General features: G+C 39.0%; 1 protein-coding gene and 1 long non-coding RNA gene across 4 annotated transcripts in view; one reads left to right on the top strand and one right to left on the bottom strand.

Annotated features, from left to right (window-relative positions):
• Window positions 1–21,865, top strand: part of Sh3glb1 (SH3 domain containing GRB2 like, endophilin B1) — a 37,048-nt gene extending 15,183 nt beyond the window's left edge. Inside the window, exons 4-11 of one of the 3 annotated variants that reach the window (XM_023561239.2) lie at window positions 1,057–1,190; window positions 1,608–1,700; window positions 6,208–6,294; window positions 7,731–7,754; window positions 11,323–11,412; window positions 11,781–11,881; window positions 16,376–16,604; window positions 16,960–21,865. In XM_023561239.2, coding sequence (XP_023417007.1) covers window positions 1,057–1,190; window positions 1,608–1,700; window positions 6,208–6,294; window positions 7,731–7,754; window positions 11,323–11,412; window positions 11,781–11,881; window positions 16,376–16,604; window positions 16,960–17,067 — 866 coding nt within the window. In that variant the 3' untranslated portion in view covers window positions 17,068–21,865. The remainder of the gene's footprint in view (window positions 1–1,056; window positions 1,191–1,607; window positions 1,701–6,207; window positions 6,295–7,730; window positions 7,755–11,322; window positions 11,413–11,780; window positions 11,882–16,375; window positions 16,605–16,959) is intronic. The other 2 variants (XM_023561240.2, XM_003478793.5) reach the window with 2 other exon arrangements.
• A 19,485-nt stretch (window positions 21,866–41,350) lies between these two features.
• Window positions 41,351–55,430, bottom strand: LOC134473208 (uncharacterized). The gene is made up of 3 exons (XR_010043334.1): window positions 55,309–55,430; window positions 54,221–54,324; window positions 41,351–41,552 (listed from the first exon to the last, which is right to left on the bottom strand). It is a non-coding gene; the product is annotated as an uncharacterized LOC134473208 (long non-coding RNA).
• Between the last annotated feature and the right edge of the window lie 16,659 nt (window positions 55,431–72,089).

Here is a 72,089-nt window from a genome sequence, read left to right as displayed (position 1 = left end):
AAAACTTTTATGAATGTTTCATTTCCTGTTTGTGCTGAGGTCAACTATGAAGGTGACCCAGTCCTTTTCTTCACACAGCTGAAGGCCTGGTGGAGCATGAACATTAGAAAAACTTTTAGATTTTTCTTCTTTTTTTAATCTGCTTAGTATGTTTGCTCCTGAATATATCCTGATAACTAAAATTGGGCTTTGAGAACCATTAGTAGTAGAATTTAAGAGCTAAAAATTGAGTATTCCAGGCATTAAACTAAGCACTATACTGTGTATGCATGTGTGCAAATACATGTATTTTAGTAAATTATCACTTATATCTTGCTTATAATATAAAATTTTATCATCTCTGTTTTAGAGATAGGAGATTCAAAGTTGGAGAGGCTAAATAATTCATCCATGTTTCCACAGCTAGTAAATTCAAATTCAGATTTGCATGTATCTGGTGACAGAGCTCTTAACTACTATGCTATTTATTACCTTCCATACCAATCAGACCTAATCTGATTGTAATACGAAAGGCTTAAAATCTGCAGGGGTAGACTTAAAGTAGAACAAAGGTAAAGCCTAATCTTGAGATTCCTTTATTTTCACTCTTGCCTCTGCTTTGTCTACTGTGTTGTCTGGTTTAAATATCAGATATGCTTGTTGTAAAACGGGGGGTTTTCTTAAAAACTATTTATAGGTATAGTGTAAGTACATATAGAAACAGAAGACGAATTGTGACTTGACGCACTTGTCAAAATAGTAAGCTTCGTACTTTTCTAAATCTAGCCACCCTGGGCTGTGACCATAAATAATTTTTGACATATCTGTCCTCCTTAGTCTCATTGGTAGATTTGCCTGTTAACTGTGATGCAACAAGAAGTCATCTTGCTCTTTTTCATTTAAATATTTATCTTGAATTTGCTTTTAAATAAATCTACCTTAGTTACAGTTAATTCTGTCTAATTTTACTGAGATAAACAAGTAATAACTTTAAAGCAAATGAAACTGGTAATTTATCTTTATATAATTTTTAATTTTCTGACAGTATCATTTTTTTAAAAAACTTTTTCTTTGCAGGTAATGCCCTTATTAAATGTGGAGAAACGCAAAAACGAATTGGAACAGCTGACAGAGAACTGATTCAAACATCAGCCTTAAATTTTCTAACTCCTTTAAGAAATTTCATAGAAGGAGATTACAAAACAATTGCTGTGAGTTGGAGCATGTTACCTTTTTTAGTAAAATAATAGTGAATAATTTTGCTTCTTTAATGACTATAAATATAGCAGATTAGAAAATTGAAATATTTCTGGGTAGGTACACTTTAACCAGCACATAAAAATAGACCAAAAATAAAGGATCTTAATAACATAATTTCATTTTTGTGTTCTACAATGTTGAGGTACTGCATTCATTCTCAGTTGTTACCAACACTAAAATTATAGAGAAGTTCCTGAATGATAAAAATGTTACAAAATATGATAGGTAAAAACCTAATTATTAGAATGTATTTATTTGTGGCTCTTACACTTTATCTATTTCCAGAAATGTATTATCTTCTAACACTGCTGTTTTTTTACTGATAAGTATGTACTGTGCTTGATAAATTTCATCATCTATATTTATAGAAAGAAAGGAAACTACTACAAAATAAGAGACTGGACTTGGATGCTGCAAAAACCAGACTGAAAAAGGCAAAAGCTGCAGAAACTAGAAGTTCAGTAAGTAGTTTTTTTTCCTTGTTTCTTTTTGGTTCTTTTTCTTCTTCTTTTTGTTTTTTGTTTTGTTTTCTGATAGAAAAATATATTAGGTCAGTACTTTAAAATTTGTAAATATTTTAGTGATATACCATGTAAGATACAGACTGTGTTTAAGAATAGAGGGGCTGGGGAATTTAGCTCAGTAGCACAGTACCTGCCTGGCAAACATGAGGTCCTGAGTTTGAGTCCAAGTACCCCATCCCCACCCCCAAAAAAGAGCATTTGTTTTAGGGTCTTGTTTTTGTGGTTGCAAACAAATTCATCAGAATTTACACATCCAAGCCATGAAAAAGTTTTATCAAGAAACATTATTCATCAATACAGGTGCTACTAAAAAAAAAACAAAAATTAGATCTCCTAAAGCTGTGTCATGTTCTTTAAATATCATGAGTGGTGATAAAAATATGTCCTTTGAAGGGGGTGTATTATATTGGGAAACTGCAAAACCAGAGATACTAATTAGGATGTGAATGAATCAGATTTTTGAATATTTATATGTAGCTCAGAAATTAAATGCATTCCCTTTCCACATTTGACTCAAACTGATGAAAGGAATTGTCACTAGCAAGAATATTCAGCCAGTGACTGCAGGGACTCCTGGGTGACTATTTTGATGGGAAAGAAATACATCTGGATAAATTCTGGTATATTCTTTAGAAAGCATTCTTGGAGTAGTTTAAAACTGAGTAACTATATATTAAATATAATTCTATGATTTTATGTATAATTTCTTACAAGATTTTATATAGGCTTTTTAATTATTTCCATTTCAAAGATTGAAAACATTAATGAGGTTTTTTGGGCTTTTTTATTTGTTTGTTCTTTTGGGTTTTTTTGGTACTAGGGATTGAATGCACAACCTCACATGTACCAGGCAAGTGTCTGAGCCACTGAGCTAAATCCCCAGCCCACATTAATCAGATTTGAATTGGACCACTTATAAGATAGTGCAATATGAATAAATGTGTATTTGTTAATGGAAGCTAACAAATTCTTAATTTGATCAAAGAAATATGTTTTATTAAGAGGCGTAATAGTCCCACTGCCCTCTACTAATTTCCCTACTACTATCATCATCACGAAGCATAGTCTTAATACAGAATATAGGGAATGAAATATAAAGCTGACAGCTTGGTACTTGTGGTATCTTCTATTACCCCCACACCTTTTATGAGCAGAATAATTTTTTTTTTTAATAGGCTTCCCCTTTAGGAAGTTTCGTTTTTAGCTGCTGCTAGAAAAGGAGCTATCGATGGGCCTCAGCAGCATAGTGTCTTCCTGGCAAGCGTGAGGTCATGAGTTCAACTCCCAGACCAAAAAAACAGCAAAACAAAACAAAAAGCCAAAGAGCTATCATCAGTGAAACATTAATTCCAAATTTAGTATTAATTCCAGATTTAGTTTCGCTTCAGTTTATAGTGACATTATCAGCATAACTTCACTAAACAGACTCTGCAGAATTAAAATTTTAAAAATATTGTAGTTGTTAAAAAAAAAAAAAACCCTAATCTAACTTACTGTTTTCTAATCGTTAGTGAATTTGTACAGTAAAATACCAAAAGGGTAAATAAAAACCAAAATGTATAATAGGTAGTGAGAAAAAGGAATAAAGTGTTCAAATGGGAAGAGGGACAAGGAAGGGAGAAGGTGGAAAGGAAGAAAGGGAGAAGGAAAAAAGTGGAAACAAAGCTTTTGTAAATGAGGGAAAAGAGGGGTTGAAAGCAGAGGAGAAAGAGATTAGAGAGAAAAAAAAAGATCTGTCATGTCAGGTACAAATTCCCATGAAGGATGTGCTCACTGTGTGTAAAGCACACCAATAAAATTAATAATTAATGGTTAAAATATGAATTTTCTAATCAGGAAAAAAGATACAATTGAATTGGAAGTATCTGAATTAGAGTAGAATCTTATTTAAAATGACTGTGTGTGCTCAGTGATTATTGTGGAATAAAAATAAATTTCAGCACAAAACATTTGTTTACCAAGCATTGTTAAAGGATATTGGTAGTCTGTTCTACCTGGAAAAGGCCAGGAAGCACATAAATTTAACAGCATACAAAATCCTGTGATTATTCTGTTATAAACTATTTTACTGTGGACAAAGAAATTAGTCTACTTTGTGAAATTAGTTATTTTGTATAACTAAGAAGACGTTGGCCATTGTTTTGTGGTGTGTATTTTCCAGGACAGAATTTTGTTCATGGAAATCTATGTTTAAAATGATTCAAGTTAGCAATTTCATTGATATGCCTTTCTAGGATTTCTGTATACAGAAATTAATATTTATATAAAATACAAATTTTATAGCCAAATACTAAAGTACTAGTCTAAATAAAAACTTAAATTTCCTGATAAAAATATTCAAATTTTCCTTAGATAAAATATTCACATTTCTTGCTAGCAATGGTGGCAAATGTCTCCCCATATACTCTAGAGACTAAGACAACAGGATCAAAATTGAGGCCAGGCTAGGAAATTTAGCAATACCCTGTCTCAAAATAAAAGGGTGGAAATATATTTCAGTGGTACAGTGAAAGAAAATTTTCATTCCCTTACTGTTCTTCAAATTTTATAGTAGTAAGTCTGAACTAATTTGAATAGGTAAAGTCCTCTTACTTTATTACATAAAGCCTTACAGTGTACCTACATTTGGCTAAAACCCTTCTATATTATCTTCCATTTACTTGACAAATACAGAATAGAAGTAAATCAGATTCACAAGATTATCGGATAGTTTATCTTATATGAGAAGCCTAAAGTAGAACTAATTTAAAGAGCAAACTAAAGAATGGATAATAAAGACCTGGGATTTAGCTCAGTGGCATAAGCATCTGCTTGGCAAGCATAAGGTCATGAGTTCAATCCCTGGTACCAAAAAAAAAAAAAAAAAAAGAATGGAGAATAGGAAAGAGGGAGACAGATACTTTGCAATTCAGAATGGAATTTAGAGGAGGAGGGGAAGAGAAAGGAAATTAAAAAGTATATATATATCCACTCCCCCTGTGAATACCATCATTATATACTGCACAATGTATGTATTAATAAAGAATTTAAAATTTCTTTTGTGTTTGTTTGAGGCTTGCTATGTATTTCAGAGTGGCCTTGTGCTCTTTATAGATAGCCCAGGCAGCCCTAGAACTCATGCCAGTCCTCCTGCCTCAGTCTCCCAAGTGCTGGGATTATGGGCATGCACCACCACACCTGGCTTAAAAATAAATAAATAAATTAATTAATTATAAAGCAACCACTGGGAGGTTGGGTTTGCTTCCCTACCCTACTCCCTTTATTTTTGAGAAAAGGTCTCATTACTAAGTTGCCCACTCTGGGTTCAAACTCAGGGATGATCCCACTTCAGCCTCCCAGGGTCTTGGCATTAAAAGTGTTTGCCACCACCCATGACTCTTTTTGATACATTTCTTGGTTCCCAGTTAAATCCAACCCTAGACTGGGACTGCACTGCTTTATAAATTGACATTAATTATTACGTGACTAGTACTAATAAAGTCTGGGACATGTGTTTATCAACAGTGTTTTAAAATTTATTTACTAGTTTGAGCTCTTTTTAAATTCTGTATTTGAGTGCTAATTATGTATCAGGTGCTCTATAAGAAAAAGTTCATAGGTAAACAATACAAAATCTTCACTATCTTCATCCACAATCCAGTGTAGTAAGTTAAACTTTTTTTTATGATTTAGTCGTATTGGTAAAATATCTGCCTGTATCCAGTTTTGCTGCACAGCTAACTTATGTTTTACATGTGAGCATGTTGGAGAATGGCAAAGCGATGTGAAAGCTATTTCTAGTACATCAGCTGAGCAAAAAAAACAGGAAGTGTACTTTTTTCAAAATGAATAAAAATACAGTTTTAAAAATAGTTTATAGATACAAAATGTCAGAGAAGGACAGAGTATAATTCATGCTTTTAAATTATGACACCTTTATTATCCCACTCTTACTTTAATATAAGCTTTTATTATTTTAGAGTTTAATTAATGGGAAGAAAATGGCTGGTTTTACAGTTCTCCAGTATGTAGAGATTTAGACTGATTTTGGAGCATCTAAATTTGACTGAAAATTCTTCTTCAAATACTTCACATAGCACATATTCTCAACACACTTCAAAAATGGTTTGAAGGGATTGTACAGGTTCAAAATAGAAATAGAAATTGTCTTCGAATAGGAGAACTGAAGATAGGTAGAGGGCTTTCCTGGATGGAAATGTAATGAAAATTTCAGTTAATTGGCAATAATGAGACTTCCCTAAAGGATTGTAAGTTAAAATTAAACATAACCATTTTTTGTTTTGAAAAGTGGAATCTTTATAAAGTATAAAAACATCAGCTTTTAAAAAAAAAAAACATCAGCTTTTAAATACTTGTTTAGTGTGTGCTTTATTGTGCAGAAGTAACTTTGTTTCACTGTGTTCATTGGTATAATGTGTTCTTTGTCTTTACTTATGCATTTAAGCAACTAAACTCAGCCCGCCTTGAAGGAGATAACATTATGGTAAATTTCTCTTACATGCTCAACTTCCTGCATGTAAAATGGCTGAAGGTTTGTTGGCCTACTGTGTTTTCTACATCTTGAAAAAAATGCCTTCTCTTGCTATTAGCTGTGTGTAAAATTGTTGAAGCTGTGAATTTATTTGTGTAGAGGAAAAAGTATTACCTGAAGTGCTGCTGAAACTTTAAAAATACCGTATATTTTTATTGCCAAATGTACTGATTATACCAACTATAGATTTTAGAATCAGAGATTTGTTGTACTACCTTTTTACACTCAGTAAAAAATGGAAAGCTGGCACTTCAGATTTTCGGTGGAAAAAACCCTCTTTAAAGAAACATAGAAGTGCACAAATTGATTTTTGCCTCTCAGTAGCTCTACTGTTTTACCTTTTTATTATCCAAACTCAATAAAGAATTATTTTCTTTGACCATTGTAGGCTGAGATAAGTTCCAGTAAGTTATGCTTGTAAGCAGCCAGACCCATTCCACTGCTAACCCAAAATGATGATAGTCTGCAGCAAAAATGAAAAATGAAAATCGTTTTATAGTATCTATGTGTATTTTGAGTTTGGTTTGAAGCAGTTTTTAATTTTAATGAAATATGAAGTTGTGAAATATAAACACAGATATGTAATTTGTATGTTAGCTGGTAAAAATTGGTAGTATCTGGAACTCATAAACATTACTGCCACTAAAAGTGACAAGAAGTCTTCAGTACAGTTAATAATAAATCAGCAATTAGTTGACTGCTTTTATTCCATTTGGATTGAACTAGGCCAGAAAAGTATTTTTTTTAAACTATAATTATTGAAGTCTTGGCTAAATCAGGGCTTTTCTTAGCAAAAGAATGCATTTATTTCCATTGTCCTGTGTATAGATAAATAAAAAGTGTGATTCATTGCTAATTTAGTGTACAAATCATGGATTTTATTTTGCCTTAGGTAAAAATATCCTAAATGGTTAGCAGGACTTTGTTTCATTCACCATGTGTTGTTTTACTACTGATGTCATCTGTTTATAGTAAGATATTTAACTGTGGTAATTTTAAATTAATTACATTTCAAGTTTACTGCTTTTTCCCAAAAATGGCTTTATCAGCTTCATTTATTGTCCTTTTATCCTTCATTTATTTTTATGTAGTAGAATTCTAGAATTTATACCCGAAGGAGAAATTAGAATTGTTATCCCACCCAAACCTCTAAATTAAATATTCCCAATTTGGGAAAACTTATTAGTTTACAAAATTAACATTTTAAAATTGATAGTACTGATACATACAAAAGGCATACTTTGACAATATGAATATGTTAAGCTGTACTAATTTAGTTGCTACAATGTTTAATCTGTTTGTATGATTCTGGAGAAAGCCAGAGTATGCCATTTGAATTAAAATTATTCTGTTTTTCTTTCCTAAATTGTGGAAAATGTTAAATCCCAACTTTCTTTCATACTTTATATTTTTTTCTAATTTTTAATGCTGGCTAGATTTGGGCAGAGGAAGTAACAAAAGTAAGTAAATTATTACATGACAGAATTATGAAACAATTTAATTGCCATTCATTTATTAAACATTTGTTGGGTGACAACTTTGAGACCAGTTGTGGTTTATGTTAGTTTTAAAATCCAAAATTATGGAAATACTTAGGGCTGTTTTACCAATAGCAGCTCCAAACAGTGTTGCAGAGACGTGATTAGCACATCAGATACCTGTTAATCAAATGGTAATCATATAGTGCCTTCCTACGAAACAGAAGAAATATGTGATTTATTCATTGATAGTTTTTTAAATGACAGATTTTTAAATGTGGTATAGTTAACATAACCAGAGCTTCTATCACCAAAGCTTTTTTTTCTGTCGTTTTAGCAGAAAATGTCTGTAAAAAATGTACTTTACTGCCATATTAAACACAGGATAGCAGGTATTTCATTTTACAGTTAACATCATTATCTTGAGTATCCCTTTTTGTATGATGTAACAATTGGATACATTGTTTTTGTCTTTTTCCCGCTGCATCAAACTGCTAACAGTCTCTCTACCATGTTACCATTTCTAATCTTCTCTGGCTTAGAAAATCAGGTGGTAAAGGAAGAATTTAAGAAATAAAATTATAAATTCAATGGAGATTTGCTACAAATGCTACTTTAGGTCTTTAGAAGCATTTTTCATTTATTCTCCATTTTTAAGGCCTATCAAAACCTGACTTCCAAAAGAGGATGATGCTGGAGATTGAGGGCAAGTGGTAATTATGGCCCCTGATTTTAATAGCTTTTTAAACTATTTTCTGACATTGTGGGATTGCTGAATGTACAATCTGTTTCATGCATAGGTTACTGAGCTACTGATTCTATGACTTGGAAATCTAGTATAACTCTTGACGTAGGTTCACATCCCCCTCTGTAATATTTGCATTAACTTATTATATGGTTCCACCTTGACTTCTGATTTATTTCTGAACCTCTACCATGAAAGAAAAGAGGGCAGAGCTACAAGGGAGAGAATGTAGTTTGAATGAAAATAACTGATTCTTCCCTTTAGTTGACATACATGTACACCCAAAAGTTTCTTACATGATTCTGCACCTTATACAAGTTTGGGAAATAATATAGTAAATCAAAGAAAGTAATGAAACAAATGTTTCTATTGTATAGATATGTAAAATATTAAGGAAATATGTCAAAATGAATTTGAAGAGATTTTTTTCTTAAAATTCATATCCCTAGAGTATTGTAACTGACAGCAGTTAAGATTGTTACAACAAATACTTCAAAAGTGTGACCAAAATTTCTCTTGCAGATATCCAGTCCTGTGGCTTCACAGAACAAAAAATTGCTGCACATTTTCCAAATTACATCTTAAACTGTTAGTGCTTACTTAATGTTGTACTATTTAGTCTAAATCAACTCGTCTAGTAACAGTAATTCTTGGTAATCCTAAGAACGCTATACGTTATTTATAAGGTTAAATCAGGGATTAAGATATTCTGGAGAACAGAATTGCAGCTGTTTAAATTGTCTTTACATCTTGCTCAGGATTAGGTCTATATAGTTCAGTGGCAGAGCACTTGCCTGCTGTGTTTGTTCACCACCACCACAAATGCACCTTCCTTATCTATCTTTCCAATATAGATTTTTTTTTTCCTGCATGAATCTAACTTAAATTTCCTCAGCTTCTCAGATTATGTCAATTGCATATGTGTGAAGTATAGTCAGTTTGGGACATTCAACTATGTTCTTAATCACTCCAAACAGCTACTAACATACTGAATTTTAGTCAAAGTTAGATGACTGACTTCATGCCCTTATTGAGATTATTGAATTTCATTTTTAGTCAGTGCTTTTAGCGTTAAAACCTTATTTCCAATTCAGTCTCAAGCTTCCTGCTCTCTTCAGCCTGCCGTCTACTTTTTTCCCCTCATGTTGATAAACATTGCTGTATAATGGGGGGTTTTGCCATTTTTACTAACAGCCATTAAATTAAATGGTACTTTCACAAAGAGACTAGCCTACTTTTCTTCGGAAACTCATTTATTTTGATTTGCTACAAATTCTCCTATTAAAATCATTTTGTATTCAGTCACATGGAAGGTTAGTAAATAGTGCAAAAGTAACAGACATTATTGGTTCCCCCGATGCTTTCCTTGTAAAGAACGTTGATTCTTTTCTTCTCCTGGTCCTTCTTTTTCTGTTTTGTTCTAGCTTCGAGAAGCTGACTTTAACCCTGCTAAAGTATTCTTGTTTTACTCAAATTTAACTTCAGTGCTTTTTTTTTCACTAAACAATTCAAACTCATGTTCATAAATCTAACAGTCAATTCTTGGCCTGTTGCCATCGGGATCTTATATCAGCTATCTGCTTTGTATTCTTTTCTCGACTAGCTTGACTAGTTAACTATTGCCATCCAAGGGAAAAGATGAAGTGTGAAATTTCACATTAAAATTCAGACTTTGTTGATCTTGAAAAATGATGTTAGATCTTTATAAATGATATAAATAATATTTACAAGGGGAAAAATCTACTTACACTAGAAAGATAGTAAAAAATGTCATCATAATGGCATTTTTACCAAAGATAATTGAACAGGGAGTTATTTTGAATGTGTTGTGAGTGAGGTTTTATTTTTTTCCTCTCTTTATTGCCAGTAAGTTCTAGTTAAAAGTTTTGAGAAGATGTTTTATGCCAGTAGTGACTATTTTTAGAGCTTGTTAATTTTTCTGTGAACTGTTTTGTCTCAATACTAAATGTATCAGGTGTTCAAAACCAGTGGTGGTATCATATTACATACATCTCTTTCCATCTGACACCAGCTCAGTGACTTGACATTGGCAGTCTGAAATTACCCGTGGCAGGAGTATTTTACCATGAAAATCAGGATGTTAGAGTGTTCCTCTTTTACTTGAGAACCAGTTGATCAGCATAACACTGACTGAAGGTCAATCATAACTTCTGAGAAAACATTTTAAGCCTTAATCATAATACACGATTTCTTCTTAAAGCCTATTTTATATGTTGTTTAGATAGAAAATTTTAAAAGAAGACATATAAAATTAAATGTATGACAAAGAAGTATTTGAAGGAACCAAAGAACTGTTCCTAACAGCAAGTGTCTGGTAACTAAAGAAAAGTAGAAATCCTATGGTGCCACTCTGAAGTCTTTTGAATCTGAAATTGAAAACTCTTGTTTAAAAACTGGTAATAACTGGGAATTTTAAGAATAACATATTTGTGAAACTGTGGTACACTTAAATTTTGTAAAATATCAAACTTGGCAGAATTGAAACTAGAAAATATTCTAACTGCCCATAGTAGACTTTCTAGGTTTTCTAGTTTAATAAATATGCCATTAAAGGTTGGCATTGGTAAATTCTTTTGAATCATGTGCTGGTAATGAATCAGGTCTTGTGAGGTTGAGTAATATAGCAAAATTAAGGAACAGTTTAGATGTCACAAATGCAGAATCAGGGAATTGCCAGATTATAATTTGAGATTTGTTTGAGGAATTTTTTTAACTGCCTAAAAGAATTTATATAAAATGGGCCGGGTCTTCCAAGAAGATTCTAAAACTGTGTCCTAATTTAAGTCTGAACAGGAATTAAGAATAACTCAAAGTGAGTTTGATCGTCAGGCTGAGATTACCAGACTTCTGCTAGAGGGAATCAGCAGTACACATGTGAGTATTTATTCATCAAAAATTCATTTGGAACAAAAGACTGGTCATTCTAAGGCAACTTGGAGTAAAGACTGAACTTCATTTTCAGTCATTATTAAGGAACCATAAATTATAGTGGTAAAGATGTGTGAAGAAATATTTTAAATTTTGCTTCCATGTTATCATCTACTTGTCCCACCCTTATTAAATACTCAGGTTAGTTTACATCAGCTAAACAAAGTTTGTTATTATACTGTTCACCAAGGTCAGTCTTAATAAGCCTTGTGGTAGGATGCCAGATACATGATTCTCCTTTATTTCAGTGTTATAGTTTGTCTCTAAACATACCAGTTTGAGAGCTAAGACCTGACTATAACTTTGCTTTACAGGCTCATCATCTTCGCTGTCTAAATGACTTTGTAGAAGCCCAGATGACTTACTATGCACAGTGTTACCAATACATGCTAGATCTCCAGAAACAACTGGGAAGGTAGTAATTTCCCTTTCACATATTGAAGTCTTAGATAAGATAAGAAATGAGAAACGCAGATATTTGCATATGGACTATTAACAAGGATGATTAGAAGAATTGGAGTCTTTGGAATTGGATAGAATTCAGTTTTGGTTTTTTCTAATAGAAATATCAAACTTCTGAGATAACAAAACATTTAGAGCTTTTCTGGATCACAAGGATATTAACAGGGACTGAAGGATAATTTAAGTGAATACCTTTTTTAGTGACATATAAAAAAAGCTTTTAGTGAGATTTTACTTTTCTATAACATAACTTTTTGCTGTTGCTCTTGAAGATAAACTAATGTATATATGTTGATTACAGTGGTACCTTGGTTTCATGAACTTGATTCTCTCCATGATTCTGGTTGCAAATTTAACTGAACCAAAACCTTAAAAAGTCAAATTTCCCCATAAGGTCAATATTGAACCTAACCATTGAATTTGATTTGGTTCTTATCCAACTCAGTTTACAACCAGAATCATAGAAAGAATCAAGTTCGTGAACTGAGGTATCACTGTACGTACTACTCAGTAAAGAGGAAAAAAAGTTTTCTAATATTCTCTTAAGAACTCAAGCCCACTGACACAATTATTCTGACTTTGGTAATACACTGTAAGCAAAATGACAGTGTATAAAGCACATAGCTCAGTCATTTTATACTCTGAAGTTATGTCTGCAGACAGACAAAATGCTTACCTTTGTGAAGCTCACATTGTAAGTTGGTACGAGAAATAACATACAGGGCAGGTATGATCTCTGCTTTCACAACATTTAAAGTCTAGGTGAGGATACAGCCATGGCTGAATAAGCAAAGGGCAAACTGTTGCAGGCAAATTAAAAAATTTATATAAAAACTGAAGGAAAAAGTGGCAGATTCAGAGAACTGACAGTAAGTAGTTCTTCTGGTCAGAACATAATGGCTAAGGTAAGAATGGAATACTAGATGAGGCTAGAGGAGTGTGGCAGAGTCAGATCATGAATGGCCTAAAGTTTAGAGTTTATCTACTGATTAAACAGCAATGATATCTGCCATTTGAAGGAAGAATATCGAGATAAGTTGTTTCAAGGAATGAAGTGTTTAATTTTAAAGTCATTTTGGTGATGTTTTATGCATATTAATCCTTAAAACTAGAGCTAGAAAAATTAAACACATTGGCAAAGACTTTTTTTTTTTTTTTTTTTTTTTGTACTGGGGATCAAACTCGCAACCTCACATTTGCCAGGCAGGCACTTATGCCACTGAGCTAAATCCCCAGCCCACAAAGCCAACTTTAGATCTTAAAAATGAATTGAAGCTTCTTATCATTAGTTATTCTGAGACCCGAATTGTAGAAACAGTCAAATTCATGAACCAGTATACCACTGGATTTTATGTTTCATTAGTGGTACTCATACCTGAAAGCAGAATACCACTTTAATCCCTATATTATTACAACTATGTTACGATCAAGAAGCCTTAACATTTCCTTTCTCCTTTGTCCTCACACTTTAGAAATATATCATACAGGTTGCTTTTGCTGCCATCATATCGCAGGTACTTGACCTCCAGGCACTCAAACAAAATGAGTTTATCATTGCACTTGAGGATAAGCTCCAACAGTACAAAGTAAACCAGTTCTCTTTTTCTAGAGAAGAAAGCAAAGCTTGTTTTTGTGCCTTCAAAAGCATTATATTACTGCTACAGGCCAACGATAAGAAAGGTGAAGGAAAGTTTAGCCTTATTACAAGGTATCTTTGGGGGGCTGGTATCAGCAATCGAACTCAAGGCCTTAGATCTGCCAGGCAAATTCTTATGCTGCTGAGCTGTATCTCCAGCCCAAGGTACACTTTTTAAAACAAGCATCACATGTAAAACTTCACAAGTCATTCAGATCAATACTGATAAATGAAAAGCTGTTTCTGAACAGTAGGGCCAGGTCACTAGTAGTTAAGGCTGGTGGGAGTAAGTGAACAACAGCAGTCACTTCATAGGGCCTGAGTCAAGTTGTGCTAAGGAACTCTTCCAGATACCTCGTATACGTTGACTGTTTTAATCCTCACTCACAACCAGGTGGAATGAATACTGTTATCCACATTACACAGGCAAAAATCCAGGATGAGTCACAAAATCAGTATTTACTTTTAGTAAGCAGAAGTCTTTAACATTGTTTCTGACTTCATTGACGTTTTTCACAGTGAATAAATAAGAGTTCTAAGAAGGTGCAAATGGCCTTCCAGTGCTTTTGTTTTTACTGTTAATCCCCAGAATTGACATAGGAAGACTTGACTGACTGAACAAAAAGCTGGTTAGGCTAGCAAACTTCGAGATACAGTTCCAAAGTTAGAGAACTAAAAACTCTGTGTGTGTGTGTGTGTGTGTGTGTGTGTGTGTGTGTGTGTGTGTATACACACATGTGCATACACTCACCTACATGGAAAAAGACTATATTTATTTTTAATTTCCAGAAATGTGTGCAGTTACTTCTAAAATGAGCTCACTGATGAAAAGATGCTAGAAATATTGTCTTAATTTTAGAAAGTAAAACCTGAATTAGAGATTATTTTTATTATTAGAACACTTACCCACCAAAGAAACTTGCTTTTTAATATTTAAAATCTACTGTTCTAGACATATAGAGTGTGCTATGAACATAACCAAAATCCCTACCTACATGGGACCTACATTGTATTGGGGGTGGAGAAGCAAGGAAAAAAAAGTACATATATATATATGTATATATGTATGTATGTGTGTGTTACATAATATTAGAAGGTAATAAAAATGTGGTGAAAATTATAGCAAAATAGTTCCTTAGTGAGAGTAGAGAAAAATATGAGGGGGCAGACATGAGGTACCTGAAAGAAAGTATTTTAGGAGAGGCCCCATGCCAGAAACACAGCTGCGTTTTCAAGGAGTGGCGCGGAGGATTTTGCTGGAGTGAGCAGAGGAAACAGCCAGGCAGCACGCACGGAAGGGTGTTGGAAACTACAGACTTTGGTCTTGGCTCCAAGATGAGGGTCTGTTGGACACATTTTTTTGTTTCTTTTTCAAATTCTTTTTTTTTAATTAGTAAATGTGTGTGGCACATAATGTTTATACTCCTTGTGGGGAGTTGATACATATACGTGATATAGCTCAGTTTCTTTTTTCATCCCTTTTCCCTTCCTTCCTTCTTCCCTCCTCCCTCCCATCTCTGATAAAGGGATAACCTTTTTTTTTCTTTACATATTACTGTGCATAATACTTACATTACCTGTGTGGAGTTGGTACACGTATATGACACATCTTAATTCCTTTTGTCATCCTTTGTCCCTCTTCTTGCCCCTCTCCATTTCTTGATCACCTTCCCCTCTGAAAAAGATCTGTCTACCTACTTACTACCTACTTAATTTTATTTTGCTCTTTAAAGTGAGGAATGTCAGAGGAGAGGCCCTGGGTTCAATCCCTGGCATCATAGAAGAAAATATAAGCATCTTTTTAATAGATAATTTCTGACCTTAGAAATAGTTGAATTAGTGATTATAGGCCATCCATTGTATACTTTGCCATTTAGTACTGGCAAGACAATAGCATAAGATGAATTGAAGATTCTCTTCACTGTCTTCAGATGGTTTATAAGCATGTATAAAACGTATTTTTTTCTAAAAATATAGAATACAGTGAACTTGTGCAAGTGTCAGTCATGTGAATGCCAGTCTCCTCCGTCTGAATGGTGTCATTTTATCTTTTTGTCTTCAGCATGTGGTAGCAGTGCTGAACATGAGCGTAATCAGTAGATGGTTATCATCTGAATGGATAGAAAAATGTCAAGGCTTATGAAAAAGTTTTCAGATATTCAAATACTTCTCAAGAAAGCTTCATTCTTGGGCTGGGGATTTATTAGCTCAGCGGCATAAGCACCTGCCTGGCAAGCATGAGATTGTGAGTTCAATCCCAGGTACCACCAAAAAAAAAAAAGAAAACGTCATTCTTACAGTAGTTTTTCACTGATATTTTTGTTTACAGATTTATAAGAAATAAATTAATGAGATATACTAATAGAAATTTTTGGGGCTGGGGATTTAGCTCAGCAGCATAATCACCTGCGTTGGAAGCAGGCAGTCATGAGTTCGATCCCTGGTACCGAAAAAAAAATGAAAAAGACAAAAAAAAAATTTTTTTGGCAATGTTTTAAGGACAGATGATCCACTTTCTCTGCTGGGGAACAGCCATTATGTTTTTTAAAATTTAAATCATTATTATAAAAAGGACGACTTCAAATTTTCAAGGATTTATATCTGAATAACACCTGAATTATCTCTAGTATAATTGGGCCAAGAGGGAAGAAGAAGCTAGACATCATAGTTTGTCACTAAAGCCTTAGTAAATTACTAACATCTGTTTATTTTCCAGTGCAAATATTGCGAGGTAAATAGTGCCACCAAGTGGTGGTATTAAGGAACTTTAATCATTTGGAAATAGCTAATCAGCTGTTTTCTTTTCAACAGTTTTCCATCCAATTATCTTTCTAACAACAATCAGACATCCGGGACTCCAGTGCCATCTGCTTTACCAAATGCAGTTGGTTCTTCTGCCATGGCTTCGCCCAGTGGTCTAGGAATCACCCCTGCTTCCAATGTCACTGACCTTAAGGAGTCGAGTGGCAGCAGGAAGGCCAGGGTACTCTATGACTATGATGCTGCAAATAGTACTGAGTTGTCCCTTCTGGCAGATGAGGTAAGTAATGTGGGTGTGCGAAGAGAAATGGGTCATGAATTGGCATACCTCCTAATAGCACAGCAGGATGCACACTCCTAAGTGCTTATTTAGAAAGAGTTTGCCTTGAATGTTTCATGGATTTCAGATGATTATGCTGATATTTTATGAAATACTAATTATTATTCTTTCATATAATTGAACATTGCAGAAATACTTAAAACTTTCAACCACTAAATAACTTGATATATAAACTCTGATAATGTTAAAAGTCCTTTGATAATGAATAGTTTAAACAAATTAAATATATACCTGGTTTGTTTGCTGTGTGTTTATTTTTAATATAATTAATGACTTGAAATATCTTACTTTGTAGGTGATCACTGTGTTCAGTGTCGTTGGAATGGATTCAGACTGGCTAATGGGGGAAAGGGGAAATCAGAAGGGCAAAGTGCCAATTACCTACTTAGAACTGCTTAATTAAATAGGTGGACTATGAAAAAATTACTCATCATGGCATCGTATTTATATATAAATAACTCTAAAGAAAGCAGGTTTAAGTATCTTCTATGGTAATGTCCTAAGAGACTGGAAAACAAAAACAAAAACCCAGCCATCAGAAACCAGCCCTTCTGCCAATAAAGTTGCATGGTAAATATTTCACTAAGAGTTTGTTAGCGCTTTCATGCCAAGAATGTTTCTTACAAAATTCTCTTTCTACTGAGATTTCACTAATAAGCTGCTTCTACTTTTGAGCCCCAACTTAAAGCAGAAGAACTGTTTTCTACTGAATTTTTCATTAACTACAAGTTTTTTCTTTTATGTAAAATAAATTTATCGTGAATTAATATCAATGACTCATTTATTAGGTATAAGTAATAGCCAAAGAATAAAGTTAAAATTTGATTTCAACTTTTGGTTTAAAAATGAATTGTAGGATATAAATCTCCTTTGTGAAGAATGTTTTTTTAATGCATCCATGAACAGAAATGCAGCTATATCATTTATACCTTGTCTAGCAGGAATCAGATGACTTCGAGACTATGTTTTTTTAATAGGTGTTTTTTAGCTTTTTGTTTTATGATTTTTATATTTTTTTAATTTTTGAGATGAGTCTCACTCTGTAGTCCAGGCTGGACTTGAACTCACTGTGTAGTCCAGGCTGGCCTCAAACTCAGCAGTCTTCCTGCCTCAGCCCCCCAAGTGCTATAATTACAGATGTGTGCCACTATGCCCAGCTGCTTTTTGTTTTTTGGGTTTTTGGGTTTTTGGACAGAGGATCTCGCTATGTCGTGTAGGCTGGCCTCTTAACTCACTTACACAGTCCAGGCTTGCCTTGAACTCCTCTTTGCCTCCCAAGTGCTGGGATTACAGGATGCACAACCGTGGCGTGCCCAGATGTTTTATTTTTAAAACACTACTGAATCTTTTTTTTAATGTGAGAATAGCTAGCTCTTAAAAGTGTTACTATATTTCCCTGATACAATTGTATTTAAGATTCTAAAATATCTGGAACAAATTCAGTGCATTCAGATTATTAATACATAATCAAAATTTGATTCATTAAGAACATACTGCCGCACAGTAAAGAGGATTTGTTCTTGAACAACCCATCTATATAAAAATATGAATTAATGAAACTATATTATCAGTTATATACAAGCAAACTTGGTTGGTTACTCTAGGCTTATTAGTAAAGCTTTGAAAATGTGTTAATGAATATAGGCATCATGATTAGGATCTCTGTTTATGAAGCACACAGTATTATTAGTAGCAGATTCAAAGCTAGAAAACTGCTATTTGGGCCAGTGCCGTGAGTCAGCAGTTGTTATAAATCAGCAGATTGATGATTTTGTTTTATCTTAGGACTTCTGTTCTCCTTTATCCAACAGATGCTTGTTAAGAGTCAGACACTATGTTGATGACTGGGGCTGATACCATAAGCAAGGTGCCCCTGACAGAGCTTAACGGCCAATAGAGGATGCAGAAAAATAAGCTGTTGTCCTGTAACAGAGTTAGTGTTATGAAGGAAATAAAGGGCATCACCTAACGTGGAGGAGTAGAATGGTTTGGGATGGAAGTGTTCTGGATACAAGGAAAAAGATGCGCCAGGCCGAGAGATGAGAGCATCAGTAATTCAGTCTGACTTAAACATGAAGTCAAAGTGTGTTTCAGTTTTTCAGGGAATGTCTATCAAAATGATTTTTTCAGTATTTTTAAAAAATTAATATTTAAGCACAGCTTTTAAATAATGCCTTTTTTGTTAAGCACTCCTAATAAGAGCTTGGTAAACATGTTGTTAATTTTTAGTTCAGTGTCCCAACTTTAACTGGAGTTGTTACGCTTTATTTCAGTTATGCTATAAGACATCCTCTGAATTTTGTAGTTTTACAAGACAATTTCACTCCCCGTAAACTGCCCATATTTCACGAACCTCAAAAGCAGCCCAAGCTGATAAGTTTTCAATAAAACTAAGCTAGTAAAGTGGGGTTTTTGTTTGTTTTCCCCCTTCAAAGTACATTTTATAGTCTAGAATACCTGCTACCTTGTAAGTTTAGATGTAGGCTTTGAAAGATCGTAACAGAAATTCCTGTCAACTTAAACAGCAACTTTAAATTAGGTTTATGGGAAGTATGTTAATAAAGGGAAAAGAGTGTGGTTGAACTAACGGTCCGGGTATCGTATCCAGCTGTCCTCACATACTCTTGGAGAGTCGGATACACCATTCCAATGACATGCTGTTTGCCTGTCATAAGATGGAAATAGTTTTTCCGTCATGGATTGTTATGAGATAATAAAGCAAATGTCATATTAGGTGCTTTTTAGGGAAAATTTTCACACATAGTAAACATATTCCCTCTAAATGTGTTTCCCCTTATTAGCCTGGACCTCTCCAGACTATGGCTTTGTCCATGGCTGGGTATAAGAGAGGCCTCTTTTACATCCACGCTTCACTCCCTGTGAATTCCACTCTCCAGCGTCTTTAAATCAGACCCAGATCTGGGTTTAACCTCACCACGTCAGCATGCATTCTTTATCAGAACCTTCTACTTTCCACCAGGTAAATGTTGATTGAAGGCTTCTATACATTATTAAGGTACTATAATGTTAATAGGTTCAGAGATTTCTTGTGCCTTTGTCTTGTACAAATCCACTATGATATGTAGGTTGTTCTTAAGATTGTTGTTTATTTCAATAGAGTTTTGTTTGGTTAGATAGGATCATGGTTGTGGTGGTGGTTTTATTTTGGTTTTGGCTTATTTTAAAGTCATAAGGTTTAATTTTACTCAGGTACTGGTCCAAAAAGGTTATTATGCGTGGAAGAGAAAAGTTTGGGAAACCTGTTTTATGGTGCCACCCAGAATTAATTAAACCCTGTGCCCGGCACTTCACCCAAAAGTACAGTAACATGTGAGGATGTACATATGAATAAAATAATAAAGTGGGAAGTACTTTTTAAGTTCTTGTATCAACAAAGAGTCAGTGATTGGATTGTATTTACGTTTATCCTTAATCAGATCCTTAAGGTCACAGTGTTACAAAGTTTCTTATGGTGCTAATAAAAAGAATTCATACTATGGGAAATGAGGTCCCAAAAATGGGAAGGTGCCTCACTTGGGACAGATGGAAGCAAGAAACCTGGGGCCAGGATCCTCAGTGGGCTATAGCACACTCTCCTGGTCTATTATCCTTCACCAGAAAAGGAGCTGGTGCTGGGAAGAAATTTCTGAGATAAACTGGAGAGTAGAGAGGATGGTGAAGGTCAAGAAACAGGCCTGTTAACACAGGGAAACCCAGTTTACCTTTATAGTTCCTCAGCAGGATTCCTGAAAAAGTCCCTTCCCTCTCCTGAATCCCTGCAATTCTGGATAATATTTCCCTAGTTGCACTTCAGGCCTGAGTGAGGAGCTGTAGTGGAGAAAAGGTCTCATGATCAGTTTTGTGTCAACATCTCTGGATGATCAAGTGCTCCTGGCTCATGGAGAGAGTCATAGCAGGGGAGGGAATTCCTCAGTCTCACCTGCCCCTTCTCCCGGGTCATCCTCATTAGAAAGTCCACCTGGTAAAGCAGTAGCCATCAAGAATTTGAAACCCCAGATATTTACACTGCCTGGAAGGTTGTTGAAAACGCTAATACCATTTTTGAGTATTTGTTCTTTATTTGTACCTGCATTTTTTCTTCAAGGGCCTCTAGAACTGGTCTTTGTTCTTCATGTGATAGCTCTTTAAATGTCTAAAACAGAACTCTTCTTTACTGTGTTCTAACACAAATAATTGTAATTATAATTATTTTTGTAATTTATTTGTTTGGTAACGTCTGTTACTCTAGAATGTAGGCTTCCTGAGATACAGGCTATAATTGTTTGATCGCAAATTCCCAAATCTTAACACAAGACCTAGCTCATGATATGTACTCATTAAATATTTGTCCAGTGAAGGAAAAGAACACAAATTCCTAAGCCTTCCCCAGGACCTACTGAATGTAGCTCTGGGTGGGCCAAGCAGGCTGTAGTAAAAACCCGTTTGAGTGACTCTGCTGCAGTCTAAAGTTTGAGCATCACTGCAGAGTAACAACTTGCCTTTCACTTTCAAGCCTACAGTCTGACATTGCTTGAAATTCCTGCCTTAAGTAATTTACAACATTACCCTCAAGAGGAGCCTACTGCCTGCTTGCTTCCTACAAGTGGGTATGAAGGTATAAGGGTGCGTTTAGTGTCGGTGGAGGATTGCTTAGCATCCAGGCTGCTGTGGAAGGAGCCTAGGCACACGGGGCCTTCGGTCCTAGGAAGGACATTTCCACTCAATGCAGTGCCTTTTCACTGGTGACTAACGTCAGACACCCTGACAGCTGTGAGAGCAGTATTTGACTCACATGTACATCCCTGTGCCTCAGGTTGCTGAGCTCTGATCTTATTCTTACTTTAAAAGAAACTTTTTTAAGAATTATTAATGCTTTTATTATAAGTCATAGCCATGTTTTAAAAATATAGTTTAAAAAATTACCTACAACTTTACCATCCAGGGAAAACCACTGTAATTTAGCTATATGGTCTTCCAGACTCTTCTGTGCATTTATACATTTTTTACATGGGATCAAATTGTACGTGCTGTTTTGTAACTTTTTCAGTCAACAGTACCATGAGTATCTTACTGTGTTGTATGTATTTATACATCTTTTTAAATGGCTGCATGATATTTCATCATTATGTGCCATCTTTTATTAAACTACTGTTGAATTTTTAGGTTTCCAATTTTTCACTAATAAACTGCTTTTAAAAACATTGTGTTGCTACTTTGTATTATGTTCCTAATTTTATAAGATGAATACTTTCAAGTGGAATTACTAGAAATTATGCTAGCTTTTTAAAGCTTTTGTTACTTTTTAGCAACTGGCTTTTTTAATTAGCAGTACAAGGACTTGCAGGGGGCTTGGTTTTTGTTTTTGATTTGAAGGGCTTTCAACTAAATATTTTTTGAGTTTAAAAGTAAATGGGTAAAATGTAGAAAAAATAAAAAGACCAGTCAGTGTTTCTGACATCACACCATTTGTTCTCCCTTCTGTCATGGATTGTGTGATACTTCTGGAAGCGTTTATGGTACACATCCCTCTTGTTTCTGTTCAATGTCCTGAAAGCATTACCACCTTTCTGAGTTGTGTTGAGGTCATAGGAGAGCCATTCACCAGAGTGCGGTCTTCTGGTGGTTTTGGTGCAGCCTGGCTGCAAATGCTTTTAGAAACCATGGCAGTTATGGGAAAGTGGGCCTTTAGAAGGCAGGCAGAGCACTGGCTATCCCATGCCTTGTGTCATGTGCCATGTCCCTGGCTTTGTGTCAGTACTGTAGACCTCCAAAGCCTGCTAGCTCATCAATAGAATGAAAATAAGCCCACCTGATAGAATTGAAGGAATTATCTGTATCAAAATAGCGGACACGTAGTATATAATAGCTTACTAGGATTCCCAAGTAAGTATAGTACAGCAGTTGATATTGTCAGTCTGTGTGGAGTAAATAAAATCTTTGAAAACCATCACAATAAATGGACATTGCTTAGTTCCTCGTTTTTATACCTAGGTTTTTGAGTTATGTTACCACATACTCAGCGTTTAGTGCAAGCTTTCAACATTACCAAATCTTAACAGTGATGCATCAAGTAGTAACCATATTTTTAAGTGGTAAGGGGGCGTTCAGCCAGGCCAAACATCCCGTCTGATAGAAACTTCACACCGTTGGCCCACTGGCAGTCAGGACCTCTACCTGTGAGCAGTCATTTTTTTTTTTTTTTTTTTTTTTTTGGTACCGGTGATGGAACTCATGACCACGTGCTTGCAAGGCAGGCGCTTACGCCACTGAGGTAAGTCCCTGGCACCAAGCAGAGTAATTTTTATTAGCTAAGTTCCAATGTCTCTCCAGGAATGGAGAACATAGAATTGATTTGCCCATACTGGAGACATTTATTTAGAGAAATATAGTAGGTGATTTGCAACATCTCCAGAAAGGTAAGTCCTAAAATCACAGCTGCAATCAGCAGACAGACCATGTTAACATTTGGGTGAGCACCAATCAGTGTAAGTTAGCATGGGGTTTGTTAATTATGACTTCAGCTACTCAGCCAATAAAGAGTGAATACTAAGCTAATTTAGGGGGCTGTGAGGAGGGGTATACAGCAGTTTTCAGGTTTATGAAAACAAGACAGCTGACTGATTAAAATGAGGCTATAACTAAAGCAACTTCTCTGAAAGCCTGATACACAAGGGTTTAGGGCACATGTTTCTGCCCAGTCTGATTCTAGTTTTCTGATGCTAGTCAATCTCAGGTAGTTCCTAAGCACTTTGGAGCCTACTGGCTCATTTGTCAAGAAAGGTTAAACATCCCTTTGGGCAGAACTGTTTATACACACAAGTGAGCGTTTATTGCCCTAACTTACAGTGACTTGCTAAAGGGAGCTGAGCTCAGAGATGGCTTTTGTGTCCCCTACCTTCATACACCTGAGATCAGCAAGTCCCATCACTGCTTGCAGCATTCTAGTTTTTACAGATTGATTAATAATTCAGTTTTGGTGTACTTATGTGTATTTTCCCTAAGAAGTAGTGACCCTTTTGAGTATCAGTATGATAAACCTACTTTAAACCACACAATCTATTATTTCCCATTGACTGGTTAACTTTACAGTGCTCATTGCTAAAGTGCTTTACAGAAGCAGTGATTTATTAGTGTGAAGTTTTGCTGGTTATATTTACACAAGTTTACAATCAGTCACCTCAGTTAATTTAGGGTTGCATTGTTTCCATTAATAACCTTTTCTATATAGATACCCCCTAAAAGGAGTTGTTTCCTTTTTCCATTTTACCCTTTTCTCCCCATTTCTGTACCTATTCTTTCCCTGCTTTCCAAAAATATTTGCCAGAAAACAGTATGAAGGTAAATGCACAAAGGCAAAGGGTAGGATAATTGAATATGAATAGGACGTTCTGCTCAGTTGTTACACATGAATAACAAATCTGACCCAGTCTGTCTCCTAGGAATAAGCCAAACAAAGAAGCGTGTTCAAACTTCCAATTGACCATTCCCAGATACAAACGTGCTGGTTGCTCAGGAGACAGCCACTCACGCTCTCTGAAGAGGGCACTGAGGATACCTTCCAAGCACCAAAGGCAGAGTTAAGAGGCCAGCTTCCTTGCCCTCACTCATGAATTACATTTTATGTGAATGTTTCATTGAAACTTCATCAAACTTGGAATATAAACAAGCATAAAATGATTCACACTGACACTGAAGTGCGGTGGTTCTGAGCCTTCTGTCAGATCATTGTGAACTGGAACATTTCTTCCCCATGCGGATTTCTGAGACTCTCCAGGGACTCAAGTCCACGAGTCAACTTCTCCCTTCCATCAAGGTATCTCATACCTCCTAGCCTGTTTGCTGGCCCTGGACCTCACACACACACACCCCAGTGCTACACATAACCTGCTGTGCCTGTTCACTGTGCCTCAGTCATGGAGGACAGAGCACCACAGCCTGCTGAGAGCCACTTCGTCCTCACCTAGTATGTTCAGGGCATCTCAGCATAGCTCGCTAAGCACAAGAGGACCTTAAAACTTATACACACAGCCAATCTTCCCAGGAGTAAACCCTCACTAGGATGTCTGTGAAGTTTCACTGATGGCCACTGCAGACCTCACACTAGTGTTTCCCTTTGTCCCATAGCCTTTGGTGACAGGAGTTGCTCATTAGTCCACTTCTGTTCTTATGAATGAGTCCCTCTTAGAGACATTACCCTGTCCATCACTGGGGCTTTGATTGGGACCCTCTCACAACACATGTTTAAGTTTGGGGAGTCAAAGATTCCTACCCTATTTCGAGGGTCCTATTGCTGTTGCTATCAAACGTTACTATTCTGTCCAGATAGAATGTCTTACTGCAAAACCACCTCGCACAGAAATCAAGTCTATAGACTTTGGAATCGAGCAAAATTTTCAAGTTCTTGTTTCTACCACTTACTAGCTGAGTGTTGGGAAGTTTACATAATCTCAATTCCTACTTTTTAATCTATGAAATAGAGATTGAAATGCCTATCTTATAGGTTTATAGCAAACAGTTCTCAAAACATGGTTCCCCAGCCAGCATTAGCAGCATCACCTAGAAATGTATTAGAAATACAAGTTCATGGGTACCTATTAAATCAGAAATCCTGGGGTTAGGGCAGAGCAAAAGATAAACAAGCCCTTGGGTGATCTGATGCATGCAGAAATGGGTGAAGCTACCAGTGGTGAAGATTATAAGAAACATTTAACATAAGGAATTGACTTAGGAACTAGTGTGTAGTAAACACAATTCCTAGCTACTATTATTATCATTACTGGAAATTCTAAAGTAAAGACACTTTTCAAGCAAAATTCTCATAACAGCTTTTCATAACAGTTTGGCAGCTAAAGACTTGAGGTTAAGATCTCTGATGAATATATATATATGTGTGTATATATATATATATATATATATATATGAATACAAATTCCTATACTGTACTTAGTCATGTAGAAAATGAGTGGAAATTCTTTTTACCAGATATTAACTGAAATATGTATACAAAGTCACTCCACCTCTGCAAAAAGAAGTATTAGGAAAGGGCCATGATTTTTCTCAGAGTTCAAAATCTGCTTGTATACATAAAAAGGGAATGACTGCAGTTAGGATATTCTACATCATAACCAGGGTCATTTTGGTCTGAAACTCTTCAAAATACATCTTGCCAATTATATGGTGTGGTTATAAAACAGTTTCCACCACGCATTCATAAAATGGGTAACTTTATTACATGCACCTTCCTGGTGAATGCCTCAAAATAAATGTGTTTCATAATGTAACCCTAGGAAACCAAATGAATTTAACTTCCACAGAGAGTGGTTGGATATAAACCAAATTACATGTTATAGGAGGCTAAAATAATTATGGTTTTAGAATAGTTCACCATAATCATTCTTTCTGAATTTTTACACAGCAAGTCCAGTAGTAATTAAATTTGTGACAAATTATTCAGTTAACCTCTTAGAACTACAGATTTCTTAGCTATAAAGTAAAAATATTAAACCAGATGATCTCTAAGGTCCCTCTAGCTCTTGAATGCTAGCTACCATGTGCTTAAAAAGCCAGTTGTTCATGTTTTAATAGCTAATGTTAAACCCCAAATTATTAATGATCTTTCTTGCCATGCACAATTCTCCTGAAGGCGTTTGATGGGATATTTTCTGTGTGATTTATTTTACAGTGCGGAGCTCCTCCATTTTAATTTTCTAGTAAAGGCTTAATGACAGCTTGTGAGCAATTCCTTTGGAAATTTTTTCTACCTGAACTGACTTAGGCCCCATCTCAGAGGAAAGGACCCACGTTAGGCTCAGACTTTCTAGTTAGTTCTAACGAGTGTATGTGAACCATCACACTGATCATTTAGGGATTATTGGATTTTTATATCCTCGTAGAAAATACTAACATTTCCTAATGTTACTAGCATTGCTAACATTTATTGATTTGTTATTTATGTATATTCCCTTCTTTAAACCTAGTGAGAAAGTGTATTTGCTCCCATTTTACAGATGAGAAAACAGAGCTAAGAGAGCCACTCCACCAAAAAGTGGTAAAACTAGGTCTTATTGCTTGTCTTACCAGCAGCAAAGCCTAAATTCTTCATCCATGTGTAATACACACACCCATTTTTTGATATGCGTCCCCAAATATGGTCACTGACCTTTTACTTTCTGGGTAACTTTTTTGGCATGTGTTATTATTTGTTGCTTTGGGATAACTTTTCTTGTGTCAGAAAACATTGCTTTTAACAGAAAATAGCTATAAATCACTGCTTAACCAACTAAAAGTAACTACAAAGTCATCAAGGCAGGTGGGGAAATGCCGGGCCATCACAGCCAGAGCAGAAAGTGCAAAGAAAGTAGCGATGGCTGAAGTCAGAGTTCTCTGCCCGCCCGAGTCTCAGTAATCTCTGCTTTTGGAGTGATCCTAGTACACATTCTTGAGAACCACTTGTTTGAATAAAGCAGAGAAACAAACTCAGTCTCTCACTTTAAAGCTGACTTACTTGCAGAAACAATAAATAATAACACATCTCCCAATGTAACTCCAAGCCATTAAACTGAAATGCAATACCATTTTACTGACTCTATAAATTAAACAGACTGCTCACTCATGAGTAACTTGCTAAGCAAGTAAAAATGCTCAGAATATACTTTTAAGGAAATTACAGTCATTTCTGTAAATAGCTTACCATTTCTGCTTCACTGCCATACAGCACAGCAACTAGCATGTAAATGATTAAATGAGTTGGCTTACTTTGGGAGTTTGCATTATCTTGTTAGCACAGTATCTTCTTCGGTACAACAGTGATGTACAGTGCAGAGTTCGTTGAACATGCAGCAGTTGTCTACTCCCTACTTCAGAGTTGGAAGGGCCACTGGTCATGTCCACATTTCCCTAGATTAGAGAGCACACAGCCATGAATACTGCATATGTTCAAATGTAAAAGTGGGGAAAAAAAGTTCTTTAGTTTGTCAGTGAACAAATATTGAGACTGACCCAGAAAGTTATGAAGCTCTTAGAGGCCGTCTGCTGCAGCCGAGAGAGCCCCTTCCACGTGGGACGGTTTGCTTTATTTGCCGTAGCTTCGCATCACTGATCACAGAAACCACGGGAATGGGCAGGGCGACTGGGCAGGGATTCCTTTGCTTGTCCACACAACCCCTTTCCCAGGTTCCCCTCCCAAAAGTCTCATCAACAAGAAACCTTGCAGCTGTAGAGGGAAAATGAAATAACAGTAGTGGCAATGATTTAAGTGCTTACTCTACACCAGCCCCTGTGCTAAAGGTGATTTATATTCATTATGTCCTTCCCACATCCTGAGAGGTAAGTGCTACTCTTATCTATGCTTCACTAAAAGGAAACTGAAGAGTCTTAAGTCACATAGCCGGGTAGAGCTGCAGAAGCTGGGCTTTGATCCAATGCTCCCCAATTACAAAAGACTTGCTCTCCGTCTCTACTGAGGGCTCCCCAATGAACTATTACGCCATTTAGCCTAGCCAATCCTTTATACCGAGTCAGGGTTGAGTGCAGCTTCCGAAATGCATTGGAACAATCAGTTCAAGCACCATGGCATGGTGCTCAGTGGATGGGCTCCTTTTCCTCTTTTTAAATGCCGTGCTGTGCACTCCAGTAGTAATCCAAGAGCCTCCCTTGCCTCCTCTTTAGTGTAGAAAATGAGCACTTCTCCTATGTGCTCCAGTCTCCCAGTTCATCTCAGGTACTTATGCACAAGGTCTTTTGAGAGCCAGCTGCTTGGAACACAGAGCACACTCATATACACAATGACGAGGATCCCAGGTCAGTGCACCAGAATCTATTTAACCTATAATAAGACTGAAAACTGACAGTGCGGTGAAACATTTTAGAGATGAAATCCCTTAAATTTCTCAGACCCCATCTTTTTTCATGCCCTGTGAGTCCCAGGGTAGTGACAAGCACAAACCAAGAGGTCATAACAGTATTGAATGAGTACTCACCAAATGCTTGGCAGGGATCTACATGCATTATCTGTTTGACCTTCAAAGAAGCATTAGGCAGTGGGCACCAGGCTCAAGAAACTGAGGCGTAGAGAAGTTAGGTGGATTTCTGATGTAGGGACAGGGGTGGGGGAGGCTGGGAGGAAAATAATGCGATGAAGGCCTCAGTAAGCTTTCTGGCAAATCCTGAGTAGAAAGAACAACACCTTTGCTGGAAGGAACAATTAGGAGAGAGCTGATAAACAGCAGGGCTCTGCCAGGTGCCTCAAAGTTAGTTGCCCCTCCCCACTTGCAGGAAAGTACAAAGGAGACAAAATGGGGAGGAAGCTAGTAACAGAAAACTCAGCCTAGACAGACACACAGATGTGGATGTAGCTGTAGAAATACTCTCACTCTAGTGCCACTATATTAGCACACTAATCCCTCAATTGCTAATTTGATCTTGTATGTAAGGCCCTTTATAACCAACTCATAAATTCTAAAGATAAGGCCCTGATAGGGCAAAGAAAACTAGATGAAGAGTCTTGAGTCCTGGATTCTTCAATGACAGCTCAAGGAACCAATCAGGTTATGACAAATTGTAGGTAGAACGAAGGACCATGACACACAATAAAAGCAGCCAGGAACAAGGGGCCCCAGTCCTCCAACTTTCAAGAGCTCTCTACCCTGATTTGGGTAGCTAATCTATTTCCTCCTCTTCCTCCTCCTCCTCCTCCCCTGCCCCTTTCCAATAAAATGTCTTTTCCTTTGCACCTTAATCCCTTACTGGTATGGAGTTTGCAATCTTGGTGAAAACTCAGGGAGAGCAGAGGGGCTAGAGCTGTGATGCACACCCCGGGATATGGCAGTGAATGAAGCGTGAACAGTCTGGCTTCACAGCCAGTGTGATGAGCCACGTTCTGCATGACCTCAGGGCGTCTCTAGTTGTGGTCTGAGTCGGGAGGAGGACCTGCCTGGGAGGAGACTCTGCTATGCAAGCAGCTCCTATAATGCAAGGGTGGGAATCCCTCAAGCCAGGAAGGAAATGCCTCAGTCCCTCCACAAAGGAGATAAAGAGCGTGATAGGGATCCCCTGGAGTTTCTGAGCCTGCAGAAGAGGAGAGAGTCAGTGGGAAGGAAGGGCCCTGAATCAGCCCTGAGAAGGACAGAACTGCATGCACAAGAATGGGCAGGTTGCTCTTTCCTTCACAGAGGTTCTCCTGCTGCTATGAGGTGCAACCTTGGGCAAGTTATTTAACTTTTGTCTGAATGAGACCACAATTCCCACCGTACAACCCTGTGGGATTACAGTAGATATTTGCCTGAAGTATGGTAGTTTACTCCAGTGCCTGCCACCCACTCGCTACACTTACCCTTTTATGACTATGACTATTATTATTATTACACCATATCATTTGGTTCTGAAAAAAGCCAAAATACACTGGAAAACTCTCCTCAATTGAGATTGCTGTGGTAAGCGTGCAGGAAAGAGGTTTTACCCCAAAACTCTGCTGCAGCGCTGAATGGCAGCCAGCAGGACTGTCCTCCCTCACCTCTGCTACTGAAAGCCGTAATTCCAGTCCCCTTCCTGGCACCACCAGCAAGAGGCATAACGAATGAGCTCAAGTCCCTTCTCTTTGTTTCTGCTTTTCCACTCTCAGAGTCTAGGACCAAGCAGCTGTGAAGTGGAGGAACACAGCTGGCAAGCAAAGGCAGCCGCCCCACGCAGCCCCCGCATAATCAGGCTGGAAAACAGACCATCATTTAACCTGCATTGCTCTCTAATGGTCACAGGGGTGAGGTGAGAACAGAGGAGAAAGACAGACGCCCCTTGAAATTTGTCATCAAAAATCTAATGAGCCATACTTTATGGAAGCAATGGTGTTTTGCAATCTAAGTTGCAGTTCTCTAAAATATCTAAATCCAGAGCCAGCTTTCTCTCGTCTCCATCTCACTGCCAAGGAAAGCATTGCTCCTTTGCCACTGCAGATGTTACTCTTTGATTGGCAAAAAGAAAAAGAAAGAAAGAAAAAAATTTTTTTAAGAAAAGATGGATGAGTCCTAAGCTCAACATTTGGTTTCACCATCTCCTGTGTGCTGAAGAGGCTTTGGAAGACACAGCAGAGACATTATACAGAAATCAATAACAGCTTTTCTTTTGTGTTCAAATCATGAATACTGACTAGCTAATTTTCATGGCATCCCTGCAAGACAGTTTCATTATCTGTTCCAACTCACTTCTTTTGCAGCATTTTAATCAGTCTAGATTATTTTCACTTATCTCCACAAAAGGATTTTTACCATCACCCTACATTTCCATCAGATGTTTTTGTCATAGCCCAAAACAGCCAGCACAGACAATTAGATGCTGTGGAGTGGGGCAGATGAGCAAGATGGAGAACCAAACAAGGCGCTGAGATGAGCTGACCTGCACAGTTAGCGAGGGCAGGCGAGGGGCATGGCCCAGGAGGAAGTGCCGGGAGGAAAGATGGGCACTTAGTAAATATTTCGTGCAATGAAATATACCAAGTGCTCTCCTGGGGGAGGAAGCTATAACTGCTACAGTGGTGACACAGGGCTCTTCTCTCAAGGGGCTTTCAGGTTACAGGGCTGGACTGTCCACTACGGACAGTGGTAGGTGAGAGCTACGGATTCCTTCTGCTTGGGACTGAATTGACTGAGACAAAGTGTCTGGTGAGCTACTGTTACATTTTTTTTTAATGTCAAAATCTAGTGATTTAAAATAATAATTACTTTATAAGCTCAGGCTCCTGTGGATCAGGAACTTGGGAAGAGCTTTTGGTCTGGTCTGTCATGAGGTTGAAGTCAAGTTGCCAGAGAAACTTGGGTGCCAGCCAGACTACTTATGTCATTCGAGGGCTGCTTCACGTGGTGTCTCCACGAGTCTGGGCTTCCTCATTTCCCAGGGGTCCCAGGTGACTGGAACTCTTCTGTGGTGGCTCAGGACACCAATGCAAGTTTTACATCAAGCAAAGCAGAGGCCGTATCACCTTTCCTTTTTTGTTTTTTAAATAATAAGAGTAAAAGTAGGTACAACTAAATCTTCCTTAATCATGGTTCTATACTGTTGAGTTTCACACTGGTATAATACCAATCTCCAAAACTGTTTTATCTTACAAAGCTGAAACTCTATACCCCTTAAATATAATTCTCCATTTTCCTCTTCCCCAGGCCTCTGCAAAACAGCATTCTACTTTCTATTTCTATGACTCTGACTACTTCTGATACCTCACATAAGTGGAACCATGCTGCACCTGTCCTTTTTAAAGCTGACAAAGTCCCTTTCTCTGTAGATACCACATTTGCTTCATCCATTCATCCATCAGCGGGTATCAGGGTCGCTCCTACTTGTTGGAGGTTGAGAGTCTTGCTGCTTATGAACATGGTTGTGCAAATATCTACTTGAGACCCTGCTTGCTCCGTCTGCCTTGGAAGTCCAATAATATCACTTCCTCCATGTCACAAGCCCACTTGGATTCTAAGTGAGGAAACACAGACCCCCACCTATTGATGGGAAGAATATCCCAGTCATGTTATAAGAAGAGCATGCAGGGTAGGAGACTTTGGGAGAGCCATCTTAGGAAACTACAGTCTATCCAACAGGATTCCGCCTGGATATGGAGAGTATTAGTGGAACCGATCAGGGAAAGGTCTTCTGTGGTGCTCAGACTTGCATTCCTTCTGCCTCAGTCTCCAAGAGTGCTGGAACTAGTGAATGAATGGGTTAAAGAAAAAGGAAAATTTAATTTGAATGACATGTTTTAAAGTGGAGGAAGGGTTTCTGGTATACTCTAGTCTCATCTCGTCCCATCTGTGTAGCCTTGAGGAGCTATTTAACTTTGGCACGGTGGCGCATGCCGTTAGTTCCAGCACTCTTGGAGAATGAGGCAGGAGGAGTGCAAGTCTGAGCACAGCCATGACTTAGCAATTTAATGAGACACTCTCTCAAAATTACAAGTACACACACACACACACACGTGTGTGTATATGTGTGTATGTGTTATTAACATCAGTCAGTTCAAAAATACTTCTAAAAGAAAAGGGGGATAGTTAGGAAGAGAAGAGAGTAGTTACCAAGGTGATTGATGCTCAAAGTTAGTGTAACAGTGATCAAGAGAAAACTGGGGTCAAGAATAGATCCCCGACCAAGGAACTTCTCAGAACTCACGTAGTCCACCTCCCTCTTTCAGCAGAGAGGACAGCTGAGCCCCAAGCCAATACCACACAAAACCAAGACTAAAGCGCAGGTTCCCTAGTTCCCTGACTCATCAGATGACTGGGTGAGTCAGGAGGTAGGAATGGGTCTCATTATGGAGGCTGAGCCCAAAGGGGCATCTCGGCGCATCCCATGTTTTCCTGTGGGTGTGGCAGCTGCCCCTGTGCCCCATATCACAGCTGGTCTTGTTCTCAAGTGTCTGGTCTTGTTCTTTAATCTCCTCTGTTCTTGTTCTTTAATCTCGAAACATTATCCAAAACTGCTGGACCCCCCACAGCCTGCTCACAGGAGAGGCTAAAGGCCCAGGGCCAACATTCAAAGGAGAGCAGGAGCTCCTGGACAAATGCCCCAAACTTCTGCCCCAGGAGTGGATATGTCTAGAAGCCATCCTGTGGACTTCAGTGGCCCCAGCAGAGTCCAGCTCCTGTAGCCTGTGGTAGTGGTCCCACAAGCCAAGATGGATCAACACCCGCTTCCTGCGATCACCTATCAAGGAACCACATTCCTCTGCGAGTGCTTGACTTCGGCTGGGCTTTTGGAGAAGCACAGTTAAGAGAGATGACAAATGCTTAGTCAATGTTACTGTATTTTATCCATTCTAAAACACACCTTCTCTCTGTTTCTTCCTTTTTTTTTTCTTTCATACAGGGATTGAACTCAGGGTCCTTAGGGTTAACTACATCCCCAGTCCTTTTGATATCCTTTGGGACAGGGGCTTGCTTAGTACCAGGTTACCCAGGCTGGACTCGAATTTCCTCTTTCAGCCTCCCTCCCAGAATGCTAGTATTATAGGCCTGCACCACCACAGCCAGCTTTGTCTTTCATTTTATAACATTTCAGAAGAAAGTATATCTTTATTTATTAGTGCCTGTTTGGAGCACACAATGTTTATCTTCTAGGGTGGCGATGGTGGGTTCACATACACCTCTTCATTCCTTTACTCATCCCTGTATCTTTCCGCCTCCTTCCATCTCTCGATCCCTTTCTCATTTGAGAAAGATCTATCTCCCTTCTTCCCATTATCTTTTACTTGGTTCTTTATTTATCTTTGGATTTCTCATATGAGAGAAACTGTGCAATATTTAAGCTTTTGTGTCTGGTTTATCTCATCTATCACTTTAGTCTTTTTTTTTTTTTTTTAACTTTTTATCAGTACCGGGAATTGAACTCACAACCACCTGCTTGCAAGGCAGGTGCTTATGCCGCTGAGCTAAATCCCCAGCCCCCTATCATTTTAGTCTTAAAGTGCATCTATTTTCCTACAAATGACTGAAGTTTATTTTTCTTTATGGCAGAGTAGTACTCCATGATGCCTAAGTACTGCATTTCCTTTATCTGTTCATCTATTGATGGATATATAGACTGTTTTCAAGATTTAGCTATCATGAATTGTGCTGCTATGAACATGGATATGCATGCATCACTGTGGTACGTTATGGTGTTTTTAAGTCTTTTGGGAAGATACCTGGAAGGGGAATAATTGGGTCAAATAGAATTTTCTAATTTTAGTTTTTTTTGAGGAATCTCCATACTGAAATACCTTAAAATAAATGATGTTTTACAACTATAGTTGGCAGCATTTTTCTTTCTTGGGGATATAAAATATTAGGTATGTCTCACAATCACTATCATTTTGAAATTTGGTAATTCTCATTCAGCTTCTCCCTATGTCACAGGTCAGGGGAAGGAAATGAATTTTCAAACTATACAGACAAAATATGGAACAGAACTAGTGAAGAGACCTCTATTCCCCATTAAGCCTGAGGAACTTGAATCTCCCCAAGCCAAAAAGGAAAAGGACAGAAAGGACCCAAATGTCTTCAAGAAAGACATGGGGCCTCCAAGCTCACAAAAGCAGAAACTGTTGTTCACTTATCCTTAGCACCTGAGTACCAGACTCCGGGCAGAGTCTGACAAATGTTTGTTTATAGGAGCAAAGTAAGCGGCACTAAGGTGGTCTGTGCTGTTTGGCTCAGAACCACACGTGGAAGCTGGCAGGAACACTGAAGTCCGAGTCTGTCTAAGGCGTGTGCGGGGAGCTTCAGTATGGCCTCTCCAGCCGGGGAATGGGGCTCACTTGACTGCAAACATTGCAGGCTGCAGACCCTCCTGGGGCGGAGGAGTTGGATCTGCCTCACCACTGCTTTCTTTTGTTTGCTTCTGTGGCCCTGCAGGCTCCCAGGCCAGGCCCAGGGTAATCTTCGTTCTCCTTCTGGAAGGCAGCCTTTTTCCTATGCAGATCTCTCTGGCACCTATTGCAATTTATAACCTCTTCTCCCTCCATGGATGTTGAACACCAGTATTTCCCATCTCTAGGCTCAGTCCCCTTTCCAAGCCAGACAGATGCATCTGGCATTCATGGTGGATAACAAGTTATCCCTCTTAAGGACCATTTGTATCTTAATATCACTCTCTATGCTTTAAACTCACAATGACAAACATATGCTAAGCATTCACAGGAACACTGTGGAAATTTTTTTTAATTACAAGTGAAACACAGACATATGTCAGACTTTGCACAAGTTACTATTATTACATTATCAGGACTTAATAAACAAAACTGTTAGATATTTCTTTTGGTTTAGAAGAGCCATGAAAAAAAGATATTGCTATGCTAAATATAGCCATACACAGAAAGTTTGAGAACTTACCTCTCAAACCAAAGGATGAAGGAAGATGACACTTGGATGGCCTTAAAAAGTACTTGATGCATGGCTGTAATCCTAGCCCGAGGAGGCTGAGGCAGGAGAATTTTTGTGAGTTCGAGGCAAGCCTGGGCTACATAAGCGAGTTCAAAGCCTGCCTACACTACATGATGAGACCTTGTTCAAAAAAAATAAGTGCTTGATACTGAGCTTGGCTGTGTACACTTATAATCCTAGCACTTATGGAAGAATGAAGTAAGAGTGTCACAATTTTTTTTTTTTTGTCTTTTTCGTTTTTATCAGTACCAGGGATCGAACTCACAACTGCCTGCTAGCAAGGCAGGCGCTTATGCTGCTGAGCTAAATCCCCAGCCCCTAGAAGGTCACAAATTTGAGCCCAGCATGGGCAAGTTAATCACTTAGCAAGACCTTGTATCAAAAATTTTCAAAAAGTAAAAAAGAACTGGGCATGTAGCTGCATAGTTTAATTCTAAGGCTCTGGGTTCAATCCTTAGTACAGGGATGTGGTAGAGGTACTTGAGAAAAGAATCTGTGGGCCTTTTGGGGGGATAATGTAATAATAGTAACTTGTGCAACAGCCAATGCAAGGTTGTGAGTTTGATCCCCTGTATAGAAAAAGAAGGAGAAGAAGGAGAAGGAGAAGGAGAAGGAGAAGGAGAAGAAAAAGAAAAAGAAAAAGAAGAAGAAGAGGAGGAGGAGGAGAAGGAGGAGGAGAAGGAGGAGGAAGAAAAGAGAGAGAGAGAGAATTTGTGGATTGTGGGCCACCTTCAGGGAGTCAGATCTCCAGCTTTGTCATCAAATTTCCAGTTCCATCCTATGTGACACTTGATTCCAGGACTATCTTTCCCTAAAAGTGCACCCTGGCCATAGCCCCGTAGACAAAAAGGCATCTGCTTAGGGACTGTGAGCTTCGGTCAGTGGTCAGAGTTGAAGAGAGCCTGCCTGTTTAGTCCCTCTCATTTTGAGAAACAGCAAAATGCAGCCAGGCATCCCAGATCCATTTCTGTATGGTTTTCTATTCCCAAGCTATGTAGTCTCCCCTTCTGTTACTTAGACCCTTCGTTTCTTTCAGACCCAAGATAGAACATGCACACTGTTTCTGTTGATCTTGAATCTAAATTCACCATAGGAATGTAAGTTCCATGCAGGCACAGACTTTGCTGGCTCACTACCAAAGTAAAATCAGTACCTATAAGAGTGGTCAGCATGTAATAGGCATTTAGTAAACACATGGAACAATGAGCTGGAAACCCATGACAGAATCAAGTCCTGATGCCCGTCTTTCACTGTGTGAGTTAATTCCTCCCCTCTGCGTGAAGAAATGGCACAAGTTGTGCACCTTCCTTGAAAGCACAGACAACTTAACCACTGGAGATAATTTCTGTGTGCTGTGGCTCAGATGAGGAAACTTTGTTGAGAAAGGCTGAGTTCATGAACAAATGAATGGGTGGAAAATGCCATTCCTCTAAGTAGCTTCCCCATCCACAGTGATGGTGTGACTCTTTTCTCCATGCATCTGTTTTAAAAATGCCCTGGCTTGGAAAAGGTTAAAAACGAAAGGCTCCTCCTTAGAGGGATGCTCAGCCATCCTCGGAAGATGACTTGCAGGACTCCACAGTTAATGGCTCGGTAAGCAGAGCCAGCCTTTTAAAGGTTTCACAAAAGGGCATATACACAATTGAGACTGCAGTCTAAGTACTGTCTGGTACTGATAAGGCTGGCTGGGAATGCCCTGTCCTTTCCCTTCCCCAAATCAAAAGCTCTTTGAGAGGCAGCCAAGCATTTGAAACCAACCAAGCAGTACTAAGTGCATTATCTTGTCTAAGCAAAACATGAGAAGCAAATTAAGATCTTTTCTGACCTCACTAACTTAACATTAAAAAAAAAAAAAACCTATGGTTTTACCTAATGTATGGTCACTGCTCTAAAAAGAATCCTCTCCCATTCCTAGAATTATGTTTGACCTAAAGAGTTTCAGGCACTTCTGCAGTCTCATTCTGTAAAGCTAGCTCTTTCTCAACTTTCTAAAAAACTGCTAGCAGGCAGAACGGGATTAGTACAATTAGCTTAGACCTATAGGATCTATCCTGGAAGCTGGGCATATAGCCCCTAAATTTATGAGGCAAAGTTGATGCCTAAAAATGAAATTGAAGATCTTTTAGCTAAAAAAAGGAAAGAGTGCATGCTGGATTAGCAACCAGTATTCTTCTTCATGAAGGATTTCATAGCCAGCAGACTTTTATGAGTAAAGGAACAGTGTTACTGTTCAGGACCCTCTGTACTGAATATTAATATTATTGTTGATTGGTCTTTCAGATGTCTTTTGCCAGCTGAAATGCCAAATAATTTTTTAAAAAGACAAAAGTGTTGTTTTCTTGAAGTGTCAATCTTTTTTTTTTTAAGGGCTAGAGATCAAACCCAAACTCTCATACATGCTAGACATGGACTCTACTGTTACTGGGTTTTGGGTGCCAGAGTCTCCTTCTAGAGCTGGTTTCTAGGTTGTTTCCGTCCTGAGCAAAGAATTGGTGAAGATTAGCACAAACAGAAGCAAAGTATTATTAAAGATAGGAAAAGAAACAAGTTCTGCAGAGCAAGTTTGGGCCAGGTAAAAGTAGGAAAAGAATTATACCTTATGGTGTGAGGCCAGGCCACCATGCAAGCGAGAACACAGTGGCAAAAACTCAGTGTGAACTGTCTGTTTGTATCATCCACTTCTCAGGCTGAGGTCAGGTCTAGGCCATGCTACCCAAGGTTTTCACAAGAAGTCTACCTGCAGGGCTTTGGGAATCGCCCTGCACTTGTGTTTGGCACCTTGGTACCACTGTCAGCCAGTTCTAGCCACACCCTCCCTTCCTGTCCCATTACCACCCAGCTAAGCCTCAGCCCCAAGGTTCGGCTTTCTAACTTCTGTTGAAGTGTGAATTACATATATCAAACCTCAGGCACCAAGTGGAAAGCAGTGACAAGTAAGTAGATTATATACCAGACTGAAAGAGTAAAATCACGAACAAAGCCTGAGCACTTCTCTTCACTGGGAGCACTTGTGATGATTCCTGTGGAAGCAGGGTTCAAGCTTTGAAGCCCGCACTGTTGGAAAGCATTCAGAGGAATGAGGAACACAAAATATGCAAGGAAGTGCAGAATAAGGAAAGTTTTTGTGTTAGTTTTCTGTTAATACTACGACAAATGCTTACAAACTTAGTGGTTTAAAGAATACAAACTCAACCAAATGCAGTGGAGGACCCTCGTAATCCAGCTACGCTAGAGGCTTAGGCATGAGGACTGCTAGTTTAAGGCTAGCGTGGGAAACCCAGCAAGACTGTCTCAAAACAAAGGTAAACAGAGTTGAGGAGATAGTTAAGCAGTAGCGTATTTGTTTGTAGAGTATATTCAAGGTCCTAGGTTCAATCATCTGTACTGCCAAAAAATAACTAAAAACTTCATGTTTCACAGTCTTGGAAATCAGAAGTCTAATGTTGGTCTCACTGGGCTAAAATCAAGGTGCTCACAGGACTACACTTATCTCTAGAGACAAGACTTTAAAGGAGAATCTCTTTCCCTGCTTTTCTAGATGAGATTGTTCTGGAGACTTCTATCTTTGGAACATTGCCTCCTTCCTCCACCTGCAAAGCCAGCAACATGGAATTGAGGACTGAGACCTTTTCCTGTTAAGGGTGCATGTGACTGGACTGAACCCCAGACAATCCAGTAAAATCTTCCCACCTTAAATCCTTAACTTTAATGGTATCTGTGAAAATCACGTTTGCAGTGAAAACGTCTTCATAGGATGGTGTTGGCATGGTCATCTGTGGGGGCTACTACCTTCCCTCACATAGGAAAGAAAGCAGCTTGCTCAGGAACTGTCCTCAGTGAGGGAGAAATGCGGAAGGAGAGGTGACTGTGACACTTTTTGTTACTGGACAATAGAATTCGTTGGGCTCTTGATTCATCTTCCCTTCATCCCAGAGATCTTACCCAGTAGCCCAGAGCTACATCAGAAACCAGATGTGCCCTGTGGGCCATCACCACCCGCCAGTTTTGTGAAGAAGAAAAAATCAGAGTACCCTCCACCAACAATAGCCACCGTCAAATAGACTAGGTTACATATTTATGGAGGTGATAAATATCATGCAATTCTCAGTTGCTTAAGACAATAAAAGTATATTTCTTGCTCAGGCCACATGTTCGCTACACGCTAGCCGAGGAGCTCTGCTCAAAACTACTCACTCCGGGTCTCAGACTGACAGAAATACTACTATTTTTCAAACTTTCCAGGTGCCAGCGCAGTGTTCTACCAAAAGGTCTCACATCAGTCATCACATGCTCCAGCCTGGAAGAGAACCACACTAATTCTACCCCCAGCTACTGGTCTGAGCTCTTTGCATGACTCCCCTCCCACAGAGGTCCAGGAAGCGTAAGCCTATCACGTACTCACAGGCAGAGGGCTGGACCTGTGTGAACAGCACCAATGACCACGATAATGCCCTACTTTAATTCTTATGTGACTGATACTCATATTCTTCCAGTGTCTTGTGTACCAAACCTCACAGATCCTTGACTTCAACTAGTCAAGTGTTAAATCCTCCCCACTCTGGCTTCCAAGTGTCTCTGCCATTGATCCTTACTTACTATCAGGCAACAGAATGTGCCACAATATTTTTTACAATTTGTTCATTATGACCTACAGCAAGATATGGATTCTACATTGAGACTATGCACTGTGCACACACATATGAATGCAAATAAAATTAATCCTCTATATTGTTGTCTTTTATCACAAAGACAGTTTCTCCCCACTAAAGTGACTTTATGAACCACGGGCAGGTGTGGACTACAACAGGGACTCCTATGGTGAGGACTGGCTTGCAACCAGAGCTCCCCAGTGCCCAGGACTGCATAGCAGTATTATTACCCTTTTCTAGTTCATCCCTCTTCAACTTCCTTTCGGATTTCTTTTGTTCATTCTTTCACTTATTAATGGAAAGCTTACTAATGCTAGATATAGTGACAGACACCTATAATCCCAGCTACTTGAGAGACCGAGGTGTGAAGATCAAAAGTTCAAGGCTAGCCTGAGGAACTTAGTGAGACCTTGTTTCAAAAGAAAATGTTTAAAGGGGTATGGATGTAGATCTGTGATAGAACACTTGCCAAAACTTGTGAGGCCCTGGGTTTAATCCTGCATACTGAAAGGGAAAAAATTTTATTACTAGCTTATCACTTGAAGGAAGACATGCTAGGAACTAAGGTTTAAAAAAGACATAGACCATTCAAAAAAAAAAAAACCAACATAGCCTACTTAATGATAAGAAAGATGATCATTGATTAAATCCTGCTTTGATCATATGGCTTAAAATCCACATTCTTTTCAAGTCTTTTCTAACCTGATTTCCCATAACCTGATCTAATCTGCCCTCCTATTTTCCAAGTTAGATATTAAGTTTTTTCAAACTGAGGCAGGTGACCAAAGCTATTGACATTCCATTCCTGAGGCTCTGGTCACATTACTGTCCCTTCACTGGACATGTTTGATTCAACACTGAAGTCCTCACACAAGCTATTGACAGTGAACGAATGCCCAGGTAGCCTTTCCCTGCCTGTGCACTTTGAACCAGCCCTTTGTTGGCAGCTGCTCTGGTCCCTGCCGCTCATCACTCCCCGGGAACACAGGAGACAACCTTCGATGGAAAGAAGAGTTATCCAAAGCCAGCACTGAAGGAGACAAGAAGGGAGCTTCTACCAAGCTTCCTCTCACTTCCTTCAGCTGTGTATGGACTTCTATTGCAACTAAAAAATGAGACAATAGACAGGAAAGTGCCATTTTATTCACTGCTCCTGCCCTCCCTCCTTCTCTTGTGGAAATTGGAACTTTGACCTGGAGCCAGCCTCTGTGCCTTCCCCCTTCTTTCAGTAGGGTTGGTAAGAAATGTTTCTTTTCTGTCCATTCATCTCAGCTGAGGTAAGGAAGGATGGTAGTTGGATGGTAGTTCCACAGCTTGAGGAAGTTGGAGAAGCAGTTTAATCTCTAAAAGAAAAAAGAATCCTAATTATAAGTGAACCATTTTACCCAACTCTTTCATTCACCAACACCAAGCACTGTTCTACTTCACAAAACCTTCCACTAGCTACATCCTAGCCTGGTACTTTTACCCAGAAATTGTCTTCAAGTTTTCTTGCATATATTCCCTTAGCATTTTTTGAAAAATAATGTATGTGTATCCTAGAGGATTCAAAACAGACCTCTAAAAATATTAATTATGTCTAATTTCCAACATATTCATTGGTGCGTATGAGCTCTGGATATATTTTTTGACAGAAACCTTGGAGCTATATACTTAGATGGTTCGATTTATAGACAGTGTAACTTGGCAAATTCAGTTCTCATTGTAAACCAATCATCTAAATCAGAGTTACATGAAGTCAGAAAATGTGTTACTTCATTTTTCAACTCAGATAAGCATATTTATGTCCATCCCCTTGACAATGATCTCACTTTTAAATTCTCCTTGAAAGACGGATGGGTGAGTAGTGGGCCTTCAGAGCCTGGCTTCTCTCTCAGCTGACACAAGGGATGCTCCTGGGTGTCTCCTGCTGGCTGGGGCACTCTCCTCAGAAGCCAGGCTTCCAGAATTGTCCCCTGGTTTGGTGCCCAGGGCAATCTGTTGATAAGCTTTCCTGGGGGTGAAGGGTTCATCTTTCATTAGTAAAGAAAGGGATTTAAAATAGATGTGGCAACTATCAGCCAACCACAGGTGTGGCAGATCAGTTTTAGGAAAGGTCACTGTTGGAACTGAGAACCTAGAAATTAATTCCCATAAAATTAATTTAAGGGCTTCATAGAAAGTCATTTCTTCCCTTCAATGGGCATTCCATTTGTTTTTTTTTTTGTTTGTTTGTTTGTTTGTTTGTTTTTTATTTAAAGAAAAGGAAACGAAAAAAAAATACATGGAGATTAAAAAAAAAGGGTAGAAATAATACTAAATTACAGACAAACAAAAGGTAAGAAATTGCCGGTTGATAAGTTACAAATTGTCATCTTCGAAATGGCTGTTTAGGTTATAGAATTAAAGTATTTAGAATGACATTCAAAAAAGTGACCCTACAAACCATTCTGCTCTATGGTCGAACAAAAGCTCCGTAATATGATTATCAGTCCCACCTATTTGTTTTACATCTCTAAGAGGGTAAGGTTAACCATATCAAAACAGAACAGAACATTAAAAAAAAAATAAAAAACAATTTAAAGAAATACAGATTTCAAAGCAAGTCCACTGGAGATCTACCTTATCTAACTGTCTCTAGCTTCTTACAAATAGTTGTCCCTAACTTCACCCACTTTATGTACTTATTGCATATTATAGAACTAATCAAATCATTACAGGATGATGGAGTCTTTTTAGGTCCTCAAGTTCCAAATTAGGGAAGACAATAGCAACTACCATCGCATCTCTCATTCTCTTTGTGATAGCCGTCCCCATCTCTGCATATGCTGAAGTTGAGCTGAAGAAACCAGTCCAATGTCATTCTAATCAGCAAGCAATAGATTGCTAGAATTTATATTATAATGCTACAAAATAAGCCTCGGGTTTTTCAGGTCATTCCATTTGTTTTGAAGACTGCTCCTCTAAGGTCCACAGAGCACCCAAAGTCTAAATCAACATACATACTTGAATATTGTGGAATCTTAGAACTTGTCAGCTTACTCATATATGTCTAGGTGGGATTTTTTTTTTTTTCAGTTTTTTGGTTTTGGGGACAGCAGTTTTTGAGATAGTGTCTCACTTATATAGCCCAGACTGGCCTTGAACTCAAGGTGATCTTCCTGCCTCACTCTCCAAAATTCTGAGATTACACAGGAGCACCACCATATCCAGCTATGTCTGGGTTGTAAGAATCTCCACCCCAACCATACAGTCAATTCTTCTGTTTTGTGTTGCCCATTCATTGTAGTTTATTCTGATTTTCTATCTTTAATGGAGTTGCAAACTTGAATGGAGAGACTATGAACACTTACTTTAGCTTCTCCTCTCTATCCCTCTGAAAAGAACATTCCTGGCCTAGGTATCTTCTTCTTGGTAGAAACAAGTCTGGAAAACCACATAGACTGGTGAACATGGAAACTGGATTGGAGTTGAGTTGTTTTAAAACATTTGAGGCAGCTATGGAAAAGCATGGGAAACCTCTGCCTCAACATGTACCATATCAAGAAATAAAAGGTAGATAGAAATGAGGCAAGAAAATCATGACTTCAAAATTGTACCTTTCTGAAGACTACAACCTCCAGGAACCAGCTGAAGTTACCCAAGACAATACATATCAGCGATCCTTTGGTTAAATTTATACTCCTTTCTTACAAGAACTATCATACCCAAAATTCCTTTAGAATACTAAAAGTCCATAAATTTGCTTAATTAAAGAAGTGAGGAATAAAAGTCTAATGTCAAGACAAAGGAGCTAGGGGCTGGGGATTTAGCTCAGCAGCATAAGCACCTGCCTTGCAAGCAAGCGGTCGTGAGTTCGATCCCCGGTATGGATAAAAATGAAAAAGACAAAAAAAAAAGAAGAAGAAAAAGAAAAAAAGAAAAGAAAAGAAAAAGAAAAAAAGACAAAGGAGCTGGTTGAACAAACCCAAAGTGTTTAAATTACCTTTAAAAAAACAAACTGCCTGTTGTAGTTACTTTTCTCATTGCTAAGAAAAAATATCCAACATTCAAAGTTAAGGGAGGAAAGGTTCATTTGGTTCAAGGTTTGTAGAGGTTTCAGTTCAGAGTCAGCTGGCTCCAAGGCAGGGCAGCATGGGCAATACAGAGGAGAAAGAGTTCATGGCAAGCGGAAGGTAGCAAAGCAAGCAAGAAAAAAGACAAGCCTCTTTCTGTCCCTTCTACTGTTCCAAAGCTATTGGGATTAGGGCAGTGCCAAACCATCAGTGGACTGATTTAGTGATCACCCACCCTTAATCCCAGTACCCACAATCCTAGCACTGTGCCAGGAATCAATCACACACTCTAGATTCAAACACCTCTGAAAAAACTCTCTTATAAAAAAAATCCCACTTATAACTGCATGAGGTTTTTGAGGGGGACATCTAGACACAGCCATAACACTGCTCACACCTGTAGAAAGAGTGAGCTCATCCTCATCTAGGGGTGGGTCATGTTTTCCCACCTCTTCAAAGGGATATAAATGTCACCAGCCCCATACTGTAATGTATCTCATTTTTCTGACCATGCGCACTCTATTCTTGCGTGCATACTAAACCTCTACTTCAGTTTCTTTCTACCATGTCCTAAAAATTCTTTTTCCATGACAGGTGTGAGTAAACTTGTTACAAAAGGTTAGTCTAGGTCCCTTACTTCAGCCTTAGCCACCTGCAAATCTAGCCAGTGACATTTTCTCTTGGAAAGTCGGGTAGGAGGTAAAAAGAGGCATCAAAAGGGCACCTATGCTAAGTCCAGGTAAGTTTTTGCCAGGTACAGTGGCACATGCCTGTAATCCCAGAACTCATGAGGCTGAGGCAGGAGGATTGCCAAGAGTTTGAGGCCAGCCTGTGCTACTTTGTGAGTTCAAAACCAGCCTGGACAACACAGTAAGACTCTGTCTCAAAAAGCTAAAAATTAAAAAAATATTTAAGATGGTTTTTATTTTTTCTTCTTCCCTACTTCCCCCTACCCACACTGCTTGGCCCTCTGAAGCAGTTTTCTTCCAAACTCTTGCCCCTGAAGCATAGTTGATTTTTTTTTCTCTTCTTGTCTACACACTTCTACTGCCTTAGGATTTTTTCCTTTCCAGCACTTAGAGACACCTAAGGTTCTAGAAAATAAATGTTTATACACAAAAACAAAAAAGACAAGAGATACTTGCTCTCTCTAACTGTAAATGGGAAGAGATGTCAAGATGCAGCTTCACTGGGTACTGAAAAATCTCAATTATTCAGAAAAATCTCAAATATTCAGCCCTATGCAGCATCATGCAACCATCATAGGAAACTCCAGCCCGTACACACGGTGAAGAGAACTGGTCTCCAGTCACACTGGAGGAAGCCATCCCCCAAAGCATACACCTTTGAGTCCTGAACACTTTACCCTGACAGAAGTTCTCTAAACTGCTCTTTAGATCTCTGTCCTCTACCTCAAAAGCAAAGGACAGAAGCCCAGTCCATCTGATTCCATGGCTACCCTTTTGTGGTGGCTGGGAACATGTCCTAATATATGGAGAGAGGAATAATAATAATAATAACAATAATAATATTAAGTTAAAAGTTAGCTAGATATAAAAAGAAGGCTCTAAATCGTATACTAGCCCGTTACTAGTCTCCAGTTATACCTATAACTTACAGCCATAACAAGTGTTTATCACCTGTCCAAAACTGAAATCAGACAGTTGATTTTTTCCTTGAACTTTATCCCATTCTCCAATGGGGAACTAATGTTTTCCTTCACTGAGCCCAGCGATATGCCAAAAATATTAACAAAGATGCATGCTGGGTTTGTGAATAATTGTCCAACTCCAATACATCTAGACTACTATGGTGAGTAGGCCTCTACAGGGAGATGATTGAATAAAACTTTAAAATTTTATAGAATAGTTACAAAGTGCAGCGACAATTTTAAAATTTTTCTACCACCTCTAATGTTTGCCAATGGTTAATAAATGGGACTGTTTATCAAAAAAGTATGGAAAATTTTTTTCTTTAGCTACAATTAATACTCAGGTATGAAAATATAGAGCTCCTGATCTACCCCACATTACTGTGATGAAAGACGACCATTAATTCATGGTAAATATTTTCAAGTCTGGAGTGTACATATCTGGCTGTCATCTACCATAGGGAAACTTGACCAACTAGCATCCATTTTTGGGGAACAAAAAAACCTCATACTTAATAAGTAGAGCAATGTCACCCAAAGTATGAGATAGATTTCTATCCAGAGAATCATACTTTTGCATTAAGAGACACTGACGTGTTTGCTACTGACTGGAGCCAAGAGCTAAAACAAGATGACCAGCTGCAAATGGCACCCAGTGGCTCTGTGACAGTGACACAAACCTATGGCCTTGGTTGCCTCTAGGGTGAATAGGAAGATGTACATCAGGGTAACCCATGGGTCAAGGGCACTGAGTTAAAACCATAGGTCAACCAGCTAACCTCCTTAAGCTTGCAGCATTGATAGACTACATCAGCTTTTCACTGGGGTAATCATTTGGCCTCTGTCATTATTCCCCAAGTAAGAATTTAAGTTTTAAAGAGGCACATTGAATCTCTTATTAACTACACACAAAAAGCTCTAAATGACAGATGGATATTTCATTATTAAATTCACAAGTAAAAATGATGAAAAAATCCATTTTACAAAACAAAATGGCCTTTGATATTCTAATAACAGTACAAGTTAGAACCTGTGAATTATCAAAACAGAATGCTACTGACAGCTCTGCAAATGTGTCTTCTGCTTTGCAAGATCTAGCTTCACAGATCAGTGCAATGTCAGACTCTGCTGTGAGCTTCATGGTTGTTTTAGAAAACCAGGACATTAGTCAGGCACTGAAGCTTCTAGCGATACGTATCAGTGTTCCTTTGCTGAAGGTTAGACGCTTCCCTACCAGGGCCACCACACCCAAAATTTCTTAGGAATACTAAGAATCCATAAATTGGCTTAATTAAGAAAGTGAGGAACAAGAGTCTGATTCCAAGATAAAGGAATAGGTTAAGCAAATCCAAAGAATGTTCAAATTACCTTTTTATAAAAAGCTGCCCACACCTGTAGAATGAGCTAATACCCTTGTGTGTGGGGGCGGGGGGTTCTGTGGGCTTTTCCACCTTTCTCAGAGGTATGTATGTTGCCAGTTCCAACCTGTAATGTGTCTGTTTTCTCTGACTGCCTGCACTTCATTGTTGAGTGCCTAATAAACCCTTCTCATGCCTCTTTTTAATGCACCATGAAATTTTTTCTCTGTGACAGGAATCAGCAAACTTGCTACAAAAGGGTGGACATAGGTTCCTTATTCCAGCTCCAGGGACCTTCAGAACCAGCCTGGTGACAACCACTTTGTAGATACAAAGACATCTATGAGATAATAGAGAATATCCTTCTTGCTTCATTTTATGGAAGTTTCCCACTGGACTGGCTGGAAAAGTGGGGGATGCAGTTCTTGGGGTTGTCCAGGATGGGGAACCTTTTAGAGACCAAGTGCCCAAACTGCAATCCTAAGCCTATTTATGAATCACAAAGCACCAATACTGCAATTACACCTGAATGCTGAGGTTCCGGCTTAGAGGAAACACCTGCTATCCAAAGTCCAGCTGCTGGAACAACACGGCTGTCGTGCCAGCAGGGCTCTGTGCTCACTGCAGCACGTGTGTTATAGGTTCGCCACCACTGCTCTAATCCCTCGCGGTAGTGTTTTGAGCCCCTTAGGTTTACACGCTTAGGTCTGTTTACTCACCGCTGACCAAATCAAAGGGGGCCATTTATTCTGATAAAAAGGAAAAGGTAGCTCTGAGGAGACAGAGAGCCCCCTTTGCCTCAAATCACCATGCTCAGGTGAGTAAGGGTCTTTTATAGTAAGGCACTGAGAGACAATACTGATCTCCACAGTTGCTGTATCATCCAGCTCATCCTTCTCTTTGGCCTCCAGGGACTCATCTCTGTGTAGTCTGTCACTTTTTGGGGAGTGAGGAAGGGAGGGACTGTTGGTTATGAGTGCAGCAGAAAGGGGTTTGGATAAATTACTTATATCTAAAAAAATTTTTTTTAAACATTAACTTTCAAAGTTCCATTTTGCAGTGCTGGTTGCAGTATATGACATGTCAAATAGTCCGCTAGATCCATTGAATAGAGTCACATTTATTATGTGCCTATGAAACAAATGAAAAATGTAGGATTTCTGCTCTCAAAGGGCTCGCAGATCATAGGGAGACCTACAGGTAGATGTATTACTGCAGTTATGATGGCTGCTCACTCAGTCACCTCCCCAGTGACGCAGGCTGCCAAAGGTCTTAGAAAATGATTGCAGCATTTCCTAAAAGCCTCCATTGGCTAAAAGGAGGAGGATTGGCTCTTGGCCACTTGGATCCGCCCTCTCGTTCTTGCCCATTCTTGCCCAGTTCTACCTACCCCAACAAGCAACTGGGTTGAATTTTCATTAAGAAGCTAACAACTGCCTGAAGAATTGCCCACTCGGTCTGTGTGTTACTTAATGGTATATTAAGTAAATTAAATTATATACATTAAATTAAAACAAATCTGTGATAACAAGAGACTATTTACCCTCCCATAAACCAAATCCATATAAATCACAAATATTCTGCTCTTCCGTATATCACAAACATTCTAAGTGCTTCCTGAAACATTTTCTCTCTTTTCTGAGGGCATGGAAGGAGAGAGCTTGGGACAGAGTCCCAAATCTTTGGGGCAGAAAAGTATTCTAAGGTTTTGAAGCTGTGATAATTGCAAAGGTTTGCATCACCTTGTGGGCTAACAGGAAAATTTGCGGCCCTTCCAACTGGAGTTATTGGTTATCTTTTGAAGGGGAGGAGGCTTTGAAGAAATGAAATCTTATTTTTTATTTTTGTTTTTGCTACATGTATTTTGTTTCCTTTCTTTCTTTCTTTTTTTTTTTTCTTTTCTTTTTTTTCTCCTGTTGGTACTGGGGATCGAACTCATGACGTAACACTGCCCAGCAGGTGCTTAAGCAGCTGAGCTAAATTCCTGGCCCCTACATGTATTTTCTTTGATTAACAAAAGTACTCAGTGTACTTTAAGTCCATAAAAGGCATAAATTTGAAATATGTGTTTTAAAATATGTGTCTGCCAGTTTACAGCAATTAAACTGCCACCCACATCAAGATACGGAACATTGATCTTACATATGAATGCCATGCTGTTTACCACATAAAGTCATTTAAATATCAAGTACCTTATAAAATCTCTATCACCTAATAAGAGTTTTTATTACTTTTGTCTTACAGTGCTGAAGCCAGTGTTCTGCATGTGCTAGACAATTACTATAAGCTGTACAACCCTAGTTTTGACTGCTGCTTCATACAAATATAGGTATCTTGGATCAGAGATTAATAGTTCATTCAATTTAAGTATTATTAACTGAAAATATAACCAGTTCATGAGTGTGGTAAGTCATCTCTATCAGTCTCTTTTGTGCTAATTTCAATACTTCCTTGCCATTTTTCTGTTGCTACTTTTTCTTGGTTTTTCACTTCTTTTCTATTACAGAAACTTTGGAATGTATATAGTCCATTTTTTGTCCACAATTCAGTGAAAAATATATTTATGCACTACCATCTGATGCAAAAAATCACCCTTGCTCCCAATTCAGTGCACCAAACAGTGTTTTACCCACTCTTCTCCAACCAGTGCTTTGGAATTTTTCTTCTTACACTATCAGCATTAACATCCTGTTCAAACTTGCTAGTTTTTTCCTCTATGATTGAACAAAAAGGAAACAAAAGTGTAATATTTTCCAATTTTTTAGATAAACATTTAGAATGTCTTTACTGTTCTTGTCCACAATGAAAAAGCACTTTTATTTTACATATATTTGCTTAACAACAGGCATAAAACTCCAGGGCAAAAATAAAACAGCACTCATTTGCCCACGACACTGAATAGCTGGCATGCTCTCTGGCAGTTTACAATGACATAAATTGAAGGAGAAAGAAAGCTACATCAATTGAAAATTTTAAAGCTAGTTTACAAATCTCTTTTTCTGCGTTTTATTACTGTGTGTGTAAGGACTTTAGACTGCATGTGGATGATTTACATCAGGAATGTCCCCCCATCGCCTTACACACGCAGAGACTGGGCTTTTGGAAGGTCACTGAATCACTGGGACAAGATGGGTGACTTGTGTTTAGGTCAGAGGGGTGTCACAGGCTGTGGCCCGTAAGGGCATGCCTCCTGGCTTCCCTCGGTGCTTCCTGGACGCCTTGATGCGCAGCTTTCCTCTGACTAACCTTTCCACCAGCCCTTTCTACCCTAAAGCCAGCCAGTGGTGGAAAAAATTAACGCCCTTTAAATTGTGGGTATTATGTCTCAGTGATGAGAAGTGACTAAGACAAGCGTGCTTCTTAAGAGTTTCTGTGCTTACCAACGATTCTTTTTGTTTTGTTTTGTTTTGTTTTTGGTACCAGGAATCAAACTCAGGACCTTGAACTTGCCCTGCAGGCACTGTGCTGTGAGCTATTTCCCAGCCCCCACAATTCTTTCAGGCAGTCACCTCTCTCCTCTTCAGCTATTTTTAATTCATGTTCTCTGTTGCCTGAAGTAAGTCACTCAGCAAATTTTTCAGAGAAGATTCTCGGTCGATATCGTTTTTAACTCTTGGAATTTGAGAATATCTTCCAGTTGCCTTCATACAGAAACAATAACTTGGCAGGGTATATAACTTTTGGTTCAAAATTATTTTCCCTTAAAACTCTGTAAATGTTGTTCCGTTGACTTTTGGCATTTACAGTTGCAAAAGAAAAAGTGAAGTCAGCCTGACTTTTTCCCCTTTCTAGGTAATCTGTTTTCTGTCTGGATGCTTCTGAAAGCTTTCTTTATCCTTGAAATTTTAAAGTCACCAGGATATGTCTGGGTGTTACTTTCCTTATTAAATTTTAAAGTTTCCCTCTGAGTCTTTTCCGTTGTCAGTTCATTCAGCACTTCAGTACTGTTTCAGCTTCAATTGCTTTGTCCTGTTTTGGGTATTCTTATTATACATACATGTCCCACATCCCACATCCCACATGTACGGTTTTTCTAGTCCAGCCTTCCAGGTTCTCTTCCCTTCACCCCACTATTCCACCCCCTCCTCCCCTCCTCCTCCTCCTCCTCTTTGCTTTTTAAGACAAGGTGTCACTATGTATTTCAGGCCGGTCCTGAATTTATGGCAGTCCTCAGCCTCTGCCTCTGCCTCCTGAGTGCCACCAAGCCTGCTTTCTACTCATTTCTTATCTCGAATTCTTTTGACTGTTTCTCTGCATTGTGTGAGAATTTCTTTTGCTTTTCATTTTCTCTCTCACACATTTCCATTAACTCTTTCAAGTCCCAGAAATCTTTCAACACTATCTACCTTTCCACCGAGCACATGTTTTAATGCCTTTATTATGAGATGTTTAGCACTTCTAGCTCTTCTATGGGGGCTGGGATATCCATTCATCTAACGTCCCTCTACCTCTTCCACAGCTCTTCAGAGCAATGCAGCCCCAAAGTTACAGGTGGTTTCCTGAAACACCAAACAAAACTGAAGAACAACCCAAACAGTTCCCGAAATCTCATTTGAATAACCCACTCAGAACTAAATCAAAGCACCATTGGCAATACCTTGATACATGATTCTCTAAGACTAATGAGTAAGTTTTAAAGAAACAAATAAATGAACTCTTCCTATTTCCTATCTAAATACATTTTTAAAAAATACTTGAATCTTATTGCAAAGAGTATCGGTATGTATGACCACACGTCATGTGTAAAACAAGATAAACACCTAAGGGCAGAAGGAGATGTTTGTGTTTAGGAGGGTCTAAAATACAAACGGAATGAGTCAGAACTTTGGCCTTCCTTCTAGCTGCATTTTATTTTATTTTGTTTTGTTTTGTTTTGTTTTGTTTTTTCTGCAAGGGCCTTTACTGATGCTATGCTAATACAGCAAGGAACAAGGAGGCTGTATTTCTTTAGCCCAAACTAAGCCGGTGCAACACACAGCTACTGACTGTGAACAGAAATTAGGAGCACCTTTCCTCACTGGCTTTTGCCAGGGCCACTGGGCTGGCTGTCTCCAATGACACTTTAGGTGAGGGTGTGACCAGGAAAAAGAAGACAAGGTTACTACATCGTGTTCTAAATTTTGCAAAGCCTTAGTAGCGGTCCTTTCACATCTTCGATATGGAGCATTGGACACAGTGCCTTCTCTCAGCTGTGTCCTCAGTCTTTATTTCTTAAGACGGGATCTTGCCGAGTCACCAAGGTTGGATCGGAACTTTTAATCCTCCCACCTCAGTCTCTAAAGCATCTGCCAAACCCCCTCCCCACCTCTTTTTTTTTTTTTTTTTTTTTTGTCATATTTTAACAACCAAAGAAAAAGGAGATTCCCAAAGAAAATATATGTAAAATCTTTCAAATACTAGTGGATACTGGTAATGTTCTAAAGAATTATATACGAAATGATCTGCATTTAGCTACTTTTTATTTTAAATATATCAGAAATCTCAGAGTAAACTTGATCTGATTCAAAGTAAAGAAAAGGGATCTCCTTGCAAAGATCTCAGCTTTCTACCAAATTTAACAGCCTACATGCAAAAGGGAAAAGCAAAGGAACTTTTAAGAATAAATATGGGATTTCCAAAGGGAAAAATAAATAAATGAAGCTCTTTCCCAAACCACATAGCCAACTGACACAGAATCAGGTACAAGATTTGGGCAACAAGATGGCTTGATTTCTTTTCTGCTAGCATTCTTTCCCAGTCCCTGTACCCTACCCAGCACCTCTTCCCCCCTCATCCCCATAAAGTCAACAAAATCTTTGCTATGATTTTTAAAACCTTCTCATACTATGTGTTTACAGTACGTAATGACTGCATTCATTGGAGAGAATTTGTATGTACATAACTTTTTATGATTAATGGATAAAGAACAAAAGCAGGCATGTAATCTTCATACGTTTTAAGTTTGGATCAAATGAACTCTTCTCAGCTCTTTCCCTCTAAAGCCCCCCTGAGGATGACCCGTGGCCGACTGTGCTCCTCTCCATCTCCTCTCCTTTCTGAGGCACACTAATGGAAATCCAGGCCAGGATGAGGAGGGCTGGGGCTGCCTCCTCCCCTGACTCCCGAGCCACTTCTGCCTTGCTTCCTGCTGGCAGAAATTAATGCAAAGACATTTCTGGAGGAGCAGCTGCCGATGCCTGTGCCCCTCCCTCCTCACTCATCTCATTCTGCTGTCGCATTCTTGGGCAATATTTCAGAAGTTTACTCAGCCTGCTGCTTGCTTCCCCCACTCGCATACCTCTGCCCCCAAACAAGACATTAGGAAGGAAACATGAGAGATTGTATTTTAGCCTAATTGAACAATAGCCTGTATTTCATCTTGAGTAAGATAAATGGGCTGTCCAGCTTCACTTCTCACTTTATCTGTAATGAGGTTTCTCTCCCAACTGTTTACTGAAGTATTAAAAAGCACTTTGCAGTGCCTGCTGGTATATTCCATCAAAGAGAGTCAATAGAACAGATGAAGACATATGAGAAAGTCAAGGAGATAAGGTGCCTTTTATGAAAGTTCAGATTTAAGCCTATTAGAAGGGACTGTTTCCCCTCTATGGATTTAGTGGCCAAAACACAGCATTTTTCTCTTTGGCAGCAAAGTGTTTTTTAATAGAGCAAGACAGCACATAACAGGTTTTTCCCAGAGTCAGGCCAAAGTGAATAACTAATTGCAGTCATTAACACCCAGGTAGTAAGAAATTGCCAGAATCATGAGACCCTAATAAGCCATTAGCCTCTCTACACCGAATACGTATTTGTGGGCTCTTCTCTCACCTGCGGGGGTAAAATGTGCACATATTCTTGCTCTGACTGTCTTTAGCTGTTCTTGAAGAAGCAGCACACTGAGAGCTGAGAGCTACGAAGGTGAGCATAGGGGGTGGAGAGCCGGGAAGCAGACCCTGCTCAGGGTCTTGACACCAAATGTGTCAACTTACATGACTTCACTGCAGCATCATTTCATTTCTTACAGAGTGGAGATGGATTCTTCACACTGGCAAGCATTCCAGCAGGGGGAATGATCAACCATCTGTTCGAAGTACTGAAATTTTAATGTAAGAATTAATTTTTTATTCTTTATTGCATTATAGCCACAGTCCTCTTAGAAGCTTGCATGCGACAGTGCGAAGGCCTACATGTCTGCAAATGTAATGGGGAGGAAGCAAGCCACGCCAAGATGAAAAGTGAGCTGAAAGCCACAGCCCCAGTCCAAGGGGGAAGTCAACTTTCTGCTCTTCCGCTGAGACCCCACCAAGTATTTCTTCCTGATTCCTCCTCACATATTTCAGCAAACCATTCATTCCAGTGCAGATCAAAACCTTTACCACGTTGTTTAGTCACTTAGATTTTCAGTCTCCCCTTCTAGCCCATTAGCTTCTAAAAGAAGGGACTGTGTCTTTCTAATTGCTTTATTCCCTATCTCTAGCATAGCTCCCGGAAAATGCTCGGCACGCCATGTTTGTGTATAGGTAAATAAGTGTAGTGAATAAATAAATAAGTCTGAGAAGGCAGTTACATTGCGGTGGAAAGAGCCATAGAATAAGAGTCACAAGGCCAAGATGCAAGTGACAAATCCATTATTCTGTCAAAGTCTAACCTTTGTAGTGAGCCTCAGCGTGCTCACCGAAAAAATGCTAATATCTAGACCAAACAGGGTTATTGTGGGAAGGAAATAAAATAAAATAGGTGAAATACTGTTAAATAAATTTTAACTCTCTTATTCTCTGCCTCCTTTCTCTACATAGATGGAACATGGCAAAGGAATTCAAGAAAAGATCTAAGATACAACCTCAGATTTCTAATTTATTTAAGAAGTAAATAGTTGTGAGCCACAGTAGATAACCCAGCAGAGAAGAAAAGGGCTGATAACAACATTCAAAAGAATGTCCATAATTATGGAACTGATGGGATCAGGAGCTGAAGAAAACACTAAAGAAAGAGGATACTGTGTTACGGAGTCAATTTAACAGAAACCTATGGAACGTAATGACAAGATTCAAGAAAATAAAGACTAATCTGTACTCACTGGTATCCTGGTTCCTCAGTCTGAAGTTTTGATCATTACTTGAAGTTTCTTCCACTAAGATGATTATACAAATTCTCAGTGTATTTTTGGTAGTCTACCAAAAATGGAAGACAAACTTCTGGAGGAAAAAAAAGCTTGTCATTACTGTATATTCTTCTTAAACTTAATATTTTTAAAACTCAAAACCTATACACATTTCTTTCCAGTAAACATCAGACCAGAACAGGCAACTGTAGCAGAATAATGTCCTCTGTTCTACACACACAAATTCTGTTACTCCATTTTTGAGCTGCCTTCACGTTTGCAGCAAATGCATTGTACCCCATACTCTTATTCTGTGGTTGACTGAGACAACTACTTTTTAAAAAGTTATTAACTAAGTCAGGAGTTTTTTGACAGTATATGCATCAAAGTATTTTGAATCTAAATTAATGTTCAATTTGGATATAATTGACCCTAGTCTAACAAAAAAATTTTTTTGGTGATTCAGACATCCAAAATGTCTGATTGTCATTCCTTCTATGTCGCTATATCACTAAGGGTTTTTTTGCGTGTGTTTTGTTCTGGTTTTGGAGTTTTGTTAGTTTGTTGGTTAGTTGGCTGGATGATTGGTTGGTTGGTTGGTTGGTTAGACAGAGTCTCACTATGGAGAGCAAGCTGGTCTTGAATTCACTATGTAACCCAGGTCAGCCTTTGACTCATGGTGATCCTCCTTTCTCAACATCCCAAGTCCTGGGGTAACAGCAGTGGGCCACCACACCCGGCTAGCATTATTTTTTTTTTTTTAAGATTGATTAGCACTACACTACAAATAAAAATCTAGTTAACTATTCCTTAATCCTATATTTCTAACTTCTTAGAATTAATCTAAATAGAAATCTATTAAACTTCTTTTAGGATAAGAACTGTATATTTATCTAGCAGTATTAGGGCTTCAACCCAGGGCCTTACACTGAGATACATCCCCTTTTTGGTTTTTTTGTTTTTTAGGTAGAGTTTTGCCAACTCACTAAATTGTCCAGGATGGGCTCACACCTGTGATCTTTCTGCCTCTGCCTCACAGAGTGCTGGAATTACAGGTGCATGTTACACACTCAACTAAGAACTCTTTATTTATGTTTGTATTCCTGCTCTCCAGTCCAGGGCCTGGCAGAATGCTGTATCCAACCCTCATTTCCCTTCTCTATGTCCTTTAGAAGATTTATCCAATTCTCTGAAAGCCAGACCAACTGCAGCTTACCCTAGACTCAAATTAAACAGCAGTCTTTTAAGTAGACACTACTTGTTTCTATCATGTTCAGTGAGCTCAAACAGGTAGCGCTTTCTCTTCTCAGTTGTCATAAAACACCTGCTTAATAATCATTCTAGAATGTCGTCAAACATAAGTACCCTAATACAGTACTTGTAAACATGAACAAGTAAGAAAGCTTTTTAACCACTAGCCTTACTTCCAGGTTTTACATACGCGAAATTGAGTTTTTCTATGATTTCTTTTCAAACCCTGCTTTTTCCAGCCTCACCCAGGATGAGCATGTGAAGCAAACAGCATCCTGGACACACTGTTCCTCTGAGCCCTTAGTCTGTTCCTTTCAGCCCTCCTCTGGCATTAGGGGGCTATGAGGGTGAGCGGGGTCAGTGGTTTCAAAGTCCTCTCACTCCCGGCCTCTGATTCTACCCCAGCGCTGTCCCTGTGTGCTGCTCCGTCTCTCAATTGCTGCACCAGCTCTACACAATCTTACTGAGTCTCACATCCCAACCAGAGCCCACAAGGTGAGCCGAGCAGAGGTGGATACTTCAGCAACCCTGTCTGGCCTCGTTTCACAGCTGCTGCAGCCTGTCCTCCAAATTACAGACAGCCTTGTTGTCCGGTCAGACATGCCGCTTGCTTGCAGAAGGGAGGTCCTGAAAACTGAGAAACACATGTCTCTAGCTGCCCAGCCACCAAACCACCTATACCACCTATACCAAACCACCAGGGCAGGGCTCCACATGCACAGGAAGTGATATTGACACTCCAGTTGACCTTGGGCTCCTTATCATGATGAAAACACACTTACCGGTGTCATAAAAGATGCAACTATGCCCAAATTGATGAAGAAAAGAGGTGGCACCCTGATTCCAGGGGATCTCTATCCTTTCTTACGAAAAGCTCAGATGACAGCCTGCATATCTTATGGCCTTTGTACCCAGTCTTAAAAGTCCAAGCTCCAGAGCTGCTGAGAAGAAGGTGCCTTTAGAACATGAGCGCTCCTTCTCTACTCATAGCCATTCAATAAAATATCCTGCCTGCTCCAAGAATTGCTGTGACTGTCCTGTCTCTGCTTTTTGCAACTGGTATTAAGTAGGAAAAAGCCCTGCAAATTCAGTGAGACAGCCAAAGGTTCTCACGGCCTGACTTAGAATTTCAGGCCAGACCTGGAGGCCTAGTCAGCATTAAGTGGGCAGTAACACATTTCTGGTCAAAGTCTCTATCTTCTTTCTCTTTTGGAAAAGAATCAAGCTTCAGTTACCCATCAGTCATAAGAAACCACCATTACTGCTCATTTCATAGCAGGGCAGTTTCTAATACAATTCCCCACATGGTTACAATAAACCACCACGATAATTTCCATTTTTCAGGTTTAAAAACTATTGTACTTTGCCGGCAATTGCTCCATTTTTAAAAATAGCCTATTTTGTACCTGCTCTGTGATAACCTATTTGGCAAGTAGTAAAGGAACAAGCCTCGCTCTTCCCACCGCACTGCCAGTATCACTACGCAGTGAACAAATATTTGTTGGTATTTTCAGGCCCAAGCTTGAGGTCAGGACATACTAGTGAGCAAGCTGTGGAGCTTCTGGCTAAACAGAGAAAGCATCAGAGTAATTAAATACTTTAAAATGTTACATGTGCGATGGAGAATAATTGTCATGCAGTGATTAAAAGTTGAGGCCCTAAATATCCTGCCAGGTAGCTTTGGGGGAAGCAGCAAACCCGCAGGGAGAGGAATGAAGCATCTGCAAATTGAAAAGCAGAGCTGAGAGGTCCAGAGGGTGTGGTTCCTGCTTTCTAATTATGCTAGCCTTCTTCTTCCCTTCTTCTAGCCCTTCATAAAGCCTGGCTGCACTTCCTGCCCTTGGCTTAATATCCAGACATCTTAACTGTAAACTCCCTATTTGTCTTTTTCCTTCCTCTTTCTTCTTCCTTCTCCCCTCTTCCTTTCTTTTCTTCCTTCTTCTTCTTTCCTAAATAAAAGGTTCAGTGAAAAAACAGGCAACAGAACTGAATAGACACTTCCCAAAAGAAGAACGGAGAGGAGCCAGCCAAGAAGCCAACTAGCCAGCCTTTCTGGTAAGGTGCAAGTCCTGCAGGTACCAGGAAGACAAAAGTCAGCGCCTCCCTGTGAGTTTACCCTCGCAGGGGCTGAAATCAAACCTCTCCCTCCCTACTCCCCTCTTCCCCACCCAAGCAGCCAGCCGGTTGCGTGGACAGACTGAGTTGATAGCAACTAAGGTACAAAAAGCAACTAAATGCTTGTATTGCTTGGTTGATCGTGCAGGCCTGAGCCCAGCATCTGAGCGTCTATTGGGAGGATGACAGTATGCAATATAGCAAATATGGGGGATTTCCTTCTGTCTTGCCTTTGAAATCCAGTATTGTTCTCACTGCTTTGCTTTGTTCTGATTGTTTTACTTTATTCAATATTCTATTTTGATTGGGTTTATTATGTTTTGCTTTTGGTTTGATTTTGCTGTATCTGATGGAATGGATGGTAGCTATTGTTGTTTTCCTACCAATTGGTGTTGAAGTTCTGCACCAATTTTGCTGCTTTGTTTTGATTTGGCTTTGTTCTGTTTTGTTTTGTTGGAGTTTATTTTTAAAATTAAAAAAAGTATAAATACCAAGCAGTCTCCCTAGTGTAAGAAATGGTAAGAGTACATAAGAGTTTATAGTAATCATGATTCCCCATTACATTGCTCTGAAGCCTTATAATGTCTGCATTCATTAGTTGGAATGATTTTATCCTAGTTTGTTTGATTTTATTATCTGTGATAGTATAAACAGCTATTTTAAAGAAAACAACACATTAGAATAGCCAGAGCTGATTTAGTATCATCTTACTCTGAAGTCCTACTATGCTTTTGTTTTTCTGTTGTCTTTGGTTCTATCCTGTTAAATCTTATTGGATATTATTATGTGTGATAGTATAAACAAATTTTCTATGGAAAATGAGGTAATAAGTAGCCATTGTTCGTTCTCTGCTATTTGGTTCTGAAAGCCCTGTAATGCTTTCATTCTCTTGAATGGTTTTATACTGTTTTGCTATGCTTGATACTATCGTATATGATGCTACGCTCAACTATTTCAAAGAAAGAGACACTATGGTAGTTACTGTTAATTATGGGTTGTCTTGTGGTAAAATGCTGTCTTACTTGCATTGTTCTGATCTGATCTACTTTGTTATGTCTTCTTTTGTCTTAATCTCTTTAAAATAAAAAATAATTAAAAATAAAAATAAAAATTTTTTAAAAACTGTTTAAATTTTTAAAAAAGAAGAATGGCCAATAACTACATGAAAAAATATTCAACATTTTTGGCCATTAAAGAAATTCAAATTAAAACAACACTGAGATTGTATCTACTCTAGAAAGAATGACTGCATCAAAATATCAAATAATAACAAATACTAGCAAAACTATGGGAGAAAAGGAACACTTCAAGATTATTTGTGGGAATGTAGACTTATATAATTACTGTGGAAATTAGTATGAAGATTCCCAAGAAAATTAAAACTAGAAATTCCATTCAAGCCAACTACTTATCTTCTAAGCATCTTCTTGAAAGAGTTAGACATTATATCAGTGATACATGTATTCACATGTTCATAGCAGCCAAGTCCTATTAGTTATAGCTTAAAGCAGCCTAAATATCCATCAACAGATGAATGGTAAAGAAAATCTGATATCTATACACAATGGAGTGCTACTGTGCCACCAAGAAGGATAAATTTGAGTCTTTGGTAGGAAAATGGATGCACTTGGGACCATAATTTTAAGTGAAATATATCAGAGCTTAAACATCACATGGTTTCTCTTTTATGAGAGACTAGAAACATAAATAAAGAGGAAAAAAGGGTATATAATAGATTATAAAGTTTCAGGACTTTTGCAAAAGAGAAAAGGACCAAGAGATGGAGGGAGAGACAAAGGGTATGAAAAAGAAGTAAGATGTGTTACATGCATGCACCAATTCCTTACAAAGAATTTAACAATTATACACTGCAAACATGTACTAATAACTAACTAAATATTAAAAACTTTTACAGAAAAAAAAATGACACAGAAGAACAAAGGGAGATACCTGGGAAACATCAATTTAGAGGCGAGAAAAAGAACTAGAGTTCCAAGAATCAAGAAAGAGCTGACAGGAAAACTAGAATTTGCAGAGAATCTGGAGAGAGTGAAGACAAAGCAGAGAAAGGATGCGGCAGTGTGAACACTAACTCCAGCTCCTGGGCAGGAAAGCCTGTCCTCCAGAATCACAAGATAAGCCTAGAGAGGGTTGGGAAGCCTGGGAAGAAATAATTGACTGGCAGTTTCAGCCCCAAGAAAGGACAGTGGTTATTTGTTATGGTTTGAGAACTGGTGATCAATTTAACGCCAGCTGGATTACATCAGCATGCATTGAGAGAAGATGCTCCACCTGAGGAGGGTTGCCAGGATAAATAGGTGGAGAAGAAGGGAGGTGTTGAGAGGCCTGAGGTGTTAAGGAGGCATTGTGGATTTTCCTATGAGTTGCTGTCTGAGCTGTTGGTTCTCCTGGGGAAGCTTTGGTCTTCACATCAAGCATTGCTTGCTGGCTCTGGAGGGGAAGACATGTGCTGCTTGGTCTCCGGGATGAACTCATCACACTGCTTCCTGGCACGTACTCGACTGTGCTTATCATCAGAGGAGCTCGGGGCCTCCGTGACTCTGAGGACAGCTGTGGTGCCTTTCAGGATAGCCCTGATCTTTGTTGTGAGTGTGACTTCTTGGCTCCAGTGTAGAACCCTCATCCCACTAGCACAGCTCCTTCATCCCGCTGGCATAGACTTTCTGGCTTCCACCGCTGACCCTTGAGTCTTCCCAGCATGGATCCATAAAAGAGACTGGTGTGAGTCCTTCTTGTGGGCTCTGGACCTCCAGTTGGACACGTGAGAGGCATTGTCCTGAGCTCTGGGTTTTTATCTGGACTCATGTGGGACATATGCTGTGGGGTTTAGACCCTTGACTAAATAATCTATGTCTTTGGTGTTGTGGATAAATTTCCTGCATTTTCCAGTGTTAACTCCCGGTGACCATTATAAAAATATTATAAACTCCATGTCCTGACCTGAATCTCTGTGTACAACCTCTGACTGCAACATTATTGTAAGCCGCAAACACAGCTGGGGATCCACTCTGAAAGTGACTGTTTCATGGCAGGCTAGATCTGTTTTATTATAACTAGCTTTTCCCTTCTCTCACTGTGTCATGATGGCCATGATATGAGCTACTTTCCTCTGCAGTAAACCCTTCTCCATGCCCTTCTGCCTTGGAACTGGGCGACTAGAGATTGTAAGGGTAAGCCAAAATAACCCTTTCCTCCTTTGAGTATCATGCACTGTGTCTCAGAGACGAAGGAAGTGACTAAAACATAGACTTCTCTCCAAAGAAGATATACAAATTGCCAAGAAGCATATAAAAAGATACTGTGTGCCAGGGAAATGCAAATCGGAATTACAGTGAGATGTCACATGACTATTAAAGTCGTAAGTGCTAGCAAGGAGGTGGAGAAGCTGAACCGTTGTGCATTGTGGATGGAAATATGAGAAGATTCAAGTGCCATGAAAACCTGTACAGCAATTCCTCAAGAAATTGAAAATGGAATTAGCATGTTCTATTCCGCAATGTCAGTTCTGTATATACATTGAAAAGAATTGGAAACAAGACCTCAGTAAGATAATTTGTGCACTCATTTTCATAGCAGCAAAATTTACCACAGTCAAAAAGGCAAACGTAACCTAAACATTTATTGATGGATTAATTAAAAAACAAAATATGATACATACATTAATGGAATACTGTTTAGCCTTAAGAAGGAAGGTGATTCTGTTGCATGCTGCAGCATGGATCAAACTTAGAGACACTGGCTTGGGCAAAGTAGTCCAGTCACAGGATAGATACTATATGGTCCCACTTAGGAGAGGCATCTAGAGTAGAGTGTTATACTTTTAGAAACAGAAAGTACAGTAATATAGTAGTTGCTGAGCATGGGGATGAGTAAGTTGTTTGTGGATATAGAGTTTCTGTCTTACAAAATTAAATAATTTCAGTGATCTATTATGTAACAATACACACATAGTTAATGCCACTGCCTTGTTCAGCTGGGAGTAAATGTGGCCTGTTCTTCCCCATAATGAAAAAGACACACTGCACAGAGGATATTCACTCCTCTTTGATGCCCGACAGAAGTTCCATGACGCCAGTTTAATCTGTTGTTAGCAATTCAGTGTTATCTATCTCATTTTAGATTAAGTAAATTAATGATGGTGGAAGGCAAGCATGCAAGAAGAGACAGCTAGTATAATCAGGACAATTCTTTTGAAGGTCTTCCCTAGGCAAAGCTCCCAGTTTCTTTCCTTCTGTGACTATGGTGCAGGCTCCTCAGCAGAGCTGCCCGCAATCTTCTGGTTGTGTCTATGAAAGCCCATAAATTTTAGTCTACATATAGCAGCTCAGAGTCATTCTGGTAACAAGGCAATAGCATTTTCCCAGAATAAAGGTCTCTGACCTATCTTTGGTGTTAGTCTGAGCACTTCCCTATGGGACTAATTGATCTGGTAATGTTCTTGATTACCTGTTTGCTCAGTGGTATTTTTACATGAAGTAATTCATTTTTCCTAGCCATATAAATTTAGAACCAAACACTTCATCAGGGCTGGAATAGGAGATTCCTTCATTCCTTCAGTCGGTCAGCATATATGAAGAACTGACCAGGCACAGAACCACTGGTAAGTCCCAGTCCCTCTCCTCAGAAGGTCTCATGAGGGACACTGTGGAGGCAGTGAGAGGACGGGAAGGACAGTTCAGTGTACACAGAGTGCAGGGGCTGGGAGGGGACCCAGGAGGGGCTGTACCCTAGTCAGAAATTATTAGCCATCTCTCCTCGGACAGGCATATTCATGGCTCATATTCATCCTGTGACACCTCTTTCAGTCCTTATGTGACAAGATTTAAACATGGATGAGATTAAACTGAGCAAGATATAGTGAGCTAAAATACCACTCACAGGGTAAAACAGTTTAATTATATTGGTGCCATGAAAAAGTGACAGTAGATGAGGAGGTAAAACATACATCCTAAGATCAAAGAACCATCTGGTTTACCGCTCTCTTAACCTTTCTCAGCTCCTCTGAGAAATGAGACAATACCAGGATCATCTACATGATTGTTAGTGCGCGCGCGCGCGCGCGCGCGCGCGCACACACACACACACACACACACACACACAAGATGAAACACATGGTTGCTGGGAGATTATGTGTGATACTAGGAAAAAACACCTGCAGCGAATCTGAGTACTAGCAGTGTTATTGCTAATTTTATATTTGGCTATATACATGGTCTCTTATTATCTAAATTATAAATAACTTAAACTAGTAAGACTCTGGAGATACCTAGAGAAGTTTTCTTATTAAATGTAGAGGTAACCAATACTGAGTAAAGAGCTATGGCTCACTACTTCCTTGGTGACAAAATTTGAACATTTTATCCCCGAGTTATGGCTGATTTGGGCCTTATTTGGTGGGCTTCATTATATTCTGTGGTTGAAGACAAAACTGTTCACCTTATATCCACCAAAAGCCCAATTCAGGGGCTTTAGCCTCTCCTGGGTTTCATTTATGAAAATATCGCCACCATATCTTTCTGCTTCAGTCCAGATAGATTTGTGGTATGGTAGTTTTTGCTTTTTCAAATTTTGTAAGTAGGTATGCACTGAAACCTTTTGAGCTATTTGAATGTTTTAATAATGAGAGGTGACCAGGAAAGAGCTTGCTAGGCCACATTTAAAATTCAAGTCACAGTTTTGGAGAAACATTTAAAATTATGAGTCCTAGATGGTGCTCTTACCTTTTATAAATATCATCAGAAAAAGTCATAAATTAGATCACCTCAAAATTAAGAATGTTGGCTCTTCAAAAGGCGCTGTTTAGAAAATGAAAGACAGGACACAAGCTGAGAGGAAATATTACATAGCATATCATAAAGAACTTATATCTAGAATATATAAAGAACTTTCACACTCAAGAATAAGATAGTAAACAACCCTGTATTAAAAATGGGCAACAGATCTGAAGTAAAAGGTATACAAGTGGTAAAAAAAGAAAAATCTTCACTAAAAAGATATTCAAATGGAAAATAAGCACAGGAAAAGATACTTATCAATATTAATCAGTAGGAAAATGCAAGTAAAATCACAGTGTGATACCACTGCCTTGCTATTAGGCTAAAATTAAAAAGTGACTACACCAATTGTTAGTGAGGCCATAGAAGGACAGGAAACGTCATAAAATGATGGTAAGGATATGAAATAGTACAACCTCCTTTGGAAAGAAATTGGATATTCCTCTTATTTGACCTAGTGATTTTACTTCTCAGAATTTACTCAAAAGATATCAAAGGATATGTCCACAGAATAACTTGTAAAGAAATATTATTATTTCATTTGTAATAACCAAAAAGTAAAACAATCCAAATGTTTACCAGTAGGTAAATAGACAGATTGTAGTAGAGCCGCACATGGCAGACTCCAAAGTTACATTACAAAGTTACTCAGCAATAAAAGAATGAGATAATAATAAACACATAGGGGCTGGGATTTAGCTCAGCAGCATAAGCGCCTGCCTTGCAAGCAGGCAGTCGTGAGTTCGATCCCTGGTACCGATAAAAAGGAAAAAAGACCAAAAAAAAACACATAGCATGGATAATAGGTTTGGTAAAAGAAGTCTGACTCCCTCCAAAAGAGTGTGTAATAATGAAAGACCTCATTTATGCAAAATCTGTAGCAAGTTCTAACCAGTCCCCAGTGATGGAAAGAAAGCAGAGCAAGGTCACGGGCAGATGGGCAAAGGTGAATGTGGTTGGGCAGGGGCTGCCCAGGCCACAGAAAGCAGGAGACACAAAGCGGCAGGAAGCAATTTCTAGGACAGATGATTCTGATCGTGGTGATAGGTTTTATAAATTAGTATTTGTTACAAAATAGATTTTATGTTTAGGTCCACGATAAGATTGAAAGGAAGGCACTGCAATTTCCTGTCCACCCTCCGCATGCCACTCACGTGTGCCAGCCTCTTCCTTATCAAACCCCACCCTGCAGCTGTGCATTTTTCTTCCTTGACACCTCATTATAGCAATGGGTTTTTCACAAGCATACACGTACATCAAAACTTCTCACACTGGTCGGGCACGGTTGGCACATGCCTGTAATCACAGCACTCTGGAGGCTGAGGCAGGAGGATTGCCAGAGTTCCAGGCCAGCCTAGGCTGCAAAGCGAGTTCAAGACCAGCCTGAACTGCATGGTGAAACCCTGTCTCAAAAAGACAAAATTTTGAAAAGTCTTAAACTGTACCCTTTAACCATGTGCACTTTGTGTCACAGAAACTATACCTCCATAAAATTGCTTCTAGGTGTGTGTGTGTGTGTTACTAAGGATTGAACCAAGGGCCTTACTCATGGTAGGTAAGTACTCTTACCACTGAGCCATCCCTACCTATTTTTATTTTGAGATAGTCTGGCCAGGCTGGTGTCAAACTTGAGATCCTTCTGCCTCAGCCTCCCAAATATGTGCTGGGATTACATGCAACTACCATCCTACCTGGCAACAAAGCTGCTTCCTGCAAAGAATAACTAACACTATTTAAAGAAAGGGCTTCACTTTGTTTCTCTCAGTCCTAGATCTCTTTTGCCTAATACCTACTTTCCTATGCACCACAAGTGGATCTCAGCCCACAGCACTTTTTCTCTTACAGTCCTGGTTTCACCCTCAGCTGTGGTAACCAGAGTTCTAGAGATCGGTTTCTACCCTCAGTGCAGATCCCAAAGGCGGCCAGTGGGTGGGGGCCTCTAAAGCATCTGCTCTGACAGCTGGGCGAGACCAGGACTGGAGGCAGGAGCTGGAGAGAATTGCAGAGACTGTCACGCATGTGCCACAGGATGCCGGACCGAAATTCAGCCCCGTGTGGGGTCAGACAGGGATGACTACCCTACCATAATGAGGAAGCAGAAGACCCGTCTTTGATGGCAGCTCAGCTCCTCTCTCCTGGCCTCTGACCTGTTGGGCTTCCTAACCTTTTTGGTCAGCTATATTTGTCTGTCTGCTCTTGTCAGACTTACACACAGACAAGGGCCAGTTGGTGATCCAGTCTCTTTGTTCCAAAGAGCCAGAAAAGAAGGCACTTTGACCCCTGCTGCTAAGCACAGTAAACAAAGCCCTTCTTGACTGCCAGGAAGCTCAAAGTGCTCATTAAGCAAGAAGTTTTCTGGCCAGTGGTTGAAATGACATCATGCTTCCTCCTGGAATCCAGCTAGAGATAAAAATCGGGTCATTCAATTTACAAAGAGCCAATGTTCCTGTCTCCTGCTAGCTTTCAGGGGTTACTGGCTCTCAGAGCCATCAGGGAAAAGAAGGGTCTGTTTGAACTGGGGCTTTGAAAAATTCTTTTAAACTTCCTCCATTTAATTCCTGATAACATGCAAAGATGTTTCACTCTAAATTGCCTGTGTCAGGGAGCAGGGAAGGCGGGGCTGCTCCTCACTTACCATTCCCGAATTCTCAAATTGAGTGCTTAACAAGACATGGCACTGGCAGATAGGTCTTATTAGCTAATAATGAGATAGACCTTCCGGCTCTCTAACAAAGTCCAAGAGGAAGGAAGAAATTGATTTTTTTTTATCTTTTACCACCCTGACTTTTCTAGGGATTTTTATAGAGCAAAACCATGAGGTGGGACCAGTCTAGGGTGGGGAAAAATGAGAAATCACAGGTGAACATGAGGTAGAACACACTTATGATCAACCAATAAGATTACGAGCACAATTGCTCAGGTAATACTGATTAAATGGGAATCAAATCAGGAAACGGTACATAGTAGCAAGCAGGCATGACACAACAAGGGCTCTTCCTGGAGAAGGTGGGTCAATAGCTCTTCCTGGCTTCCCCAAGGTGATGGATACCTATTCAGAATATCAATCACTGTTGTTTATTCTTAGGGAAAATATGTGAGGGCACTCATTTCATTTTTTGCCTTGAGATCTGGTCCTCAGTGGAGGTGTCTGTCTCCCCCACAGTTGCAATGTAGCCCAGCCTGACTGCCTGGAATATTGCTCCCTAAGTTAGCTGTCTATGACAATTTGAAAAATCAGTAATTAATATTTTTTTTTAAATCCTAATGCATGTAAAATAACCCATTTTCCCTAATTCTTTGCCAGTGAAGAAAATCTTAACAGAATGTATCTGCAACCAGCTTCTAGATCTAAAATTTCAGGATAACTTCACCAAAGTACTAGTCCCACTTAATAAAGATTGTTGAAATAGTAAAAGCAAAACCCCTCACATTTTAGGGGAAGTTCTGTGCAGCAACTTTTTTTGTTAAGTGTCTTCAAAATATACTTAGTGTCAAACAAGTAAAACAAGTTCAAAACACATGCAAACACACATACTTCTCACAACTTAATGAGCTACAACTAAGAATGTTGTAATCGTCTGCTCATAAGTTACTTATAAATCATATAAAATTCTTCTGCTTTTCAGAAAAATGATCCCAAACTTGGAGATATATAAAAAAGATAATTGGGTAAATTTTGATGATGCTAAGGCCCATTTGATTGATGTCCTCATGTGAGTAATATCTAATAATTGTTGACTTATTATCACTAATTGATGAAAGGCCTATCTCTATTTTAACTCTATAAAATTCAAGTTTATGTTTATAGAAAACTGGTGAGTTATATTTGTTCTTCTATGATAATATAAATCAAAGAGTATTAGCATACATTATTTGCTGTACACTAGCAAAAAGAGCTTCATTATATTTGTAAAGCAAATATAACAAGCAAAACTGTGTACCAAAATAACTGTAATGTGGCCATACTGTACTGTATGTGTTTTTTTTCTCCTCTGGGTGACCTAATTGATATATTAATCAATACTCCCCTCTGTAAAGAATTGTGAATCCCTGGAAACCTAGCCTAATTGATATGTTAACCATTGTTGCCCTCTACAAATAACAGATGTGGTGCTAGAATAAGTGACAAAGGATTGTTAATTACTGCTAGACTTCTGTCCTCCTCCTAAGGGAAATATTTCCTTAGCAGATTTCCTGATCCATGCCCGTAACCCCTTAATTTGTAAACTGTGATATGTACATAAAGGCTGCAAGAATAGAGGAGCAACACACAGCTTTTTGCAACTTCAACTGCACTGTGTCGATGGGCCCAGGATAAAATAAATCAGTGCTGCTTTTTAAAATGTTTTTGACTCATTTTTGAACTCGAGTTTGGGGGCTCATTTGTGGATTACAAGATTACTATAAAAATTACCTGAGAGAACTTGCTTTGGCAGCACATATACTAAAAAAAAAAAAAAAAAAAAAAAACCTGAAAAAATCAAATTTTATGATGAAAAGATTTATTTTGGCTCACAGTTTGGAGATGTCAGTAGTCTTCATTGCTTTTGGGCCTGTAGCAGGGAAGTACATCACAGTAGGAGTGCACAGCCAAGCAAAACTGTGTATCTCATGGCCAAGAAGAGGAAAAGAGAAAGACAAGGTGCTGGGGTCCCATAGTCCCCTTCAAGGGCACACCCCCAATGCCATGAAAACCTCCCATTAGACCCCTCTTCTTAAGGGTTCTACCACTTCTCAATAGTGCTATCAGCTAAGGACCAAGTTTTTAATACATGAACCTTTCAGGGACATTATCCAAATTAGAGTAACTTGTTCTGGGAGGTGGAAGCCGGAGGCTCACAAACTGAAGCCCAAATGGGGAAATTTAGCAATTTAGTAAGACCCTGTCCTGAATTTTAAAAAGTAAAATAAAAAAGTCTGGGGACGTAAGCTATTGAGAGGCCCCTAGTATTTACGCCCAGGATTGCAAACTCCAGCAATTATACTATCGCCTTGTAAGTCATTAATCAGTTTTACCCTTAACTTAACAATTTTTTCAGCATTCCTTCTTCCCACTGACATTGAAATCAGCTTTGTTATTCTGCCAATTCTTCATAAATGAATTAAATAAATGATACCTTGACACAGGCTATATATTTATATGAGAATTATCTTTTTAATAGTTTGAATATTACGGATCAGCACTCTGCCAGCATTGAAGAATTTGATATAATAAAATGATCTCATTTTCAACACATGGGCCAGCTGAGTTCAGGTTTCCCAGAGGTAGACCCTAGGACAAGGACTGGTACAAGAGCTTATTTTGGAGGGGCAAGGCCTTCTAGAAGGGAAGTAGGAAAGGGACACAGGAATGGAAGGCAGCCAACGCGGGTGAGCCATCACTGCTTCCATCACAGATGACTGTGGAGTCCAATCCCCACAGAGAACCTGCAAGAAACAGTATAAAACACACACACTTGGGTCGTGCCAGCCAAAGACAGCAGAGCTGGAACACTTACACAGCACTTCCCATGCCATTTTTTGAAGGTTCTCCCATGTAGCGTTCGTTCTCTAGGACTACCTGCCACGTGTGTCATGTTTTCTCCGTGCTGATCTAAGTTCTCAGGCATGAAGAGACAGGTGTGGGCAGGTGAATTTGAAGGGTCCAAGGGAAGTGGACAAGGGGTGCTAAGGGACCTTGAAAAAAAACACAGAAAACAAAACATTTCCATTTATTAGAAAGTGATGTCTTCCTCAGGGTAGGAGACATACCAGCATTCCCAGAAAACAAAGTAACTCTTTTTTTCAGATGATAAGATACTCAGATTTGAATTTTTTCACCAAAGGAATTTTTTTCAGGATTAATCAAACACAAAGTACTCAGAGAACAATGCAGTTGATTTTCTAAAAGGAACATTTAGGGACTCAGGATATAGTTCAGCACCTGCCTGGCAAGTGTGAGGTCCTGCGTTCGATTCTTAGTACCAAACAACAACAACAACAACAATAATAATAATAATAATAAAAGAAATGTTTATTTCAGATAGTTGAGGTTTATGCGCACCACAGGAAGTAAACTTATTGACTACATTAATGCATGGATGATTGCTTTGAAATGTAAATGAAAGTTTTGGGTGGAACATTTCCTTATTGGTCCTTTATAAAGTGTTTTCAGAACTTTTCATTGTTAAACTAAGTCCTTTACAAAATCTTTCCCTAAATATCTTTTTTGTAAAGTATTAATTTGTGTGGCATAAGGAAAAAATCCACAGGGGTTTACAGTCTGCCCACCACAAACGAGAGCCTCAGCACTGCCAAAACAGAAGGCAAAGCTGACAAACGTTATTCCTGCCATAAAAGAGGAATTCTAAGTACCAAAGACAAAGGAAAGCTAAGGATCACACCATCAGATTTAGAAAAGAAAAACCTTCTCTGCCGCCTGAGTGGTAGAAAGCTGGGGGAGCTTCACTGGACTCCAGCTCAGCTGTGCTGCCCCGGAGCATTTGGAGGACCCACACTGGAGTCAAGGTCATGTTGGCCTGGCTGTTTGTCTTGTGGACAGAGAGTGAGCCAAAATAGCTTCACCCAGGAGACATAGGCACAGAATAATAAATGCTTGACTCAAACATTTAACCATTATATTCTCTGTTTCCTTGACACCAGACTGTCTGGTTCACAGACAGTTTAAAGGCCTCCAGCCATTAACTAAAACATGGGAATTGTTTATAGCTACCCAAATTACAGGGGCACGGGTGTCCAACCCATCCTTTGCTTTGCCACACACATGTGCACAAATGTATATACTGAAAAAGAAAACTCAGCCCTTCCCCTAAATCTCCCCAAGTAGTCCTTTCTTTTTCTTTCTTTCTTTCTTTCTTTCTTTCTTTCTTTCTTTCTTTCTTTCTTTCTTTTCTCTCTCTCTCTCTCTCTCTCTCTCTCTCTCTCTCTCTCTCTCAATAAGATCTCTCTATGTAGTTCAGACTGGTCTTGAACTTGCCATGTACCCCAGACTGTCAGCGATCCTCCTGCCTCACCCTCCCAGTGCTGGGATTGCAGGTGTGCACCATCGCACCCAGCTTCCCAGGTATTTCTAAAAGAGAATCCCACTTAGGCCCTTAAAGCCTCTGTGTGCTGCCCCTCTTGCTTGGGTCTCAGACCGTTTCCTATGAGGAGCTGTCAGTTGGCACCCGGGCTCCTCCCAAGTCTCACAGAGACTCACTGAAAAATAAGTCCTTAGGTTTCCGCTAATCAGACAGGCCAACTAAGAAAAAGAACTCTAGCATCTATATTGTCCATCACTCCTCCTCCTCGTCCTCCTCCTGCCCGTCCTCCTCCTCCTGTCCTAATCAGGCCCTTAGACACAACTGTTCTCTCTTCCCAAGTTACAAAGCTAAAATTCCCTAGCATATCAAGGGAAGCCAACAGCTTCTTGAGGCACTGGGGGAAAATGACTTTTGGTGGTGCTGACCTGCAGCCAGGATTTAGCAGTCCTTCCTGTATCTCAAAGATTACCAAAGAAACAAGAATTTGAGACACTGAGTCAAATACCAGTTTACCTGACTTTTGCATTGCCATCCGTCAACAAACATCTTAATACAAATCAGGCTGTGTTCCTGT

The sequence above is a fragment of the Cavia porcellus genome, unplaced genomic scaffold (assembly GCF_034190915.1).
Source record: "Cavia porcellus strain 051 isolate PalLab524CR breed Dunkin Hartley unplaced genomic scaffold, mCavPor4.1 scaffold_1, whole genome shotgun sequence".
Lineage (NCBI taxonomy): Eukaryota > Metazoa > Chordata > Mammalia > Rodentia > Caviidae > Cavia > Cavia porcellus.
The sequence above is the reverse complement of the archived record's forward strand: the minus strand, read 5'-3'. Positions and strand labels throughout refer to the sequence as shown.